This window comes from Schistocerca americana, chromosome 3 (assembly GCF_021461395.2).
Source record: "Schistocerca americana isolate TAMUIC-IGC-003095 chromosome 3, iqSchAmer2.1, whole genome shotgun sequence".
Lineage (NCBI taxonomy): Eukaryota > Metazoa > Arthropoda > Insecta > Orthoptera > Acrididae > Schistocerca > Schistocerca americana.
In genome coordinates this window covers 845,599,798-845,671,886 of record NC_060121.1, presented here as the reverse complement: position 1 = coordinate 845,671,886, position 72,089 = coordinate 845,599,798, and the positions used below count along the sequence as shown (strand labels likewise).

Here is a 72,089-nt window from a genome sequence, read left to right as displayed (position 1 = left end):
TCGCAGAACGTAATTTTTCAACCTCGGATATCAGAAATCTTATTTCTGATCCCTTCATCTTGCCAAGACACAAGTTCGTGGCGTCCTCCAACGGTAATGCTGGTATCCAATATGGCGTTGGCCCACCCTTAGCCTTGATGACAGCTTCCACTCTCGCAGGCATACGTTCAATCAGGTGGTGGAAGGTTTCTTGGAGCATGGCAGCCCATTCTTCACGGAGTGCTGCACTGAGGAGAGGTATCGATGTAGGTCTATGAGGCCAGGCAGGAAGTCGGCGTTCCAAAACATCCCAAAGGTTTTCTATAGCACTTAAGTCAGGACTCTGTCCACACCAGTCCATTACAGCGATGTTACTGTCGTGTAACCACTGCGCCACAGACCGTGCATTATGAACAGGTGCACGATCGTGTTCAAAGATGCAGTCGCAATCCCCGAATTGCTCTTCAACAGTGGGAAGCAAGAAGGTGCTTAGAACATCAATGCGTGAAGACGTATGACACAAGTGACACACAATCACCTGACAACGTTCGAAGTCCGCGAGTTCAACGGAACGCCCCATTCTGCTCTCTCACGATGTCTAACGGTTACCGAGGTCGCTGATGCGGAGTACCTGGCAGAACAATGCACCTTATATAAAAAACTTATCTTTTTGGGGGTGTTTATATACTTTGGATCACGTAGTGTATTTAGTGTATGTTACATGTGTCTGAGATGTAGAACAAAATTGACACAGGCATCACTTAACAGTAATTCTTTCGTATTCCTTTTCTTGTTTTCTTAAATGTTTTACAGTTTCTGATCGCCACTATGATCAGTGTTACGTCACACAGAAGTACACCTTTGGGATGTTTTGGAACGGCAACTTCCTGCCTGGCCTCATCGACCTACATCGATACCTCTCCTCAGTGCAGCACTCCGTGAAGAATGGGCTGCCATGCTCCAAGAAACCTTCCACCACCTGATTAAACGTATGCCTGCGAGAGTGGAAGCTGTCATCAAGGCTACGGGTGGGCCAACGCCATATTGGATACCAGCATTACCGTTGGAGGGCGCCACGAACTTGTGTCTTGGCAAGATGAAGGGATCAGAAATAAGATTTCTGATATCCGAGGTTGAAAAATTACGTTCTGCGAAGAGAACTGAAAATTTTTGAAACAGGAATGGAGAAAATAAACGAAATAACCAAAATAAAGAAAAATGTCTCTCACACCTGTACTCAACGCAAGAAAGAAGAACATCAAAGAAATTTTGTAATACTGGCCGAATGGTAAAAGAGATCAGGAGATCAATGAAAAGGTGCCAACAACTCCCTGCTTCACCAGAGTAAACCTACTGTGAGGCAAATGGTCTGTGGACGTGAACAATCCTGAAATGGACTGGACTGTCCAGAGTCCCGACCTGAACCGAAAGGAGCGCTTTTGGAATGCGTTAGAAAGTCGACTTGGCCTCAGAACCCTGCGACTAACATCACTACTTTCTCTCATTTTCATTCTTGAGAAAGAATGGGCTACGATTCCCCTACGGATAATCATGCACCTCACTAGAAGTGTCCGTAGCAGAGTTCAAGGCGCCTCTAAGGTGAAGGGTGGATATAACCGATATTAATGTCCACTAATAGGTGTACAGATACTTTTGATGATGTAATACGTTAGAAACGTGTCGACATTGTTTTGTTATGTCTGTAGCAGAACTGACAGCCCGCGGTAGCTCTGCAGTAGCTACGACTATCCAGTGAACAGAGAGCCTGTGAGCTGCGGCCGGTGCAGGCTGCAATGACGCGAAAGCAAATCCGGGTGTGAGGACGCGGGCGCAGACAGCAGAAGTGGAGACGTCCACGGTGGAGCGTGTAGCTGTCTGCTCGTCCAGCTGTGTCTCTCCCAGCGCCTAACGATGAAAAATGGACGCCGCTCGCCTGGCGTCGCCGGGCGAGGTGGCGAGGCGTCGTTTTATTGCCGGCCACCGGCCATAGGACGACACGTTTCTGGAGCTCGTTACTGGGACGGGATGGAACAGCCGAACCCACTGGTCGGGCCGCTCGGATTCTCCGTAAACGTTCAACCAGCGCACACCAAGACAGAAGCAAACGAGTTAACTTTCGGCAGTGTGTGAGATGTCTGTCATTTCTTCAAAAGACCGCCTAGTAGAGTTGTATCCCAAAAACTTGAGGGCGGATTTTTGCGTATATGCATGTATATCATACAGTGTAGATTTTAAAAAATGTATACACACTTCAATAAAGAGCAGAGGACCAGTTTGAAACTACCGCATTTTCATTTTTCTAAATAATAACAGTATTTGGGATATGTGTAGTCTCTGGGATAAGGATAGCTGAGGGAATGAAGAGAAACTATCTTTACAAATGAACCGAACGACGTATAATGATGTGATGTTTAAAGCTTTCCCGGCGTACTGTTTGTTCCATAAAAACAAGGGAGAACTATCGGATATCTGTAACATCCTGCCACGATATTTCGGCGCGGAGTCTTCTGGCCATCTTCCTGCGTGCTCTCATCTTTAACTTTGCCCTCTTTGGGGAAGCGTGAGGGGGAGTTCGTAGTCTTTAGGCTTTTACTCCCCTGTGTACGTGTGTGTATGATTTTTTCTGTACTTTTTTTGTGTCTGTGATATGTGATGACTGTTCTGCATGTGTCTGGTATTTGCCTGAGGTTGGCGAGATATTTGGTGTTATTTGGGCAAGGAGCAGGATTTGTGATTTGGTATTGGGATTTTCTCTTCCACTCAATCGCCGAAGATCGTCATAGGGCGCTTGTGCTTGTCGCGGGACATGTCATGCCGACGTAGGGAGTGGATGAGGGCGTTTCCTGATCTGGAAGAACCCTCACAGAAGGCCCTTGCCAGATCTTGGAAATGCTCTCTCAGGAGTGGGATTTCGGCCCCGGCGTGCAGATCGTCTGTGGAGAATCCAAGAGGTAAATGCAGTGCCCTCCTGAGGGCGCGGTTCTGCAGCCTCTCGAGTTTGTCCAGGTGCTGCTTTGCCGCGTATCCCCGGACAGGGCACGCTTACTCCATTACTGGCCGGATCAGGGCCTGGTACACATTTACTGCTACTGGGCAGGGAAGGGAGCTGGTTCTGTTCAGGATAGGGTATAGGACGGACATTCTGGAGCAGACCTTCCTGTGGACCTCGTCTATGTGGGGTTTCCACGTGAGACGGGAGTCCAAGGTTACGCCAAGGTACTTGGCGGTTGTGCGCCAGGGGAGTTGGGTTCCGTTTAGGTGAAGGTGGAGGGGGGGGGGGGGGACGTTGAGGAGGTTCTGGCCATCTTCAGGTGAGTGCCACTGTAGTAGTACTGGCGAGTACGCGCTGAGCTCCGCTATTTAAAGCCATACTGAGGCGACATTGCGCATACGCTGCTCAGCGTGCGCGTTCATAACAACTCCGTGCGCTGCGCCTCGCGCCCTCCGCCGTGAAAGCTTGGCGTATCAATATCAGGTCGATTTTCATCTTTATGCAGATAACTACGTCGACTACGAAGTTTCTCTATAACAGGATTCCAAGCAGAGTTTAGCTGATAACCACTATCTCGATTGATGAGGGTCTCGTTGTCAGACAATCTTATTTCCACACATTCATTGATAATCGAGCTCCAAAAGTTTGATGTATGGGCCAAAATTTTTGTGTCGTTGTAATTCATGGAATGGTCTGTGGAAATACAATGTTCGGCGATTGCGGACTTGGTGGGTTGGAGAAGGAGAGGGCGAAAGGTGACTCCTTCCCAAATTTCATAACTGGTGGGATCTGTTAAAGACGACCTGGGCCTGCGTAAATCAGGTGTTTACAAAATTCCGTGTGAATGCGGAAAATCATATATAGGGCAAACAACACGAACTGTGCAGGAACTCATTGTGCAACGGCGAGTATGCCGTTGGTGTTCCACAATGCGTTCCTGCATTGTACATCTACATCTCCACCCACATCTTCAAAGATACTACGCAAGCAACTCTGCGTGACGGAGGCTCCCTGTACCACTACTACCCATTTCCTTTCCTGCTCCACTTGCAAAAAGAGCGAGGGAAAAACCCACATCTATATGCTTCCGTATGAGCCTTAATTTCTCGAATCTTATCTTCGTGGTTCATACGCGTAATGTATATTGGCAGCAGTACAATCGTTGGGCAGTCACCTTCAAATGCCAGTTCTCTAAATTTTCTCAATAGCGTGTCTTTAAAAGAACGTCGCCTTCGGTCCAGAGATTCCCATTTGAGATCCCGAAGCATCTCCGTAACACTTTCGCGTTGTTCGAACCCACCCGCCTCTGAACTGCTTCGATGTCTTTCTACAATCCGACCTAGTACGGATCCCAAACACTCACGCAGTACTCACGAATAATATGCGGTCTCCTTTACAGTTGAACCACTCTTTCCTAATATTCTCCCAATAAAGCGAAGTTTACCATTCTATATCTGACGTAAGAATGTAATCTTACATTTTGTTTATCATTTTCTTTAAGGGCTACAAATATGTTAGTTGATTTAGTTACACTTGAAAAGCTTACGTACAACTGTTCGTGAGTCAAGATGGAACTCGGTAAATACAATCCGCTTTTTGAAGCGTTTGCCCCTGCAAAATGTTTATGTTAGAACGTAGTGTTCACTTCGTACTTGGTACAGCACTAGCCACAATAACCTCTGACTGTATTTTGAGATATTAGATGCACTCCGTACTTATGATGTTGTTGCAACACGTAAGCGCACTACAGAAGCACCAATTACAAATATATATTTCTGTGTCCATAACATGTTTTGCATTCGGAATGTTTGTTCCCGGCTTGTACGACGGGCAGAGACCAGGGGCTGTCAGTTGGGGGCACATAACCCGTATCTTTAACTCGACGGGCATTTTCCGTTACAGTAAGCGCCGGCCGGTGTGGCCGTGCAGTTCTAGGCGCTTCAGTCTGGAACAGCGTGACCGCTACGGTCGCAGGTTCGAATCCTGCCTCGGGCATCGATGTGTGTGATGTCCTTAGGTTAGTTAGGTTTAAATAGTTCTAAGTTCCAGGGGACTGATGACCACAGATGTTAAGTCCCATAGTGCTCAGAGCCATTTGAACCATTTTTTTTACAGTAAACACGTCAGGCCTAATAGCAATACGTAAATCACAATTCAGTGCGACAGTGACAATATGTTTGTCGTTTTGGGAAGTGCATTCGATTAGAAAAGTCAACTTGTACGACGAGCAGAGAAAATCTGCAAAAGATTCTGGTCACTCCTTCCGATACATTCGCACCCGACGAGGCAATAGAAGCACTGAGGCATCGGAGTTAGCGCCTAGCATTTGACTGTTGCTTCCCGCCTCACCCCCCCCCCCCCCGTCCCCCACCCTAACACCACCACCACCACCACCACCACCACCACCACCACCACCACCACCCCCTCAGCCCGGCGTGCGACCTGATAATGACAGGTGTTGAGCGATAGGAGCATAAAGGAGGCACAATGTAGCAACACACTCAGTCTACAGGCATCACGAGAAGATGACGCCATGGTACGCTGTCGAAATATCATGTTTCGTAAATAGCTGAACCGGGCTGGATACTGTAATGGGACGCGGCGAAATTAAAGCGTCACCCATCCACAACGATCAGCTCAGTTTGCAGGTAAATATAAGTTTAATTTAGTGTTATGTTTATGTATTTGTAATATTTTGTTACGTTTGTAAAATATTTAAAGTTTTGTATTTTCGTTTTGTATGTTTCATGTTTGGAGAGAGCAGCGCAACTCGCGGAAACAGCATCTTCACTGCCGGAACCAGAAAGAAAATTGCTGGCCACTAGACGTCGCGAACCTCCAACATTCAAATAAATAAAAATTTGTAATTTTCCACTGTAATGACGCCACAGAATATTTAGTTCATGTTGTATTTTGTTCAGTTCTGTTTTGTCGAGTCTGATGTTCACATCTGTATGTAGCGTATACGAAGACAATAAAACAGTGTATGCTCTAAAGCTTAAATACGTATTCGAGAATTATTTATGAAGAGTTATATTGAGGATGAATTATTACTGAATTTTTCCAAGATATTAATTTTCAGAAGAGTTTTATTTCGACCTTTGAATCTTAAGGGTTTTACAGTCTGATTTTAATATGGGAAAAATAAGATAACTTGCAAGAATATAATTTCCAAGAAGAAACAAACGACATCTAAATTTCAAAAGTTAGCGCAAACCAGTTGGACTGAGTGACTAATTTGGCACAAACGACTCAACTGAAGGTGTTTTAATTACAGTTTCGTTCAAGAATCGTTATAGAGAACTTTAAAAGAATTTAAATAATTTTTGAAGTGTTTTGTAAACGACGTAGGTGACGAAGTCTGCACATGGTCATATTTCAAACAAAAATCATTGAGACATACGCGTCGTTACACTGCAATACGCGACAACTATAAAAACGGTACTGAATTTAATTCGTGTCTCCTTTTCCGCAGCAAGCACCACGCGTCACGCCAGAAACTTCATTGACCCCTAGAGATTAGTAGCTTCTAATCCATGCGTCAGTGACTTTACAAATTCCTCGGCTCTTCAGATATCAATGAGAGGAGCACTTTAGATTGTTGATGCTACTCCCACAATTCTGAGAATCAAGCTGGGCTTGATGTCTCCATCCAGTATTTCAGTTGCCCTCAGTGTGACGAGATGAGCAAAGCGTGCAACGTTTTCGGGACAGGAGTCTCACGTGGCACATTGCACCTGTGCCCTTACAAGCCAGCAGCACGTAAGGGGGCGGAAATGTTATGTCGATCGGCGCGAGATGCCACCGTTCCCACCTCAGACGCGATCATCTCAGGTGAGAGGAACGCAACGACCGGTTTAGAAGCGGGAACTGATTCAGGTTTCTCTCTTCTTTTTAAAGGATGGAGTTGATACCGTTCGTTTTTTCCTCGCTGTCAGGTAAACGAAATCGTACAGAACCTCGGCGCGATGCAGCTAAGTAGTCGTCCACTGGAACATTATTTCTGCTCCTGGAATTTTAATAGAATATCACAACTCACTGCTGTGCTCCTCGGAACGGTTGGCTGCTTAAAGAGCACACCTGTAACAGATTCATAATGATGCCACTTTTAGAAGGCTGTCTGCGAGTCACATCGATGGAAGAAACACAACAAGCGCAAAAGAAAATATGCCCCTTCTCAAATAGTGGTTGGGTGAACTGCGAAGGCAGTATGTCCGAAGAGTCGATCAGGGAATTTTCCAGTGCTCAAGGTTGTCGCTAACGCTAAAATTACCGAGCAAGGCGGTGCAGTGGTTAGCACACTGGACTCGCATTCTGGAGGACGTTGGATCAAACCTGTGTCCGACCATAAACATTTTGGTTTCCGTGATTTGCATAAATCATTCCAAGCAAATGCCGAGATGGTTTCCTTGAAAGGGCACTGCACTGCCGATTTCCTTCCCCATCTTTCCCAATCAGAGCTTGTACTCCGTCTCTAATGACCTAGATGTCGACGAGACGTTAAACACAATCTTCTTTCTTTCTTCCTTTTAACACTAACATTCCGAAATATTTGTAATTTCTCGCCTGTATCATTCCGATTCCATCGAAGTCACCAGAAGCCAGACGAACAGCGCACCAAGAGTAATAGTGAAATCTAAAACAAATTAGACTCTGATTTTATGTTCGAGACCCTCCACAACTATACTAATTGATATTTTCCACGGATTCCCTAAATAATTTCACGCAATTGATAAGATCATTTGTCCTGACAAGGGAACCTCCCCATCGCACCCCCCTCAGATTTAGTTATAAGTTGGCACAGTGGATAGGCCTTGAAAAACTGAGCACAGATCAATCGAGAAAACAGGAAGAAGTTGTGTGGAACTATGAAAAAGTAAGCAAAATATAGAAACGAAGTAGCCCATGCGCAAGATGAGCAACATCAAGGGTGATGTGAGCGCAGGAGCGCCGTGGTCCCGTGGTTAGCGCGAGCAGCTGCGGAACGAGAGGTCCTTGGTTCAAGTCTTCTCTCGAGTGAAAAGTTTCCTTTCTTTATTTTCGTAAAGTTATGATCTGTCCGTTCGTTCATTGACGTCTTTGTTCACTGTAATAAGTTTAGTGTTTGTGTTTTGCGACCGCACCGCAAAACCGTGCGATTAGTAGACGAAAGGACATGCCTCTCCAATGGGAACCGAAAACATTTGACCGCAAGGTCATAGGTCAACCGATTCCTCCACAGGAAAACACGTCTGATATATCCTATATGACACTGCTGACGGCATGTGCGTCACATGACAGGAATATGTTGTCGACCCACCTAACTCGTACACTTGGCGAATGGGTAAAAAGATTCTTCTACCTTGCCCGATTTAGGTTTTCTTGTGGATGTGATAATCACTCCCGAAAAAGTGATGAAAACATAACAGTTTGTCTCACAAACTGCAACAAATGAATGCAACTGCCAGCCAGGGAGCCTCTTTAGCAGGAATACTCTCTCTTCCGTGCGCTGTAGTCGACTGATGTCGTGTGTTTGGATGTTTGCTTAGGTGTAACGTCCCCATACTACGGCGCAGTTACCTCGCATCGGACGGACGGGCAGATAATAACTGTCTGAAAATAAAAAATTAAAATTTTCACGTGACGGAAGACTTGAACCAAGGACCTCTTACTCCGCAGCTTCTCACTCTAACCACGGGACTATTTTTTTATTTTTTTATTTTTTATTTATTTTTTAATTAAAGTCGTCGTGCGACTTGTAGTTAAAGTCCAGTTCTTTCAGGAGCTCCTGAAGTGTCTCCGCCTACAGCATGCCAGCTCGTCCAAACGTGTCTTCTCATGGCGTAGGCGTGGGTTCTGGGTAGCAGATCTATTCAGTTCGGTTCGGTTTATACAGTTTTCAGCTTCTCAGGGCTTGGACGTTCCAGCTATTAGGTGGGTCATCGAAAGTGCTCCGTAAGAAATTGGAAAAATATTGTTTATAGCGTGGGTTGCGTATCAGGACGCAGTGTCGTTCGTTGAGATAAGTCCAATATCCTAGCGTAGACTTGTCGCCAGAAGTAAAAAGATCGTGTGGCCACAGATCCAATTCACAGATCGAGTTTTGGCGGAGGGGTAGAAAGTCTTATCGGGGTACAAAAGCATGTGGACGTCGATCTGAGCCGGTGTCTGGCGAGTAAGAAACGCCAAAATTCGCCGCGCAAGTGTCCAGACGTCGAACGCTGTGCCACAGTGGAACCGGTGGACATCCGTGTCATCCACTCCACAGTGGGTGCAGAGGGATGAATCGGCGAGATGGATGCGGTGCAGACGATCTCGGTTAACTTGTTTGCCATTCAAGGTGATGCACCACGCTGATTGAACGTCTGATTCGAGAAAACGCGCATGGATCGCCCCCCATATGTGTCGCCACACGTAGTGTGGATACTTACGTTCGATGGGGTTGGACGGGCGGCACTGTTGTAACAATTCGGAGACTGTTTTCGTGAGGTACAAACGTGTAAGTGGTAAGGACCGGTAGATATAACTGAACTCCAGGAAAAATCGTTGGATGCAATAAAATGGGGTTGGAATGGTCGATACCAGTACTGGGGCGGACAAGGAGGCCGGTGCAAAGTTGTGAAGCAGGAGGCTAGTAAGGCTCTGCGGGCAACGATGCCAAAGTTTTAGTTGGGAGCTGACGTATAGTGCCTTGACACGAGTCGGCAATGAGTCCCACCCCGCCGCGATCTCGTGGCAGTGCAAGGGATTCATACTGCACCTTGAATAACATCCCCGAGCTGACGAAGGAGCCGAAAGCCATCAACAGTCGTCGCGCCAGGAGATTTGGGACTGGTAGTACTTGAGACACGTGTGGTATACGGGAAGCATGATACATGTTCACGTACTGCGCGCGTTGGATAACGTCGAAAGCTCGTAGCCGGTGATCTGCGAGATTTGCTCTGATTGTCTGTAGCAAGCGTCTGCCATTGATTGTCGTTGAGCGGCGCAGGTCTGCTGTGAAATCAAGTCCAAGACACCGTATGGTGGCGGCGACACTAAGGGGGGCAGCGCATCTCTCCGGCAAGCCCTCGCCAATGAGCAGGACCTCGGATTTTGACACGTTGAGGCAGATCCCCGACGCTTCGCCGTAAGTCGCCACCCATGTCAGTGCTGCTCGTACTTCATCTTCACTGCGCAGATACAGTACTATGTCGTCTGCGTAGGCTGTACAACAAAAACGGTGGCTTTGCACAGCCATGCCTTCCAAACGTTGGCGCATGCCCTGGAGCAGGGGTTCCAAGGCGAAAGCATACAAAATCGTGGAAAGAGGGCATCCTTGTCGTACAGATCGTGCGATGACCAGGGACGGTGTAAGGCGACCATTGTACATGATTTTAGAGGTTGCACTACTCAACAGGCGCATAACCACTGTGACAATACCGCCAGGAAGACCCATATGCTGAAGAACTGTCCGTAAATAGAAATGGTCAACACGGTCGAAAGCCTGGCTAAAGTCCAGTGAAGCCAAGGCGCCAGGGAGACGCTGATAATGCGCTAATGCTATCATGTCTCTGTAACGGCAAAGGGCCGTACGGATGTTGTTGTCGCCTCCTAGGGAAGTCTGGTCGCAGGATGTGACGTAACGTGCGACCTTCTTGAGTCGCGATGCCAGTAGCCGTGTGAATATTTTCATGTCGCTGTTGAGCAAAGTAAGTGTTCGATAGTCCTGGACCCTCGATAACCCGCGCGGTTTATGTACGGGGATAATAATGCCTTCTAGAAAGACGCTCGGGACCACTGTCATCGGTGACATCAGCTCTTGTGCGATTACCGTCCACGTGGAAGCCAACAAATAGTGAAAACTTTTATAAAATTCGATGGGTATACCGTCAGGTCCAGGAGATCTGTTATCGGAACCCGCCTTGATAGCGTCTACCACTTCATCTGTGGTTACGTCGTCTTGGAGGTCATGCACTGCATCCTCCGGAAGAGTGTTCGTAGTAAGCTGAGCGACTTCTGTGATCAGTGCTGCAGAATGCGGTACAGCTGCGTATAGTCCGGCAAAATGAGCATGGGGAGCACGACCAATGCTTTGTTGGGTGTCGTGCCGGCGTCCTTCCACATCAGTGAGGACTTTGATCAGAGCTCGTCGTCGTCGTCGTTGTCTTTCCTGAAGGAGGTGGTACATCGACGGACGTTCTTGAGGGATTCGATTAGAAGCTCGAGAACGGACTACAGTGCCTTCCAAGTTACGCCGCATGATCAAGGAGATCTGCACCTTCGTGCGATGGACCATCGACTGCCGGGCTGCCGAGAATGGCATCGTCGTACAGTCACGTAGAATGGTGTAGTAGAAGTGCAGGGTATTAGTTTGCCACGCCTTTAAAAAATGGTTCAAATGGCTCTGAGCACTATGGGACTTAACATCTATGGTCATCAGTCCCCTAGAACTTAGAACTACTTAAACCTAACTAACCTAAGGACAGCACACAACACCCAGCCATCACGAGGCAGAGAAAATCCCTGACCCCGCCGGGAATCGAACCCGGGAACCCGGGCGTGGGAAGCGAGAACGCTACCGCACGACCACGAGATGCGGGCTGCCACGCCTTTAATTCCTTCCCATAACTCATCAGAGTCTTCCTGAGGGTCGGCTTTGCACAGGAGAGCCACCATGATAAGGTGGAGTCACAGGCTTCTCGACGATGGTGACAGCGTGCCCACGCTTCTTCGACCATACGGCGACAGTCTGAGGAGGTGAGGTGAGCGACATTGAGTTTCCACAGACCACGACTATGCCACACTTGCTGTCGGGCGAGAGTGACGTCACAGAGGTATGCATCATGGTCTGAAAAGGCCAAGGGCCAGACTTCCGCAGGACGTGTGCCATCAGCAAGGGAGCGGGTAACGTAGATGCGATCTATGCAGCTTGACGAGTGAGAGGTGTAGAATGTACAGCCCGGTTGAATTCCGTGGAGCTTCTTCCATGTGTCAACAAGTCGTAGACGGTCGATGACCACTGAGAGAGATGCACAAGGGGAATGTCGCGGGAGTTGGTCCGCGGGCTCTTGTGTCGAGTTAAAATCCCCACCGAGTACCAAATCGTCCTGCGGACCGGTGAAGAGGGGTGTGACGCTTTCGGCAAAAAAAAGTTTGTCGGTCATGACGGCGGCCAGTGCCGAACGGAGCGAAGATATTAATAATACGCACGCCGAACAGTGTGAGGGCCATACCTCGCGCTGTGGGGAGGTAGATGACGTCCTCTGCAGGGAGTCCGTCGCGTAGCAGGATGGCGACGCCGCTACCGGTATCGGATGCGGGGGAAGCATGGGCGTTGTATCCGGTGGGAACTAGGAAGTCAGCCACAAACACCTCTTGTAAGAGTGCTATATCTACATCCGCAGAGTAAATAGTGTCTCTGAACATGGCCAGTTTATGGGGGGCACGAATGGTGGCAAGATTCATCGTGGCGATACGATATTGCTGTGTACGGCCATCCTCAGTATTTGCAGAACGTGCGATAGAAGTAGCCGGCAGGTGGAGACCCGCCGGTGGTCCCGCAGTGGTGATAATTACTGGCGGGGCGCCAGCCCCAGTGTCGCCGAGGTGGACTCCTGTGCAGACACGCTGGCAGTCTGTTCCACTTCTTCTTCAACGTCGTCGGCCCAGGAAGCTGACGACGTGGACATGTGACGTTCACGTACTTCCGGAACGGGTGTTGTGGATTCCGCAACATGAGTGGCAGGGGGACCGCCGTCATCATTCGTTGACAACGGCGAGGACACGTCCCTGGCTGGGCGAGTAGGCGTCACAAGAGGGGCGCCTGTTGCTGCCACATCGCGTGACTGGACGCAATGTGGGAGATCACCATCAGACATCAGGTCGACATCTCCCGGGGCCGTCTGAGAAAGGGCGTCATCGGAAGGCGTTCGTCGTCGTTTCCTGTGTTTGCGAGGCGACCGCTGTTTTCTGATGTGGCCTTCTGAATCAGAATGTGGTCGCCCGTCGTCTGACGCCGAACCCGTCTGGACAAAGGCAGACGTCGTCACGACACCGAGGTCGACGTTCATGGTTCCAACAGGAACATCGGTTTCGGTCTGCAACCCGGACGGTCCTGAAGCGAGCACTGGAGGCGACGCCGTGCTTGTGTCCTCGGCGCGTTGTGCTGCGGCGGGTGGCGTTGACGATGCTGCTGGCGCAATCGAGATTGGTACTACGGGGTCCTGTGCAACCTTGGCGTAGGTGATGGGTAAGGACGTGACCGTCGAAGCCTGGGTCTCTTCACGTAACGGCGTCTGTATTAAACGGCGGTGTAAGCATTCGGAACGTACATGTCCCTCCTGGCCACATCCTGCGCACGTTCGTGGCTGTCCATCGTACATGACGATGGCCCTCACACCGCCAATCAGCAGGTACGAGGGGACATGTTTCGTCAGCTCAATTTTTATTTGCCGGACGCCATTTAATACAGGGTAGGTCGTAAATGTTTGCCACTTCTCCGCGACGTGACCCAAGACGGTACCATATGGTTGGAAAGCGGCAATGACCACATCCTGAGGCACCTCGAACGGGAGCTCAAACACCCGCAATGTCCGGAGACCGAATCCAGCATGGGCGACTGTCACAGCACCCATATGTCCATCAGAGTGTTTAAATTTCAGTCCGGTGGCATGACGGTGAATTATGTCATTGCAAATTTCCTCCGTCGACATCTTGATGTAGACAAAACTTCCAGTGATGGAAAAATGTATGCCGATTACGTCCTGGGGGTTCAAACGTAGATCCTCACGTATGAACTGTTCGACTTCGAAAGCTCTGGGTCGTGGATGTTCGGCCTGAAACGTTACTTTGATAGTTGCACGGCGGTACGAGAGCGCCATGGTGTACGTTAGTACTGGACTCGATAGACACAAACACCGCGACGCGGAAGTAAACACCGCCGACAGCGGAGCGTCGAACGGCGCGCGGAGCAGCTCCGCACGCTAGCACGGCTGAGAGCCGACTGTACTACGGCGCCCCTCTGCCCATACGATCCTTGATGTTGCTTGTGTTGCGCATGGACTACTCCGTTTGTATACTTTGCTTATTTTTTTCATAGTTCCACACACCTTCTTCCTGTTTTCTCGATTGGTCTGTGTTCAGTTTTTTAAGGCCTATCCACTGTGCCAACTTATAACTAAATCTTAGGGGGGTGCGATGGGGAGGTTCCCTTGTAAGAAAAACAGTCGACTTCTTCCAGCACCGTTTTTGAAAAAACGCACTTTTGTGTCAAGAGATTTCTTATATCGAAGAACCTATAAGCAGAACAGGATTTTATTTAATGTAGAATACGGAAAGACATATTAAAATGCATCTATAGAAATAAAGTAAGAAACTTCTGTTACATATGTTTCTCTTTGCAGTCTTAAATATAAAGCAGAACATAATGTAAATGCTTTACAGTTTGACGTGACGTTACTGAGTGGATGGCCATGATTAAAGGCCATAAGTAAATTTGAATATGTGTAAGGTAAGCAGCAGGTCGAAATTTCCGGAGAGATGTTTGAACGTGCAGAGTGAAGAGTTAACGGCTGGTAAAAAAAGGAATATAAAATCTGATTGTTAATTTAAGGGACCAGTGTATTTAGTTCAGTATTACTCTGAGAGGTTGTACGTTTGGACTGTACGAGTGCTACCAAAGGCAAATATAAATAAATAAATCTGTAACTAGACAAGATCACCAAACACTATAAAAAGTTAAGAGCTGTGAGAAATCGAGCTGTACAGTACATTGTGTAAATTTGCTTGAGGCTGTGAAACAATGCCAGAAGGAGAGAAAAAAGAAAGAAATAAAAGGTTCAAAAATGGTTCAAATGGCTCTGGGCACTATGGGACTTAACATCTGAGGTCATCAGTCCCCTAGATCTTGAATTACTTAAACCAAACTAAACTAAGGACATCACACACATCCATGACCGAGGCAGGATTCGAACCTGCGAACGTAGCGGTCGCGCGTATTCAAACTGAAGCGCCTAGAACCGCTCAGCCACACCGGCCGGCTAGTCTTGTATATAAACAGAAAAATTAAGAGAGGTAACTCCAGAAAAAAATTTAACCTTAGCGTAAATACCAAACGACGATGGCAAAAGTTTGCAGAATTTTTTGTGTAATAAATCAAATCAAATTCCTTGAATAAGTGTATTATCATTATGGATTTTTGTGTCGCTTCATGTATTATCGTTTATGACGACTTTTCGTCTGCTGTCACCATCAGGTGTGTAATTAAGATCAAAGTAAAATAAGAATCAGAAGTGTTATAACCCGAAAAACGAAGTCAGCACACATCCTATTAGCGCCATCTCTTGCCTAGCCATTTTAATTTCCGCAAAATTTTGAGCCAAGTTGCCATTTTGTGAAACAACAACGAAGCGTATCACACTTTGACACAGAATTACTTTGTTTTATTAAGTTCTATTCCTTTTCACAGATGTAAATTTTTTCGCTGTTTCTTTGTTCCGCAAGGTCAATTTCAATAATTTTAAAAACAGATTTTGTAACTTTCGTAAAACAGACACACTGGAAATGTTAGGGTGGTACTTTATATAGTTAAAGATATTATCTAAATCGTGAAAAAAAAAAGCTTTAGAGCACGTGAACAGTCAGTAGTGAGCAGAAAATAGAATGTTCGTAATTTACCTGCGAGTGACAAAAGACAAACGTTTGTGGCTACAATGTAGCGACTATGCGAGCAGCAGCATTTCACCGATGCCCACAAGAGTTCAAGCTTGGTGTGCTTAATTATATACATGTGGTGGTCGAATTCATGACCCACGCAAATTTTCAACTTTCACCATTGATATAAATCAATGCCCATTGGCAGCTAATGTCTTTAATTCTTTCTGTGTGCCGGCCGGGGTGACCGAGCGCTTCTAGGCGCTTGAGTCCGGAACCGCGCGACTGCTACGGTCGCAAGTTCGAATCATGCCTCAGGCATGGATGTGTGTGTCCTTAGGTTAGTTAGGTTTAAGTAGTTCTAAGTTCTAGCGGACTGATTACCTTAGAAGTTAAGTCCCATAGTGCTCAGAGCCATTTGAATCTTTCTGTGTCTTGATTCATAGTGGCTGCAGGATCAAAATTGTGTCTGTTCTTTCGGACATTTCCAGAAAACCAGAAACACATATATACTTCCTAACTGATTAAAATTATGTAGCAAACCTGACTCTACCCCAGACCCGTGTCTTTTGCTGGCAACAGTCTTACAAACTGAGCCACCGTGACAAACTGTTCACAAACCACCCCTTCACAGTAAGGGTCCGAATTCAAATGCGGATCCAGCACACAGCTTCAGTCAAAAATAGAGGGGGACAATAATTGAACTATATGAAAAAAACGCAAATTAATTACAAACTACCACGTGCACACACTTGATGCAAAATGCAAACGTCACTGCACATATTCGGATTTAGGGTATGACATGTTCGACATGCCTGCCATCTCTGGCGATAATGTGGCGCAGAAGAATAGCGAAGTTCTGCATGACCCGCTGAAGTGTCGGATCATCTATGCTGTCGATGACCTCCTGCATAGCTGTTTTCAGCTCAGCAATGGTTTTTGGGTTATTGCCGTACACGTTGTCTTTAATATAGCCCCACAAAAAGGAGTTAGATGTGTTCAGATCCGGGGAATATGGCGTCCAATCGAGGCCCATGCCAGTGGCTTCTGAGTCCCCAGAGCCAGAATGCGATCCCCAAAGTGCTGCTCCAGGACATCAAACACCCTCCTGCTTCGATGGGGTCGAGTTCCGTCTTGCATGAACCATATCTTGTCGAAATCAGAATCGCTATGGATAATGGGGATGATTTCATCTTCCGAAATCTTCACGTACCGATCGATGTCATCGAGGAATATCGCACGGATTATTCCGTGAATGGACACTGCATACCACATAGTCTCCCGTTGAGACTGAAGAGACTTCACGGTCGCGAAATGTGGATTCTCAGTCCCCCAAATGCGTCAATTATGCTTACTGACGAACGCATCCAAATGAAAATGGGCTTCGTCGCTAAACAAAACCATGCATACGCTTACCAATTCTCATCATGCCCCGCGGCCAACCGTGCAGTTTGAACGTCCTAACGCAATTCGTTCAGAAGTTACGACGATTTTTGTTACGGTGCTCGCTTATTTCCAAGTCCGTATCGATCTTACTGCTGAGATTTCACTGAGACGGCGCTTTGGCGCTAGGCGGTTGTTTCCGTGTGTGATCGCTGGCCGCAGCTTAGCTGGAGGCGTGTGAGGAAGAAAGAGGTGGCTGCATTGGCGTGGAGACAGTTCGGCTCGGCTGGGGGTTGTTTGCGTGTGGACGCCGAGTGGGGCCGATGGGAAGACCGGACCGTGATTTTACGGTTAATAGTGTGGACAGCGGCGTGGTGTGCCGTTTAACTTGATTCGCAAGGGGAGGAAAATCTCGCCTGTTGGAGTTTGTCGAGCCTGTGTTTGAAATACCTTCTAGGTGCGGCGGGATGTCATTTCATCCTCCTGTCTCTCCGCCGCTGGAATTGCTATTCTCGTTTACCGTCCCGTGGATGTATATCGATGGGGAACGCTGCTCTCCGTACTCTACTAGAAGCTGGTGATGAAAGTGCGTCGTTCAGCGGCACGTTAATCTGGGTGCTTTATGTTTGATCTTCAAGTGCATAGTCTTCGAGTGGCACTCCTTAGAGTTTGCCTTGCGCAGTTATATTGGAGTTTATTTTGTCTTGTGGTGCTTCCGCTCTCCGTTAACGAAGGTTAAGCCTGATTCGGCACTCCGTACGACGCTTGGCACCTCAGTAGGCGGGTCGGAGCCACCTTCGCGACTAAACGGAAGCCTTTGGACTGGGAGGTCTTGTGTTTTGCATATTGTTCATAAATTGTTGTTTTGGTATTAAGTTGGCTGAGGTTTCTTATGGATTTCCCGGCATTTGGTCTGTTGTCCGCCCCGGGCTAGGTGTCGTTATTTCAGAGGTTGGTCCTTGTTTTGGCTTAGTACGATTTTGGTTTACTGCCTGGTGGTTCTGGTAGTACGCCGGGTCGCTGTGGTTGTGTTGCATTTTGTATGGGGTTGTGTGCTCGGAGCCGTGGAGTACCATGATTTTATTATTAATTTAAAGAAACATTATCACTTAAATGATTTAATTCTTGTTGCGTTCATTGCAACTTGGGCACTGAGAAATTTTGTAGTGTAATTACGGAAGATTTAATAGTGGCACATGCCCCTTTACCTGTTTCGTAATCTGTTAATTACCAAAAGACCTTATGCTCATAGTCATATGATGTGATCTTCTTAAATTATTGTATTTTTATGTCATGTTATTGTTTTTTTAACTTGCTGACCCCTGGTGTGATCGATGTTACTCTCCTCCCCCCCCCCCCCCAAGGCAAGCGCCAGGAGGCGCGAATTCAGGCCCTCCACCCCCGCCAAGGCCTGATTAAAAGCTGCTCTATGCGCATCTTGGACCCCAACTGATTTTAAATCTAACAAAGACTGAAGTGAATGAGCCAATTGAGCTTGTGCTCGACGGAGCTGTTTTAACGTGGGAGGATCACGCTCGAAGACTGACACGGTAGCACTCCAAGTAGCTATAAATGTGGAAACTGATGATATCCACTTACCCTGATTCGTGAAAAGATCTGGAGGCAACGTAACTGGAGCTAACCCACATCAATTTTATTTCATATAGTTCAATTATTGTCGGCCTGTAGGTTCATAGCCGTGCACACGTCAATGCAGAGCGAAATATGTATTTCGGTTTTGCATTTTTTGTACGTCTTAACTGGATGTCAATCTCTGCAACTGTTACGCTTGGTGACTTCCCATTTGCTTTGTAACCAGGGTTAAGTTGGTCTGTTTTCCTCTGAAACACAATACAGCATAGAGCGGCCCTTATTGCAAAGCTTCACTTGTTTGGGCTAACATCCGTTGTTTCACAGACCACAGGAAGTATCTTGGACAGCGGTTTCTTTGTAGAGTTTATTAAATTTGTCATGTTTGTCAGTGATCCTAACTGAACGCAAAATATATGGGCACGCACGAGCCTCTCGGAGAGCAAACAACTGCAGCGTCATTGGAGGTCGGGTAAACACGCAGCCAGCCAGCCAGCCGGCGTCTGAGATCACTTACGTAGATAAACAAGGCTAATGAACCCATCACGATACGTAAGGAAGTCAGAGTCGTGAGTTAGCTCAGTCTAACAGCGGGTAGTTTGCAGCGATTAGTATGGTTACATATTTCTCTCTTCCCAAATTATCTTCACGCGTTCGTTGAGTCGTATCTTTTGGTCACTTGCGGTCTTACACTTAGCCCTGTTATTTTGTCCTGTGGTTACAAATTCGTGTTTTTTCACGGTAGTCCTAAACTGCTCTCCATCTTTCAAATAATCTGCTGTCGTACCGACTTATCTAAGGCCATCTCCACTTTATTTTATCCACCTGGTTTTCCCTGGCAGCATGGACAACTTCGAGATATTTTGCTGCGATTCAGTTTTCGTTTATTTTGTGAATGTGTCAGCAAAATTTCATTCTTCTTTTACTGAAAATGTTCGTAATTTTATCCGTGTGCTTGTATAGTTCTGATGTTGGACTCTTGGTACAAATTATCTCTCTAATTATTGGTTCCAAAACTATTCTAAGTATTTACTCGTTCCTTATATTTCTTTAATTTTTGTCTGACGAGTTTACGTTGTTTCTACTGTATATAGTGCTACCAGAGGTATAATTGTGTTGCAGGCCCCAACCTTCCGTTGATGAATATCAGTTTTTTTCTTGTAGTAATTCCACGTGGGCGCGAATGCATTCTTCTGCTTCTTCTGGGGAAAATCCGCCAAATTTTGGCAGAGCGAGGGCGTTGGGTGAGAATCGTACGCCACTCTCCAAGAATGCTGTATCAGCCGGACCACGAATGGCCATACGTCTACACTGATCTGAAGCCCGCAATATGGTCATTTATTTCATTGTGGTACGTCCCGTTGTAAGGCTCTTGTTCTAGTATTCAGTGTCGTGAAATCACGTCCAACCAGCGGCCCACTGTCCCTGTTCGTTGCAACACACGCGATCCCGCTTCTAGAAGTAATTGCGCTACAGCGCGATGGGTTTGCGCTGCTATAATCCAAAAAGAAAAAAAAAACTTAGGGCCTGATTTCCCCTTGACACCGGGCCCTTAGGCGCAGAGATGAAGTTCGGAATGGGGAAGGAAATCAAGTATGCCGTTTTGAAGGGGACCATCCGGACGTTTACCCTTGTGGATTTAGAGTAACGAAGGGAAACCTATGTCGTATTGACGGACGAGAATTTTAATGACCGCTCGCTCGAATTTGAATCCATCGTCTGACAAGTGTCCTTTGCTGTATTAGATAAATATTCTTTGATTACGGTCGCTAGCCTTGATTTAACTCTAGAGACAAGGTTACAAAGACTCAGCCTTGACAACTAATTACTGCCCTGTAGGAACCAGAGTCTGCTCTGTAGGGACACGATTCTACTAACAAGGCAAACTCCCCATCGCACCCCACTCAGATTTAGTGGTATGATGTCCGAATGGACAGTCCGCCAAAAACTGAACACAGGTCAAGCATGAAAACAGGAAGAGGGTATACTGAACTGTGAAGAAAGAAGAAAAATATAAACAATGAACGGTCCAAGCTCGAGCTACGCAATATCGAGCGAATTTGAACAGCCACGGCGTCGTGGTTCTGTGGCCACAGTGTTAGACTGCGAAGGGGGAGATCCGCGTTAAAACCTCCCTCGTGCCCCATTTCTTTTCTCAAAATTAACGGCTATCCGTCCGGTCATTGGCGTGTCTGTTCACTGTATTCAAATTTGTAGTTGTGACGTGGTGTAACGTCCGTCTGCAACAGCCAAGTGTAAGGACGTTTCAAAAGTTTTGACTCTTGAATTCCTTTCTTGTAGCACAGTTCACACCGATTTGTTTGTTTGTTTTTATTTATATGAGAGATCTATGCAGCATCTCGCCTGGTTTCACTGTCCAATACATGTACTAGTGACGGTAATATATTCCTACGACATGACTCATGTTATATAACCAGTGTATAGTATGGCAATTGACAAGACTTCAGAAGGAGAACAGTCATGTCGATGGCTGGAAGATTATTCACAAATCTGTGAAAAAGAAGTTGGACACAAGTGTGATTTGAAGACGCATCTCCCGCTTTGCAGTCCAATACCGCGACCACACAACTACGCCGCCGTTGTTCTTGCACTGCACTGGATGTTGTACATCACGAGCTTCGACCGCTGACTTTATATTTTGCTTCCTTTTTCACATTTCAGTACACTTTAGTTTTCATGCTTGACCTGTGTTCAGGATCTTACGGGCTCTCCACTGGGCCATTTTACAAATAAAGCCGGCCGCGGTGGTCTCGCGGTTATAGGCGCTCAGTCCGGAGCTGCGCGACTGCTACGGTCGCAGGTTCGAATCCTGCCTCGGGCATGGATGTGTGTGATGTCCTTAGGTTGGTTAGGTTTAAGTAGTTCTAAGTTCTACGGGACTGATGACCACTGATGTTAAGTTCCATAGTGCTCAGAGCCATTTTACAACTAAAGCAGAGAGGGGTGGGATGGGGAGTTTCCCTTGTAAGAGAAATAGGAAGATGTAACCACTGGTCTGGAAGCACACCGTGCTAAAATGCTCTAGTGAACAACCAACTAACTCTTTGCAGCGTCCTCGCAAACGTCAGTAAATAGAAAAATATGCGGGTAACAACTCAAAATTATGAAGTTTGGGAAATCATACCAACAAAATCACACTCCAGTTTCGCGGAAATGAATACAGTTTCTTCCCGCTTATTCGAACGCATCTTCTATAGGTATCTACATGCTCCGCGATCTAATATGTAACTGCCTCTGAACGGCAACTCAACCTCAACTTTGAGAATCACACTGATGAGACGCAGCTTACAAAACCCTCATTTGAACCATATTTGAGTACTGAATTTCTTTAACCATTACTAGACAGGATTGCTACAAGAAGTATTTATTCATTTATTTAACCTGATAAAATTATGGCCGTCAGGCAGTGTCTCGTATCTGACCATGCATTTTATATATTTTGTATACACATAGTACAGTAAGCATGTTATATTACAGAGGCAGAGAAGATACAACGAAGAGCAGTCCATTTCATTACCGGTTCATTCACTAATTACTAAAGGGTCACGGGGATACGTATCCAACACCAGTTGTAACGTTCTAATGCCGTACCTGTGGTGCGCTGTTCGACAGTCACGACGATCTAGGTCTGCTAAGCGGTCATGTTGCAAAACGATATGAAATGGGCGAGCAAGTAAGATCGGTGGTGGCGATGGCAAATGGTCAGTTTATTGGGAGAATTCTGGGAAGTGTGGCTCATCTACAAATGTGACTGAGTACACAACACTAGTATGACGCGTTCTTGACTACCGCTGGAGTATTTTGCAACCCATGTAGGTCTGATTAAAGGAAGACACTAAACAAATTCAGAGGGATGCTGGTAGATTAGCTACTGGTAGGTTCGTGAGCATCACGGAGATGCTTCATGATCTCAAATGGGAATCCCTGGAGGGAAGACGACGTTCTTCCCACGAAACGCTAATGAGAAAATTTAGAGAATCGCCATTTGCGGCTGAGGGCAGAACGATTCACCGTACATTTCACGTAAGCACGTGAGATTAGAGGAATTAGGGCTCATATAGAGGCATACAGATACTCGCTTTTTTCGCATTCCATTTGCTAGTGGAAAAGTAAAGAGAATAACTGTAGTGGCCGCCACGAAAATTGGCACTTCAAGGTCATCTCACCGTCCTACAGCATCGCCATTTGGTGATAGTTCAAATGTTAGTAAAAATTCCGAAAAAAATATTAGACACCTCCACTTTTAGTCTAGAATATGGTGGAGTGTTTTCGAAAGAAAATTGTTGCCAGCTGCTACGAAAAAAATAACAACTATCATTACAACAAATTTTGAAGAAAATTTTTTTTTACTTCATCATGTGGAAAAAAATAGAATCACAGACCTATTTGGACTGAAAAGTTTCAGAGTTTATAGACGGATGTGATTCATATTTTACTGTGGAACCATAGAAGTACCACGAGGTAAAAGATAAGATACGGTGGAGGTGCGAAACTGTTCCGTCTCTGTAACGAAAAATACCGCCTCTGATAAACATGCTTTCTGTTGGACCTCGTAGAAACTTCCGGCGAGAAAGTTGCTAAGAAAACTAGGAAATTAATTTTGGTAACATACGAGGCATCATCAGCGTACCGCGTCACGTATGAACGCAATTTATTTAACATGAGACTTCATGTGCGGTAGAACTGTATACCGCCGCAGAGATTTTAGTCCAGATGGCTCACCTTAATGCGACCGAGCATATTCCCTATCTTCGGAAATATTTTTTATTTGTAGCCCTTACTGACCCTTCGTCACTACACGCATCTCCCAAATCCCCGATAAACGCTACACAAAAGGAACTCTAATTTCTTTCAAGCAAATATTTCATTTGAAGTCGACCGAAATATATTTTGCGTATGGTTTTGTGAAACCCAAGCTTCAGCGAAGAATACCACAACAGTATCGTCTCCAGCACGCAGTAAATGCACTGCGTACAGATAACTTCGTTCTTGCTGCTGCAGCGTCTTTGCATTCCATTAAAATTTTTTGTCTACCTTTACACTTTCTGAAATCAAGTGAGCAGAGAAGACAAAGGACGGAGGTCTCTGAGCCAATGAAACTCTTTTCACCATGATCACCTTGTATTTTTTCTAGTCACGGGATACTCTCATCGGTCGTGGTATGTAGGTCCAGTTCTGTGCACTAACTTTTTTATGAAAATCGTCAAATTCCATAGACTTCCATTTTCATTTGTCCCCCTTTCTTGGAGATTCTGCCAACGTTAGTGCACTGTTAATATGAAATTAGTCGATTTCGAAATACCAAAAGGTTTTGTTGTCATTTTATGAACTGGCGCGAAAGTTATATTATTTCTGATCTGTTCACTGTTATCCAGACCAATAAAAACTTCAGTACATTCGATACGAAAATTTTAAATTATTTTCGAATGTTTCTACGCCCTCTGCGCAGGCCTTTGCTCGTGCATTTTGCCCACTACTGAACTTATATCAGTGCTTCATTCCACGGAAGACTGAAACCACACCTGATAATTAGATTAGATTTACTTTCATTGCAATTGATCCGTAGTGAGGAGGTCCTCCAGGGTGTAGAACATGTCAGAAAAACAACAATACATGACAAATATTTACAACTAAAACAAATAAGCTAATGTACCATTGCACAGGTCCCAAGGGGAATGATCGTCATTTTTTAATGAACACTATGTGAAAGAGTCATTTTACAAATGCTAATGGACTGAATTTAAAATAAAAAAGCGTTTTTAATTATTTATAACGTAATAAATATGTAATACAACTACTATAATACCTATTTACAATGAACACATTACTGCACTGAAATGGTGCAGAAGTTAGATTTTATGTGTGTGTGTGTGTGTGTGTGTGTGTGTGTGTGTGTGTGTGTGTGTGTGAAATCTTATGGGACTTAACTGCCAAGGTCATCGTCCCTAAGCTTACACACTACTTTACCTAAACTATCCTAAGGACAAACACACACACACCCATGCCCGAGAGAGGATTCGAACCTCCGCCGGGATCATCCGCACAGTCCATGACTGCAGCGCCTGAGACCGCTCGGCTAATCCCGCGCGGAAAACTGAATTTCATTGGTTGTTATGTTTTTTATGGCTCCTGGCAAGTTATTGAAAATGTGTGTTCCTGAATAATGCACACCTTTTTGTACAAGACAAAGTGACTTTAAATCCTTGTGAAGATTATTGTTATTTCTAGTATTGATTCCATGAATTCAGCTGTTGGTTTGAAAAAGTGACATTTTTAATGACACATTTCATTAAGGAGTAAATATATTGGGAAGCACTGGTTAGTGTCCCTAGTTCCCTAAACAGGCTTCTGAAGGATGTTCTTTAGTTCACACCACATATAACTCTTACTGCACGTTTTTGTGCCCGGAAAACTTTAGCTTGGCTTGATGAATTACCCCAAAAAATAATCCCATATGACATTATGGGATGAAAGTAAGCATAGTATGCCAGCTTTTTCATTTTTATATCCCCTATGTCTGACACAATTCGCATTGCAAATAGAGATTTGTTAAGACGCTTCAGCAGTTCTGTGGTGTGCTCCTTCCACTTGAATTTATTATCAAGCTGTAATCCCAAGAATTTGACACTGTCCATTACTTATATCTGCTTGTCATTGTATGTTAGGCATATACTCGTGGGACACCCCTTACAAGTTCTGAACTGCATGTAGTGTGTTTGTAGTGTGTATTGTGTATCATACGATATCGCACGGAAAAACAAAACACTCGGCTGGCCTTGACCTCCTGCACTGCCAACGGTATGGCAACAAAGCTGTGCGACGGGCGAATCACAGCTCTTAGCGCCTGTGGACTGCAGGTAGAGGTGTCTAATTTCGTGACGGCCAGTTTGTAGTGGTACAAGGTACCCGCTAAGCCATGCTCCATATAGTGGCTGGAAGAGTTCGAGGTGGACGGTACGAGGGAAGCGGTGGCCTCATCGTGGCGTGATTTACTTTCAAAATTACAAGCGCATACTTTCCAAGAGAAGAATTAAAAACTTAGAGGTTCGCCGATAACATTGTAATTCTGTCAGAGACAACAAAGGACTTGGAAGAGCAGCTGAACGGAATGGACAGAAAAGCAAAACGAGGATAATGGAATGCAGTCGAATGAAGTCGGGTGATGCTGAGGGAATTAGGTTAGGAAATGAGACGCTTAAAGTAGTAAAGGAGTTTTGCTATTTGGGGAGCAACCTAACTGTGATGGTCGAAGTAGAGAGGATAGAAAATGTAGACTGGCAATGGCAAGGAAAGCGTTTCTGAAGAAGAGAAATTTGTTAACATCGAGTATAGATTTTAGTGTCAGGAAGTCGTTTCTGAAAGTATTTGTATGGAGTGTAGCCAAGTGTGGAAGTGAAACGTGGACGATAAATATTTTGGACAAGAAGAGAATAGAAGCTTTCGAAATGTGGTGCTGCAGAAGAATGCTGAAGATTAGATGGGTAGATCACATAACTAATGAGGATGTATTGAATAGAATTGGGGAGAAGAGGGGTTTGTGGCACAACGTGACAAGAAGAAGGGACCGGTTGGTAGGACATGTTCTGAGGCATCAAGCGATCACAAATTTAGCATTGGAGGGCAGCGTGGAGGGTAAAAATTGTAGAGGGAGACCAAGAGATGAATACACTAAGCAGATTCAGAAGGATGTAGGTTGCAGTAAGTACTGGGAGATGAAGAAGCTTGCACAGGATAGAGCAGCATGGAGAGCTGCATCAAACCAGTCTCAGGACTGAAGACCACAACAACAACAACAACAACAACAACAACAACTTTCCAAGAAGTGTCAGACAGATAATCACTTCCTGCCTCATAAATGTCGCGACATGGCCACGTTGAGAAAATCAGAGAAATTAGAAATTATTGCAGAGGCTTAGCAATTATCGTTCTTCTCGCACACCAGACGCGAATGAAAAAGTAAAGGAAGGAAGGAAGAATGGTGGCTTGCCGAGTGTTAATGAGACACAGAAATAGTATCCTGGCGTATAAAGAAACAGCTTCGTGCAGAAAACAAAGTGTAACATGTCGAGGGTTCAGTCTTTCAGACACTGTACAGTGTCGTGCTAAATTTAAGAGACCTGTGCAGACGGCCAGCTGTGTTACACCGCTACGAATCCTCGCTTCCGTTGTAAACACGTTCGAGTGCCGAAGACGTTAATTTAGGAGAGGCGGCGACGGCGTGTCGCAGAAAGGCAGCTGCGCCGGCAGCCGGTTTACGGCCGGCTCATCACGGCCGGTGTTTTCGGGCGGCTATTAGCCGACACGAGAGAGCGCGCCCGGCCGGCGACACGGCGGCTACAAGGCGGCCCTCATTTCACTCCCAAATGCTGCGGCGATAAACGGACCGAGCAGGGCCAGCCAGCTAGCTAGCATTGCTAGTCCGCGCACTCGGCCACACTGCTCGCTGTCCCCTCGTCTCGGCTCTAGCAGACCTCTTCCATTCGTTCCACCGCTACTTCGGACACAAACTAACTGCTATACCCCGTCACATTGAATGCACCTCTCTTATGGATGCAGCGAGTCTGAATACTGTTACTGACGTGGACCGTGTACGGTTTCGGAATGAGTAAGCCCAAGCTAAGTTCGGAGTGACGCCTTATTTTTCTACGTCAAAAAACACCCTTGAAACAATATACGCAGATAGGGCAGCTCCCGAAGTAGGTGGTGTGGGAGCAACAGAGAGGGAAGTGCCGCCCGCCCCCCCCCCCCCCCCCCCCCGCCCCCCGCACTTTCTGAGTCAGTCAGGCAGTAGTAGCTGACCAAGACAGACGCAGCAACAAGGAACTAACTGCTTTTGTGACGTTTAGGAGTTCCTAACCAGGAGCACGTCCGAGTCCTCCGATTGATCCTCACCGGTGGCCAACCCAGTTACTGCTCGCACTGAGGCTGATCCCTCATCCGTGTGCTTCAATAGTTTAGTTTCTTGAGTTTCTGCGTGTAAATTTAATATCTAATAGCCACTGTTCTCGCGTTTTCGTTTGCGTCGGAAAGTAAACCAATTTTGTGACATGTTACATCCACATCTACATCCATACTCCGCAAGCCACCTGACGGTGTGTGGCGGAGGATACCTTGAGTACCTCTATCGGTTCTCCCTTCTATTCCAGTCTCTTATTGTTCGTGGAAAGAAGGATTGTCGGTATGCCTCTGTGTGGGCTCTAATCTCTGATTTTATCCTCATGGTCTCTTCGCGAGATATACGCAGGAGGGAGCAATATACTGCTTGACTCCTCGGTGAAGGTATGTTTTCGAAACTTCAACAAAAGCCCGTACCGAGCTACTGAGCGACTCTCCTGCGCTGCTCTCCATTGGATCTTCTCTATCTCTTCTATCAACCCTATCTGGTACGGATCCCACACTGCTGAGCAGTATTCACGCAGTGGGCGAGCAAGTGTACTGTAACCTACTTCCTTACGATTCTTACAATGAATGTCAGTCTGGCATCTGCTTTACCGACGATCAACTTTATATGATCATTCCATTTCAAATCACTCCTAATGCGTATTCCCAGATAATTTATGAAATTAACTGCTTCCAGTTGCTGACCTGCTATATTTTAGCTAAATGATAAGCGATCTTTCTTTCTATGTATTCGCAGCACATTACAGTTGTCTACATTTAGATTCAATTGCCATTCCCTGCACCATGCGTCAATTCGCTGCAGATCCTCCTGCATTTCAGTACAAAATGGTTCAAATGGCTCTGAGCACTATGGGACTTAAAATCTGTGGTCATCAGTCCCCTAGAACTTAGAACTACTTAAACCTAACTAACCTAAGGACATCATTCACATCCATGCCCGAGGCAGGATTCGAACCTGCGACCGTAGGGGTCCATTTCAGTACAATTTTCCATTGTTCCAACCTCTCGATATACCACACACAAGTTCCTAATAAGGGGCGAATTATGTAGTTTCCCCTCAGTGCTTCGGTAGTTAAGTTTTTGAGTATCTGCCTATTATTAGACACATTCCTGTGTTTTTTTTTTTCAGGGTCTACAGTAGAGTTGCGCAGCACACGCCGATAGTCTGTCTATCTGCATAGTTTAGTTTTCCACCGTCTTTAGCATGGACAGGGACTGCGATTGTTGTGTGCGGATGCGAGCCGAGTTGGTGACACTTTGCTCTCCCCTCCAGGCTGTGATGGCTTCGGTTACACAGCTTGAGGCTGCAGTGGATGGGCACTACAGTTGTGGGCCGGCTGTGGGGATCCAACGGACGTCCATCACGTCCTCCGATCGGTCCTCACCGGTGTCCAACCCAGTTACAGCGGAATAATGCGACTTTACTCGAGGAAATAATCGAATGCCGTGTAACATGCACACCTGACAATAGAAGTGAAACACCTAGAGGCATGGTCGGACGTCAGTGTACGAGCGACGGTCAGTAAGGAAGCAAACCGTTTTCTTTCTCGGCCAATTTGAGTTGAAAAACTATGCAATTTGCTGTGGGACATCATGAAATATTCCTGTTTCAGCCTCTGTGATTTCATGAAGTTCCGGTAAGTGGCGGAGCTATAAATGGCCTTCAAAACTGCGTCTCTGACTGAGGTGCGTTCCGAGCCAAGAGCTGCCACCGTATTTTTTTGTCGGAAAACCAGAGCATGACAGATATTCACTGGCGCTTCCAGAGTGTGTATGGAAACCTGTAAGTGAACAAAACCACGGTGAGTCGTCGATGAGGCGTCTATCATCATAGGCACAAGGTCGAGCAAAGCTGTTCTATTTCCCGCGTGCCGGATGGCCGCACATAGCAGTGACCCCTGCAATGTTGGAACGTGCGGACACTCTCATCCAAAGTGATCGATAAATGGCATTCAAACACCTCGCCGCACAGCCTCACGTCACTGTTGGTAGTGCTGACACGCTCGTCCACCAAATGGGGTACTCACAGGTCCGTGCCCAGTGGGTTCCTTACCACGTAATGGAAGACCATAAAGGAGCAACGAAGGACCATTGTGCAAAATCGTTTGCGCCTTACGAGGTTCATCATGACGATTTTTTTGACGAACATCGTCACAGGCGATGAAACATGGATGTATCGTTTCGACTGGGAAACAAAACCTCAATCATGTAGTGGCGCCTCACATCCTCTCGCCCGAGAAAACGTTCAAAGCCGCTCTCTCGCCGGAAAATAATGACGACCGTCTTCCGGGTCTACAAAAAATGGTTCAAATGGCTCTGAGCACTATGGGACTTAACAGCTGAGGTCATCAGTCACCTAGAACTTAGAACTACTTAAACCTAACTAACCTAAGGACATCACACACATCCATGCCCGAGGTAGGATTCGAACCTGCGACCGTAGCGGTCGCGCGGTTCCAGACTGTAGCGTCTAGAGCCGCTTGGCCATTCCGGCCGGCTTTCCGGGTCTCTCAAGGGTTATTCTGTTCGATGTCCTGCCTCATGGCGCAACGACAAACTCTGACATGTATTTGCTACCCTCACGAAATTGCACCACGTAAGTGCAAACGAACTTCTCCTTCTCCATGACAACCCAAGTTTGTGGACCCGAGATGAGCTCATAAAACTTCATTGCACTGTTCTTCCTCATCCAACGGCCGCGCGGGGTAGCCGCGCGGTCTAGAGCGTCTTCTTATGGTCCGCGCGGCTCCCCCGTCGGAGGTTCGAATCCTCCGTCAGGCGTGTGTGTGTGTGTGTGTGTGTGTGTGTGTGTGTGTGTGTGTGTGTGTGTGTGTCGCCTTAGCGTAGGTTAGTATAAGTTAGGTTAAGTAGTGTGTAAGCTCAGGGACCGATGATCTCAGCAGTTTGGTCCCATAAGCCCTTACCACATATTTCCAATTTTTTTCCTCATCCACCCTAGAGCCTGGATCTCGTACCTTCCGACTTCTATCTGTTTGCCCGATGAAGGATGCAATGTGCGGGAAGCTGTACGTGTATGATGGGAGGTTGCTGATTTAGCAAGCCGTTGGCTCCGACGTTGACCGGTAGAGTGGTACCACGAGGGCTCTCACTGAGCGGAGATTATGCTGAAAAATAGGGTTTTGTAGCCAAAAGAGCGGGTAATATTACTGTGTAATGGAATCCTGAATAGTATCAAGCAGATTTAGAAAAAAAGAGTGTTCTATTACTTACTGAACGCCCCTCATAACTTCTTTCACGTAGACACAACTAGGGGTGGTGGGTATGTCCTGTGTATCACTGGTCAGAGACTATCTGCAGCCGTACTAGGGAATTAACGTCCCTTGCCTAGGCTGTCGTAAAAAAACACAACACAAGCGGTAGACTGGTGTGCCACGACTGGGAAGCACGGATGAACGGCAGCAGGTGGACAGCTCGTGGGCAGCCGGTGTGCTGGGCTGCGGCCGCTGCGGTTAACGCACCCTGACGTCTGAGGTCGTTAACATTTCTCAGCTGCTGCTGCCGCCGCCTCGCGCCGTGACACTCCCGTAGAGCCCCGCCAGCCAACGCGCGATACGCGTCACATCTCTCGGCGGTCGGGCCCCGCTGAGCCGGCTTAACCGCCGCCCGTCCGTCGCGCGTATTACGGGACGATTGTCCATCTCGACTCCTTATCTCACATCATTTCGCCCTATGTCAGCAGCAAGAGGCTGCCGCACGACCAGCAACGGTCGGCTGCTCGGGCGGACAAGGTGGCAGTGCTCGAGGCTGATGATGATGCTGTGAGCGCAGAGACAAAACACACCTGAGAGATTCCGAAAAACCCATTGTTGGCATCCCCACAGGGTCATAGCCATTCAGAAAATTGTGCCTTTGGAAATACCTTCACGCTGGACATGTAGCACGTACACTAAAAGTCACTCCCAGTATCGTGACGGACCTCCTCTTCCCCGCTATACCGCAGCTGCTCCACGTAGCATGGAGTGAACAAGTCGACGGTAGCCCACTGTAGAAATACTTAACCACGTTGCCTCCACAGCCTTCCGTAACTGCGTTACAGTTGGCGGTGCAGGACATTATGCACGAACTGATCTCTCGATTATGTACACTATTGACCATTAAAATTGCTACACCACGAAGATGATGTGCTACAGACGCTAAATTTAGCAGACAGGAAGAAGATGCTATGACATGCAAATGATTAGCTTTTCAGAGCATTCACACAAGGTTGGCGCCGGTGGTGACACCTACAACGTGCTGACATGAGCAAAGTTTCAAACCGATTTCTCATACACAAACAGCAGTAGACCGGCGTTACCTGGTGAAACGTTGTTGTGATGCCTCATGTAAGGAGGAGAAATGCGTACCATCACGTATCCGACTTTGATAAAGGTCGGATTGTAGCCTATCGGGATTGCGGTTTATCGTATCGCGACATTGCTTCTCCCGTTGGTCAAGATCCAATTACTGTTAGCAGAATAGGGAATCGGTGTGTTCAGGAGGGTAATACGGAAAGCCGTGCTGGATCCCAACGGCCTCGTATCACTAGCAGTCGAGATGGCAGGCATCTTATCAGCATGGCTGTAACGGATCGTGCACCACGTCTCGATCCCTGAGTCAACAGATGTGGACGTTTCCATGACAAAACCAATCTGCACGAACAGTTCGACCACGTTTGCAGCAGCATGGACTATCAGCTGGGAGACCACGGCTGCGGTTACCATTTACGCTGCATCACAGACAGGAGCGCCTGCGAAGGTGTACTCAACGACGAACTTGGGTGTACGAATGGCAAAACGTCATTTTTTCGGATGAATCCAGGTTCTGTTTACAGCATCGTAATGGTCGCAACCATATTTGGCGACAGCGCGGTGAACGCACATTGGAAGCGTGTATTCGTCATCGCCATACTGGAGTATCACCCGGCGTGATGGTATGGGGTGCCATTCGTTAGACGTGTCTCACCAATTGAAAACGTCTGGTCAATGGTTGCCGAGCAACTGTCTCGTCACAGTACGCCAGTCACTACTCTTGATGAACTGTGGTATCGTGTTGAAGCTGCATGGGCAGCTGTACCTGTACACTCCATCCAAGCTCTGTTTGACTCAATGCCCAGGCGTATCAAGGCGGTTATTACGGCCAGAGGTGGTTGTTGTGGGTACTGATTTCTCAGGATCTATGCACCCAAATTGCGTGAAAATATAATCACATATTAGTTCTAGTATAATATAATTGTCCAATGAATACCCGTTAATCATCTGTATTTCTTCTTGGTGTAGCAATTTTAATGGCCAGTGTGTAACATAAATGTTCGACGGGATTCATGTCGGACAATCTGAGTGGTCGAATCATTCGCTCGAACTATCCAGCGTGTTCTTCAAACTAATCGAGAACAATTGTGGCCGGTGATATATGGCGCATTGTCATCCACAGAAGTTCTGTCGTTATGTGGGAACATGAAGTCCATGAAATGCTATAAATGGTCTCCAAGTAAACGCAGCCCACACCATTATTGTGCCATCACCAGCTTGCGCAGTGCCTTGTTGACAACTTGCGTCCATGGCTTCGTCGGCTCTGCGCCACACTCGAACCATGCCAACTGAAATGGAGACTCATCTGACCATACAATGGATTTCCAGTCATGTGGGACACATCCGATACGATCAGGAGCCCAGGAGAAGCGCTGAAGGCGATGTCATGGTGTTGAAGTTACTCGCGTCAGTTGTCTGCTGCTATAGCCCATCAACCCCAAATTTCACCTCACTGTCGTAACGGATACTTTTGTCCTAAGTTCCACATTGATTGCAGCGGTATTTCACGTGGTGTTGCTTGTCTGTGAGCACTGACAACTCTATGCAAACGCCGCTGCTCTCTGTCATTTAGCGAAGGACGTCGGCCACGTCGTTTTCCTTGGTGAGAGGCAATGCCTGAAATTCGGTATTCTCGGCACAGTCTTGACGCTGTGGATCTCGGAATATCGAGTTCCCTAGCTAATTCCGAAATGAAATGTCCCATGCGTTCAGCTACACCTACCATTCCGCGTCCAAAGTTGTAATTCCCGTCGTGCGGTTGTAATTACGTATGTGGGGATAACCCATTCACACCAATCAGCTGAGTAGAAGTGAGAGCTACGCCAATGCACTGCCCTTTTGTACATTGTGCAGGCGGTACTACTACCATCTGTATATGTATATATCGCTATTCCATGACTTCCGTCACATCAGCGTGCACAGGGTGGCTATAATTAATCTTTCCCTTCTTGAGACAGCCCGCCTGGAATACTAATGATCGTAGGAAAACGAAAAATTGCGGAAATATTTGTTAAGACGTACGGAAGAGAATTAACGTGTACACCAATGGAATAAACATATTTTAATTACTTAACAGCGACAAACTATCTGATCAAAACTACCTGTACATCTATTAGTGGACATTGACATGGCGTGTGTCCATCCTTCGCCTTTATGACGGCTTGAATTCTGTTGGGCTCACTTTCAATGGGGTGTCTGAATGTCTGTGTAGGAATGACAACCCGTTCTTACTTACTGGTCGAAACCACGGGTGGTAGTGACTTTAGACGCTGAGGTCTGCAGCGTAGTCGATGTTCTAACTCATCTCAAAGGTGTTCCATTGGGTTGAGTTTGGATGTCTGTGCATGCCACTCCATTTCAGAAAAGTCACTGTCCACAAAGCAATGCCTCACAGATGCTGCTTTACGACATTACGACAGAGTGTACTGTCACTTCATCTACAGTCCTTGCATTCATTTTTGTCAATGCAAACATTAAATTAACATCTTAAGCTGCCACACTCTACCACCACCACCACCACCACCACCACCACCACCACTACTACTACTACTACTACTACTACTACTAATAATAATAATAATAATAATAATAATAATAAGAATAAGAATAGGCCTCCGGTATGTTCTGCCAGTCGTAAAAGGCGACGAAAAGAACAAACCACTAATAGGGCTAACCCCCCTTTCAGTGTGATTAGTTGGTTCAGGAGAGAACTAAAGAAGCCTCGGACAAGCGCCGTCATGGTCGGGGACGACGCTTGAACCCTATGCCCGCCCACAATGGTAACGACACTGCTAGCCAACTGGAAAATTATTCAAATCCAAATAGAGGTGTTTTGCAGGATATGCTTCCTGCAACCACCCTAGAAGGAAAACAAAGACAGAGGATGAGATGGTCAGATGAAGTTTATCGACACCTCATGTTCTGTTATTACCAAGCAACAAACCTAGGAACCAACACAACTGGATACAGATCACAAGTATACACAACATTTATTACCAGATACCCAGAATTAAAATTTTTAACAGAACAACGACTAGCTGATCAGATGCATGTAATAATAAAAAATAGCAGGATACCCCAGTCAGGATTAGATAACATCAAACAACCAGTACAACAAATACTGGAACAAAATAATGTACAATCAGAAGAAGAAGAAAATACAGTAATGGACTCAAACATCCCAGAGCAAACAAACAAAGAACAACATGCACCAATTAAACAGTCAGAGGAAAACGAAATCTTAAGACCGCCACCAGAACAAGCACAAATAGAACACGAAGTGACACACATATTAGATATAGAAGAAAAATTTCAGCTGACATATACAGAATACAAAGACACAAATACAGACATTAGACCATTCTTGCAAAGACCGCCAAATAGCCCACAAGTCGAAACAACAAATAAAAACTATCAACACAATCATACACAACAAAATAAATGAAAACACAACTATGGAAGAGTTACAACCACTGGTTTATATAAGAGCACTCACTACACTAAATATACACACTAGGCAGAGATCAGAACCAACCAACACACAGAAGAAACCCACAAAACCAGCATGGCAACACAGGCTACAGATCAGAATAGAAAAACTGAGAAAAGACATCGGACAGCTAACACAATTTATAAGAAATGAAATGTCAGAAAAAAAAACGAAAAAGGTTAGGTAAAATCTCACAACAAGAAGCGATAGAGCAATTAGATGAAAAGAAGTACAAATTACAAGCATTGGCCAAACGACTTAGAAGACACAAAAAAAGTGAAAATAGAAGGAAACAAAACCAAACATTCAACACAAACCAAAAGAAATTTTACCAAACAATAGATAACACACACATTAAAATAGACAATCCACCAAACATAACAGACATGGAACACTTCTGGAGCAACATATGGTCAAACCCGGTACAACATAACAGGCATGCACGGTGGATACAAGCAGAAACAGATACATACAAGATGATACCACAAATGCCTGAAGTGATAATTTTGCAACATGAAGTCACCCAAGCAATTAATTCTACTCACAATTGGAAAGCCCCTGAAAAAGATAAAATAGCAAATTTCTGGCTAAAGAAGTTCACCTCAACACATTCACATCTAACTAAATTATTTAACAGTTACATTGCAGACCCATACACATTCTCTGATGCACTTACACATGGAATAACTTATCTGAAACCTAAAGATCAAGCAGACACAGCAAACCCAGCTAAATATCGCCCCATAACATGCCTACCAACAATATACAAAATATTAACTTCAGTCATTACACAGAAATTAATGACACATACAACACAGAACAAAATTATAAATGAAGAACAAAAAGGCTGTTGCAAAGGAGCAAGAGGATGTAAAGAGCAACTGATAATAGATGCAGAGGTGACATATCAAGCTAAAACTAAACAAAGGTCGCTACACTATGCATACATTGATTACCAAAAAGCTTTTGATAGTGTACCCCACTCATGGTTACTAGAAATATTGGAAATATACAAAGTAGATCCTACATTGATACAGTTTCTAAACATAGTAACGAAAAATTGGAAAACCACACTTAATATCCAAACAAATTCAAATAATATCACATCACAGCCAACACAGATTAAGCGTAGAATATACCAAGGAGACTCATTAAGTCCTTTCTGGTTCTGCCTTGCTCTGAACCCACTATCCAACATGCTAAATAATACAAATTATGGATACAATATTACTGGAACATACCAACACAAAATCACACATTTGCTCTACATGGATGATCTAAAACTACTGGCAGCAACAAATCAACAACTCAACCAATTACTAAAGATAACAGAAGTATTCAGCAGTGATATAAATATGGCTTTTGGTACAGACAAATGTAAGAAAAATAGCATATGCAACACACTAAACAAGAAGATTACATATTGGATAAACACAGCGACTGCATAGAAGCGATGGAAAAAACAGATGCCTATAAATATCTAGGATACAGACAAAGAATAGGAATAGATAATACAAATATTAAAGAAGAACTAACAGAAAAATATTGACAAAGACTAACAAAAATACTGAAAACAGAATTGACAGCAAGAAACAAGACAAAAGCTATAAATACTTATGCTATACCAATACTGACCTACTCATTTGGAGTAGTGAAATGGAGTAACACAGACCTAGAAGCACTCAATACACTAACACGATCACAATGCCACAAATATCGAATACATCACATACATTCAGCAACAGAAAGATTCACATTAAGCAGAAAGGAAGGAGGAAGGGGATTTATCGACATAAAAAACCTACATTATGGATAGGTAGACAATTTAAGAAAATTCTTTCTAGAACGAGCAGAAACTACAAAATACACAAAGCAATCACTCATATAAATACATCGGCTACACCACTGCAATTTCATAACCACTTCTACAACCCTTTAGATCACATAACATTAACAGATACGAAGAAAGTAAATTGGAAAAAGAAAACACTACATGACAAGCACCCGTATCATCTAACACAGCCAAACATCGAACAAGACGCATCCAACAAATGGCTAAGAAAAGGCAATATATACAGTGAGACGGAAGGATTCATGATTGAAATACAGGATCAAACAAACACCAGATATTACAGCAAGCATATTATTAAAGATCCCAATACCACAACAGATAAATGCAGACTTTGCAAACAACAAATAGAAACAGTAGATCACATCACAAGCGGATGTACAATACTAGCAAATACAGAATACCCCAGAAGACATGACAATGTAGCAAAAATAATACATCAACAGCTTGCCTTACAACATAAACTTATAAAACAACACGTTCCCACAAACAAGTATGCACCACAAAATGTACAGGAGAATGATGAATACAAATTATTCTGGAACAGAACCATTATAACAGATAAAACACACCACATAACAAACCTGACATCATACTCACCAATAAAAAGAAGAAATTAACACAATTAATCGAAATATCCATACCCAATACAACAAATATACAAAAGAAAACAGAAGAAAAAACTGAAAAATACATCCAACCGGCTGAGGAAGTCAAGGACATGTGGCATCAGGATAAAGTTGACATTATACCAATTACACTATCAACTACAGGAGTCATACCACACAATATCCACCAGTACATCAATGCAATACAGCTACATCCAAACTTACATATACAACTACAGAAATCTGTAATTATTGATACATGTTCAATTACCGGAAAGTTCCTAAATGCAATGTAACATATACCGTACAGTTAAAAGGAAGTCACGCTTGATCAAGGTCCGCGTCACTTTCCATTTTTGACCAGACATAACGTCTGAGAAAAGAAAAAATAATAATAATAGACTTAATATGACGGTATATTCCATGATCGTGTTACCAAGGTTCAGTAATTCTAAATAAAGCTGTCATCAACCTGAAGGTAGGTTTGAACACAACAATGTATCACACTAAACATCGTCCAATGGTACGCTCTTGCTTTCCTCCAACTTTTGAATTGATTAATTTAGACAGTTTATAGGGGGGGGGGGGGGGGAGGCAAAAGTTTCAAGCGGACTCTGAATCACAGTGTGATTTGGAATTTTTTAAACTAAAAATCATTGGCGGATGTGAAAAAAAGCTGTAAATGACAGAAACAGTCGTAGGACCGACTGGGAAATCAACATTAGACCTTTGGATTCCTAGTTTGACACCTATTCACTAAATCACTGATTATGGAATGAAAGATTAGCTTATTTCGTAATATGTATTTCATTTTCTTTCAATACGTTGTCTGACAAGAGGAATGTACCTCACTGAAAGTGTATAAGTGCTGAATACCCGATACTTAAGGTAATTAAGTTGCAGAAAACGATAGTAACTATAGGCCGACGGTTTACTGTTGAAAAACTACGTAAGTATTTCCACGACTTGTGATATAATCGTGCATTAGGCAGTATGATCCCGGAATATTTATTACTTTCTTTGATTACAGATAGTGATCAGAAAACTTTAACAGGTAATTAATTTAGAGCTACAGAGACTGTCTTCAGTCATGAGTACAGGAAAGAGTGCTAACACATCCAAATAACGTGGCTGACTGTACCGAACTCACGTAATTTATTCGTATGTGTTGGCTCTCTTTCCTGTTATCAGGTCTGAAGATGATCACTGAGGCCGAAACTAACTGTCTGTTATAGTTTTGTGATTAGTGACTGGAAATAAGATGATGATATTGCAGACGTCTTTCTTCACATGGGCAACCGTTCCGCCCGTCGCCAGTTCTCTCCAAGGTCTGCGAGCCTCCATTGTATCACGACTGCATTTAAGATTCGTTCATTTTCTGTACGCTCTTATGTTCAGAGACTTTTCGCTAATGAAATAGATATTAACTCCACTCATTAACCTCCGCCGTCAGCTCCTCCGTCTCTTAATTTAAGATGGCGATCTCTTAATATGCAAAACAGCCGATAATTATTGCTATCATATTTAAGTGCCACTCTGTGGCGGCGTCAGCCTTTCCACTTTTGGGATAAACGCGGAAGTAATCTTAGGGGGACCTGTCACGTAAGGTCCTCTTCAAAGGCTGCCGCCCGAATTTTGGGAAACTATAATACGATAATATGCTTTCCATCAAAATAGTTCAACTTTCATCGCTCGTTCGGAGAACTAAATCCTGAAATTCATTTTGGGCGACAGAGTATCTGATCTTAAAACGAGTACTTATTTTCTCGTTGATACACAGAAAAAAAGTCAGATACTTTAATGACAGTTTATCAAATGGCTCTGAGCACTATGGGACACAACTTCTGAGGTCATCAGTCCCCTAGAACTTAGAACTACTTAAACCTAACTAACCTAAGGACATCACACACATCCATGCCCGAGGCAGGATTCGAACCTGCGACCGTAGCGGTTGCTCGGCTCCAGACTGTAGCGCCTAGAACCGCACGGCCACTGACAGTTTATCGTATCCGTCCTTAGTTCTGGCACTGGGTGACAATTCAGACTAGCCGCGGTGTTTTGCCGTTACGATAAGGTGTGCTGCCTTTATCGTCAGAAGCTTCGTGATACTGTTGACACAAGGAAGTAGCAACGTCAGAAAACTTTAGCGAAATGCAAGATCTGTAGAGTATCAACACTTGAAGTAGGGTGTATGGCCTGGCTGTTAGACCCCAAAACAAATAAATAAATGACAGATAGTAAAAGGAAGTTTACTGTCAGTCACTTGGATACATGTAAAAATAATATATAATAATCCACAAAATAAATGAAATTAAAAAATAAGAACTCGTTAAAAATGGAAAAAATGGAAATGAAGTCCCATACTTCTTTGCAGAGCGTAGGGGAACGATGCGGGAGACCCGCACCGCCTTACTAGGCAAGGTCCTAATGGAGGTGGTTTGCCGTTGCCTTCCTCCGACCGTAATGGGGATGAATGATGATGATGAAGACGACACAACACCCAGTCATCTCGAGGCAGGAAAAATCCCTGACCCCGCCGGGAATCGAACCCGGGACCCCGTGCTCGGGAAGCGAGAACGCTACCGCGAGACCACGAGGGCGGACTCGTTAAAAATAGAGTATATAAATAAAAAGATTAAAAGTGAAGAGAAATTAATATTAAATACATGAAATTTCGCTATAAAATCGTAGTTTTGGGTAAGTACACACAGTATTTACAAAACTGGCTAAGGAAGAGACTGTGTGTGCAATGGTTTAAACAAGGCTTTATAACGGCGCATAACATGCCCGGTGTATTATTCTCAGCATTTGTCAAAGTTGCTTTCTGCGGAACAAGCGTGGGCATCCGTCTACGTACCAGGCCCAACTGGAAAGTTGACGACATGTCGCTACTCAAATCCAAGCGCCACCTGAGCACTTACTGTAGAACAACCTTTTACTCGCAGACGCTGCAGCATTCATAGTACATTCTCAAAATGGCCTTCAGAGGCTTATTGACGCGTCTGCTACTGCATAGAAACTCTACGTCTGTAAATGTAAAGAAAACTACGGTTACGGCCCAAAGGTACATGGCGTTGGCTGCCATAATATTGGCTGGTGGTGGTGGTAAGTTCCTATGGGACCAAACTGCTTAGGTCACCGGTACCTAGGCTCACACACTACTTAATCTAACTCAAACTAACTTACGCTAAGGAGAACACACACACCCATGCCCGAGGGAGGACTCGAACCTGCGACGGGGGAGCCGCGCGAACCGCGCAAGGTGCCGAAGACGGCGCGGCTACACCGAGCGGCAGAATATTGGATGATTCCCAGTTGAATGCAGTCAACTGATTCTGCTAACTCAACTCGTTAGTGTCAGAAGATCTCTCTCTGGGCGACAAAAAAATACGCGAGAATTGGCAAAGCTGCAAATTCTTCTGGGAAGGTCCGCACAAGAGTATGGGACAGAAACCAAGTAACGGTAGCCGCAAAAATACTCGTCCATCAAGCATGTATGTTGAGCGCATGGTACCGAGCTCAACATCCTTTCTTTGCATCGCTTATGAAATATTCTAACCTCTACATGGATGGGCCATGTGACGAATGAGACGTTCCTGAATACTGTGAAGCAAGTGAGTATCACCGCACCTGTCAAGGAATGTCACCTGCGGTGGCCAGGACTCTTTACGTCACATGGAGCGCGCCCGTATTTTCCGATGCACGTTACTAACGAGACAAACTCTCCATCGCATCTCCCTCAGATTTAGTGATAAGATGCCCAGTGGATAGCCAGTCAAAAACTGAACACAGTTCGAGTATGAAAACAGGAAGAAGATGTACAGAAGTGTGGGAAAAATGCAAAATAGAAACAGTGAACCGTCCAAGCTTAACAGCCATTGAGAGATATAGGAGAGCCATGGCGTCGTCGTTAAGTGGTCACGGTGTTTGACTACGAGCCGGGTTCAAAACTCCCTCCTGTCAATTTTTTTTTTCCACAAAATTATGAACTGTACGTCCGGTAACAGGAATGTTTGTGCATTTTGGGTAGTCTTGGGAATTATCATGCTACACATCGGTTATAGGCTATGAATCATGTGGTAAGATTACATTACCGTCGCAAGTAAATGCAAAGAATAGCGAGGTCAGGCGAGATAACACAGACATTTCACAGAAATGAAAGTAACAAATAAACGGATGTCAACTATTTTTCAACAATGAAATTCAAAACTTCCAAAACGGGATCCAACTTCAAAAACATTAAAAACTCGTGTTTTGATAGAGCGCAGGGAAAACTATGATTGTGAAACCGTTGATTTCATTTGTTGCCGCTTATGTGACAATCATTTACACATGCATTTCATTAGGAGTGATCTCATTCACATCCATAGGGTCAAGGTCGCGCTATCACACTTGAAGAGCAAATACGCAATGCTACTTGAAAAACAACAGTAGACAAAATAATGTTATATAGCTAGATAATAAGATTTTCGTAAGCGTAAGACCAAATCTGTCTGGGTTCCACAATATTCGAAACGAATCAGAACGTAACCGAACAAATTATTTATATGACTCAAATACTCCTTACGACTGCGAAACACAGATTATCTCTGACTCTTAGTATAAAAACTCTGGATAGAATGTGGAACATTACGTGTACAGTGGACAACTGAGAATTTCGGAGAGTAGGATTGCAGTGGAATTGTAATTAGCGGCACTGTTGTAGGCTGCCATTTTGAATCGGAATGTAATTTGATTAATTATAACATTTCATCTCATACAAGAAGTTGATGTATGCTGAAATGTATTTACGAAGATCATTTACGGAAAAATATAATTTCATGAATGGAGAAGATACCTTCAATTCTTTGGTTATTGTAACTTCTCCCTTGTCTGTGGCTCGGAACATTATTTGGCGTGTCTTAACTCGTAGGGAACGTTTTGTCTTGGGAAGTCAGCAAAGCCTGCACCACGGTCGTGTATGCTCTATTTTGAGAGATTCATTTCTGGACTTGATCGAAATTAATACACAACTCGGACACTGATCCCCATGCTGCAGAATGAGTACGTCGTAGCACTCAAGACGACTTCCCCACGGCGTACGATTGTGCCTCCGACCGTTTTAAGAATTTTCGGAGTCGACGATCACCGGCATTCTGGGGAGGCACAGAGGTTTTATTCCAGGTGCTGACTTCGACGAGGGCCAGACAAGGTATGATTATGAACTATAACTTCTAATCATTTTCTTTTATAGATTTGAGAATTCAGAATAGTAACAAAATGTCTACCTGGAAGTGGAAGATAACTGTGTAAGAATATTGGGGAAGCGACTTCTCTCGCCCAAAGTTTCCATTCAAATTACTAGTCATAATAATTTAACTTCAATTTCACGGGGTTGGAAGTTAAACACTCGCGTTCACAGCTTCCTTATACACATCCTTCCCAACAGTAGTCGCCGAATCTTGTTCACTTCCATTTACTACTACAGTTATCGTGCTCTATTGTGTATCTCGTACTGCGGTATAGTTGTCTGTTTGACAGTGGGCAATGACGTCAGTGTGTATCGTACCTTTACGAGAGATGTAAGATGGGGTTAACCCAGTACACTGTCGCAAAGACTTGTGATGAAAAAGTTTCTGCCGTTACCTGACCTCCGTTTCCAACCAAGTACTGGTAAACAGTTTTGTTGCAGCACCGCGATGAGAGAAGTTCACTTTCTAACCGAGCTCCTCCAGAGGGGCAAGCGTTCACCATCTCCGCTACGAAGGAATTCGCCGTAGAGCTTACAATGACATTTACATCTACTCTCCGCAAACCACCTTGTGAGGTGTGGCGGAGGGTATTTTGTGTACCAATGTCACTTCTCCCCTTTCCCGTTCTATTCGCGAATGGTTTGCAGGCAGAAAGATTGTTGGTAAGCCTCTGTGAAAGCTCGAATACCACTACCAGGAGGCAACAGATTCCCTTACCGAATGGGCTAGTACATGGCGTCTGGCATTTAATCCCTCCAAAACCCAAGCCTTACCATCTGCCGGTGCCATATTCCCATTCGGCTCCCACAGGTGTCCGTCGGTACCCCAATCCCTTGGCCTAGTACTGCGAAGTACTTGGGCGTTACCCTGGACCAACGCCTCACATAGCGCCCCCACATTCATGACGTGCGTCGAAAGGCAATGGGGCAGCAATGCCTGCTCTACCCCCTCATCAATCTCACCTCTTCACTCTCTACACACCTTGCCGTCAGATTGTACACCTCCCTTGTTCGTCCTATCCTTGAATACGCAGTAATGGTGTGGGGCAATGCTGCCCCCATCCACCTCCGCCGACTCCAAACCGTCCAAAATCGGACTCTCCTGTGTGCCCTCTACCTCCCTTTCGACTTCCATACCCAAGATCTCCACATCCTGGCCGAGGTGCCACTCCTTCATTCCCGCATCCTTTCCGCAGCCACTTCCTTCTACCAGCAAACCCACCATTCTCCCACTCCTTTAATCCTTTCCTGGGCACCCGTGTCCACCGTCTGGCCACCACCCGCTGGCCTGACCTTCTCTTCCGCCCCCCATGACTCCCCATTCACTAGCCACTTTCATTTCATGTCACTTTATCTTTCTCATATCATCGCTCCATCTCATCACCACGTCATGACATCCAGCCTCCTCTCACCGGCCCTCACGCCACCCCTCCCCCCCCCTCCCCCCCCCCCCTCGAATGATGTCGGCCTAATCCTTACAGGCCTTTCCCTTTTCGCTTCTCCATCTGTCACACTCCGACTTCTTTCTCTTTCTCCCTCCTCCCCCCCCCCCCCCCCACTTCACCCCCTCAAGACTGTCTGCCACCATCACCACCGACGCCGCGATGAAGATGAGGCCAGGACAGTGGCCTTTGGTTTTCATTCAACTCTTACTGTCCCTCCTTCTTTCCTTTAATCTGTCATTTACTTGTAAGCCACCGGCTAGCCAATGGGCCGTTCGTTTTCCTCACTCTCCTACCGTTCCTTCTACTGTCGTTTCGTCTGTCATTTTTAAATTCTACGATGGCCAGTCAATTAGGCCGTTCGTTTTCCTGCTACTTCTACTATCCCTCTAACTATTCTTTTATCTTTAAAAAGAAACAGCACAAAGCCAAGTCTCACTCAGCACCACCATGTCATTTCCACCACACCACATGAAGCCAGAAGGAGAAGCGCCCTAGAGGCGCTAGCACTTCTCAGTTATGTGCGTCTGCGTGGAATACCACTACTCTCATCTCTGTGTTGACTTCGTGAGATATCCGCTGAAGGAAGCAATGTGTTGTCTAGGAACGTAATCTCATGGAATTTTGACAGCCGGCCACAATGTGATGCACGACTCCTCTCTTGCAGAAACAGGCATTGGAGTTGACTGGGCATCTCCGGGACGCTTTCGCAGTTACTAAATGAACCTGACCTGTGACAAAACAAGCTGCTCGTCGTTTCTCAGTCCCATCTAGTACGAGCCATATTTAAATACTGGTCGTAAGCTACGTCCTTCGTGGATCAACTACACTTCCAGTGAAGCTCTATCTGGCATCTGCGTCATTTCCGATTAATTTAATGTAATCTGACAAACATGAATCTGGTTGGCCTCGTGCCGTATGCGTGTCCAATTTGACACACACACACACACACACACACACACACACACACACACACACACACACACACACACACACACACACACACACACACACACACACACGTCAGCTATGACAGTCTTTCATGAGTGAGAGTCAACACTATACACCACCGAGGATAACACCGTGATGACGCTCCGAGGTAACAGTCAGAGAAATAAATTAGTGACAAATGGCGACCACAGGGTAAGTCCGCAGAAAGACCTTGTTATACACTGATAAGCCAAAACATTATGGCCACTGCCAACCGCGACGTTGGATGCTGCCTGGTGACACTGCGAGCACGTGACGCGGTAACCAAAGTATGTAAGCGGAGCAGACACGGACGGGGTATCACCCCAGCGAAGATATGGGCTGCAAACGGGGAAATACATTGAGATAAGCGACTCTGACAAAGGGCAGATTGTTATTATTATGCAGAGCCTGTGACGAGTGTCTCGAAAACGGGGAAGCTGGTTCACGTGCTGCCGTAGTGAGCATCTACGGAAAGAGGTAGAGGGACAGTGAAACCACCACTAGGCGCTAAATGGTTGGACGTCCACGACTGTTCACAGAACGTGGAGTTCGGAGGCTTTTCTGCTCGGAGTACACCGTTCATCGTACATTACTGAAAAGGGTGCTCCGCAGCAGACCACCCCTATGAGTTCACATGTTGACCCAAAGATATCTTCAATTACGACTGCAGTGAGCACGGGACCATTGGGGCTCGACCGTCGAGGAATGGAAACGTATCGGCTCTTTGGGTGTATCGCATTTTTGCTACACCAGTTCGATGGTCATCTCCATGAACACCGTCATCAAGGTGAACGGAGGCTCGAAACGTTCGGCGCGCCACGGACGCAGGCTGGTGGAACCAATATTATGCTATGGGAGATATTCTCCTGCGCTTGCATGATACCTGTGGTGTAGTCGAAGACACAGTGACAGCATCGAACCAACTGCATCCCTTCATGCTTGTTGTCTTCCCCGACGGCGATGTCATATTTCAGCAGTATAGTTGTCCGTGTCTCGGAACCAGAACCGTTGTACAGTGATTCGAGGAGCATTGTGTTAAGCTCGAGTTGATATCTCTGTGACAAAATTCGTCTGATGCAAATCCCATGGAACCCATCTGGGTTGCTTTCAGGTGTCGCCACCGCGTACGCAAATCAACGGCCCGTTATTTACGCGAAGTACATGACCCGTGCATAGGCATCAAATGCCACATCTCTCTACAAACCAGCCAACAGACTGTCGAATCCCTAATCAGCAGAATCAGTGACGTATTTCGTTCCAAAGGCGGACAAACAAGCTACTAATCACATGGACATAATGTTTTGGCTCATCAGTGTATGTAGCGATATGGCCGCCATGCACGCCATCCCAAGCGACAGAGAAGAGCTGCCACGGTATCGAGTGGCCGCTGAACCCAGCTACTGTGGAAAGAGACACTCGCTGGCACTGCTCAGAAGGGCGGGCAGCCGTCCAGCACGCTTCTCCATGTACTCCGGCACGGTCGTACGCCTTTGCAGAACTCTCTATTTCATCCACAACGAGCTACTTAGTTCCTAATAACAGCTTGAAACAAGCCAAACGTCTATCAAAACGGAATTAAATGTAATAATACTTCACGTGAAATGTTTCCTATTCCCGTTTGTCATTTTGCAAGTTAATTAACTGAAAACTTTTTTGTTAATTTTAAAGACCGCTCACCCAAAAAAATATTAATCACACCATTCAAAACAGCGCACTCGTCGCTTTCGAGCACCGTACACATTATACAGCTGGTACCATTCAGTCACGTGACCGTCCATTGTCATGTTAGTAAGGTGTGTGTGTGTGTGTGTGTGTGTGTGTGTGTGTGTGTGTGCGTGTGCGTGTGCGTGTGCATGTGCGTGCGTGCGTCAGTCGGTTGCGTGGATTCAACTTAGTGGAGACCTATGAGAATTACGAACTGTCCGACGTGTCTACAAAAAATGGTGTACCACTGGCAGCCACGTGTAACAGCGCTCATAAAACGATTCTAACCACAGGAGGCGGAGGTGAGTGTCGCGTGCTGTCTATGATTGCAGTGAGAAACTACAGCGAAGACCAGACGTGGCGAGTCTTGCACGCTGCATTTACACGCGTCCCATCTAACAGGCCACGTCACATGGTTCAAAAATGGTTCAAATGGCTCTGAGCACTATGGGATTTAACTGCTAAGGTCATCAGTCCCCTAGAACTTAGAACGACTTAAACCTAACTAACCTAAAGACATCACACACATACATGCCCGACGCAAGATCCGAACCTGCGACCGTAGCGGTCGCGCGGTTCCAGACTGTAGCGCCTAGAACTGCTCGGCCACACCGGCTGGCGTCACATGGTAATAGGTAGATTGCCGTCTCAGCGTAACTGTAACATTTCTTACACCATTTGTTTGTTTCTCGCTTCTGCCGGAATTGCTATTAAAACGGCACTGATCCCTTTTCCGATTTTCTATAATAACGCAATATTTCCAGGCAATGCAAATTTTACGAATAAAACGTACTCGTTCTTTAAGAAAGGTTTACTTAGAAACGAGAAATTTTACCACTGCTGCTATGGCTAATTTTTTCCGTTTTTTGACCGGTTAGTAGTTAAAACACCTGTTATAACCGGGACCAAGCAAGTACCGACAATACCGGTTATAAAGAACTAAGATACCTGTATCGGTTTTAAGCGTTCGGTTTTTCCCACCCGTAGTCCAGTGTCCTTATTGTAGCCAAAGGCCGAGTAGCAAATATACATTCCCAGCCCGTCACTCTTTAACGTGAATCACTGCAAATTAATGATTTGTATTATCTTTTAGTTTGTCTTTAAGACTTGACTTTCCGCGTCTAGTCGTTCCAGCAAAGTACACGTGTCGCTACATGAGTGCTGCATCGATGGAACAAAGCGGAAGAGTAGCACAGAAAGTTTACTAAAATTAGCAGGGCCCACTATTCTTTCAATAACCTGCAGAGATGGCCCAGGCCGTCTGTCTGAGCCTCTCTTGTATTTTGCATCTATCCCTGCCTCCGTTATTCTGCATTTGCCCTTAAATATCACTGTTCCTTTCAAATACATTTCCCATCCACTCCTGTCGCCGATAAGACTGGCATATGGAATAACTCCATCCACCCTGGAGGAGCCCGCTGTAAATCGAGACTTAAATTTATGACTTTCAGTCGCCTCTGACAACCACCTACTCCATGTTGCCCATATCCCCTTTTTCTGCCTCCTATTCACAAGAGAGTACTTCACCTGTCACCAACGATTACCGTTTGTGGATTTACAGCGCGAAAAGTGAAATCTCTTTCGGTTTATTGCATTAATTACATATTTTTTCATGGAAAAACGCTGAGCGTATTTACGGCGTAAGGAAACCGATACATCAGTGGTAATCAACCTGCTCCCTAGCTCCCTCTAGTGGGTGCTCCGAGCTTTCATACTGGGTGGCACACAGTAACAGATTTGATAAACATTTTCATTAGGTTTTCATATATTATTGATGCGGTAAATCGTAAGTAATTATTACTGTATGTCTGAACTTCCTGTAACTCTGCTTTATAAATTTAATAAAGTAAAGTTACTTTTCTACTCTATAAATAACCATTACTGCAGAACAGGTGGGCGATTAGAAAATTTACTGCTAGAAGAGATAAAAAAGTGGGCGGTAGGTAAAAGAAAGTTGATTACTCTCGCGTTAGATTATCGTGACATCCGTACACATCTGACCCAACATTCGTGTGCTACTGAAAGGTTCGTAAATTATTCTTAGTATTGATGTTCGGTTAAGACTGTTTATGAGAAAGTTGCAGACACTGTCACTCGCCCATGTGTTCTGTAACGATATCCACAGTGTACTAGAAGTAAATACTGAGCTGTTACCTTCCTCCCATCTTGTCAATGAGGTCGTAAAATTTGAAATTACCTTGCTGCATTCAACACGTAAAGATGCAGTAGCAAGACGTTCAGCAAAACACCTCGTGAACTGTTGTCATTAAAATGTCACACACCAGTCCATTTAAACCAACTCCTAAACATACTGCCTCTATCCTGAACTACTAAGGCTAATGATCTGTTAGGTAATGTGTCTCTAAGAATGATTGACTGAGATCACAGATACGGAAGACAAGCACGTTTAATTCACATACAAAATAAATATATTTAAGTGAAACACATGAAAGGATGAAGTACTATTTAGCAAGAGATGCTGTAGCAATACATAACTCTGGAAATGTGAGTAAGAAGTGAAAGTTTGTTATACGGAAAAGTCCTTTATCAAGCTAATTAATTTGATGTATAGCCCTATTGGCTTATTACTGTTAGCAGTTTAGATCGGTTAGAATTCAAAATGTCCTTGCCGCGAGGAGTAGCCACGCGGTTTAAGGCGCCATGTCATGGATTGCGTGGCCCCTCCCGCCGGAGGTTCAAGTCGTCTCTCGGACGTGTGTGTGTGTGTGTGTGTGTGTGTGTGTGTGTGTGTGTGTGTGTGGAATGGCTCTGAGCACTATGTGACTTAACTTCTGAGGTCATCAGTCGCCTAGAACTTAGAACAAATTAAACCTAACTAACCTAAGGACATCACACACATCCATGCCCGAGGCAGGATTCGAACCTGCGACCGGAGTGGTCGCTTGGTTCCAGACTGTAGTGCCTAGAACGCACGGCCACTCCAGCCTGTGTGTATGTGTGTGTGTGTGTGTGTGTGTGTGTGTGTGTGTGTGTGTGTGTGTGTGTGTGGTCCTTAGCGTAAGTTAGTTTAAGTATGTGTGAAAACTTAATTATTAACCAGAGCAATCAGCATCCAAATAAATGATCCCTGATTGGAATAAAGTTCATGTTAGCAATAAAGACTGAGTGGTGAAGTGACACTAGACAAGCTGTCTGTGAGGAGTTTTCATTTCAAGTCGTGGTTAACTGATTATAACATACCTTGTTATGAAAGAACTACGTAAAGTTCTGGCATTTGAAATAGCCTTTCGAGGCACAGAGCGTAAATTTAATCTGTGGCGTTACTGGAGAAGATCTGTTTGCCCTCCAGCCGGAGGTTCGAGTGTGTTGTCCTTAGCATAAGTTAGTTTAAGTAGAGTGTAAGCCTAGGGACCGATGACATAACCAGTTTGGTCTCTTATGAATTCTCACACATTTGAACATTTGAGATCTGTTTGAACCGTAAATTAAAAAATATCTTGAAGTTACTAAAGCACTTTATCGATGGGTATTCGTATTGACAAACCGCAGTAATGTAATGTCAGTTAATAAACGGCAATGTGATTGCAGAGAAGTGCATGCTACAGCTTCCTACCTGAAACGAATGCTCTAGGATCTCTGGTGTCGATGTTCCGTTGTCTCGTTGTTCGCTGACCGTCGAAACACTCCATTATCAACTTTCCTTGTTTCAGAAGAAGGGGACAGGCCGATCGAGTACGTTTAAAGGTAACAACACGAGATGATTTCCAGAAAACAGCAGTGGATGGCTGGCCGAATATCCACCGCTGGCAAACCTCGCGTTCATAACACAACGTCAGAATTAAATTGTTTAGGAACTCGGCCCTCGCATAAATTTCAGATACGGTTTTGAGTATACGGAACCTAAGCATACACAGTTCACCGTCTGAAATGACAACAATGCGTCTCACTCGTAGTGTTCAGCATTACTCCTAATCGCAACATACCATCGCTCACTATCGCTCCTCAGCTGTCTGTTTTTATCACTTTCCACAGATATTAATTTTTCTAGCGATCCAAGGCTCCTCGAATTTCAACGAAATTACATTATACGCGGGAACAATATTACACCATAAATAATAATACTGATTCTACATAATACATTACATTGGATGTGTACATACGAAATAATTATAATCAAAGACAAGTAACGTTAACACAAAAAAGAAAAAAACACAGACTTCATTAACGTTCTACAGAACAACGATCAGTAGTAGTACGTGCACCACATAACAACACAAGCCAAGCCCGTTACATTACTACTGTCTCTGAGCTTTATGACAGCAAAGCTTTGAACACAGCAAGTTTAATACCTTCAGAATCTTCATTAGAGGACCGAGTTTGCTCCGCTCCAATTATTTAGCGAGAGCTGAGCCAGAGTACTGCGTGCGCCGTGTGGCTCCGTCTGCTTCCCCTACAGTGAGACGAGGGTTACGTTTGGAACGCTTGCTCCCATTCTCATTGCAGCAGCTTTCTCGCATCACTAGTCACGAACACACTGAGCAGAAACCGCGGCATCTGAAACACACTACTAGTCGTGCTTACACTACGCATTAGCATCACTCAGGGAAACCTCTAGAGACCATTACACATTGTAGTCTGTGACCTGGAGTGAAAGTAAGTGCACATTGATCCTGAACAACATTGACTGAAATTGTGCTTACACCATCCTTTATGTGACGATCTCTGTGTCGCGGGCATCCTCCACAATATATTTCTATATCATGGTGAATGGAGTTCCGCCATCCACTTTTGGATCTTCCTCTTCCGCCTACCCATACAGAGACTTAAATCAGGTGACACACATGTAAGCCGAAACATTACGACCATCTGTTTACTAGCGTGTTGGTCCAAATTTGGAACGCAATGCAGCAGCGTTCTGCGTGGCATAGACTCGACAAGTCCCTGATGTGTTCATTCGGGATCAGATCAGGCGAACTTTGGTGGCCAGGATATCAAGGTGAGTTCACTACCACGTTCCTGAAACCACTGTAGAGCGATGACATTGTGACATGAACTATTATCCTGTTGGAAAATCCCATCGCCGTCAGGAAAGACATCAAACTTGAAGGGATGGCAATAAGGTTCATAACAAGTTAATTTTAGGTTGTTTTTACTGGCAATCCGATTCCGCTGCGACAGTTTTACAGTCATTCAAAGAAAGCCTACGGCCAGTAGCGCATAAATACCCACATCATGCAATAATAGCTGGAGGCGACTTTAACCTACCGAATATAGGCTGGGACGTTTTTGGATTCAGTGAAGAGGGGGGGGGGGGGGTGCAGACAGTCTTGTGAAGTTCTTTTTAACACGTTTTCCGAAAACTATACTGAGCAGCTAGTTCGGCAGTCCACATGCAATGGAAGAATCTTAGACCTCGTAGCTACAAACTGGCTGGACCTTATCCATCGCGTCTGTATAGAGACGGGAATTAGTGATTATCGTATCATATCGACTATGGTTACGAAAGTTAATAAAGGCTGAGAGAGTGTTTCTGCTAAAACGAGCAGATAAATAGCTGTTAGCATCTCACACGGACGACGAACTGAGAACATTTAGTTCCAGTATGGTGGACGTAGAGGAATTATGTGCTAAGTTTAAACGGACTCTGGGGAAGTAGGGCCTAGTAAGTGGATTAAGGAAGGGAAAGATCCACAGTGGTTTAACAACGGAATCCGGATACTGCTGAGGAAGCAAAGCCTGTCGCACTCTCGGTTCAAATGCGAACGCGCAACTGATGATAGGCAAAGGTTCGTGCATATGTAAAAAGATGTACGTGCGAAGCATAGAACTACTACCGTGATACCTTAGCGAAAAATCCGGCCGAGAACCCGAGAAAATTTTGGCCTAATGTAAAATCGCTAAGCGGGTCTAAGGCTCCCACCCAGTCAGTCCTTGACGTGTGACAACTGAATATAGCGAAACAAAAGCCGAAATTTTAAATTTCGCGTTCAAGAAATCGTCACGTAGGAGAATCGTACAGACATTCCGTCGTTTGCCCGTCGCAAAGGGTCCCGAATATACGACATAGTAATAACCATCCCTAGCTTGGAGAAAGAACTCAAGGAGTTGAAAAGAAATAAGTCGCCAGGTCCGGATGTAATCCCAATGCGGTTTTACAAAAATTACTCTACGGCATTGGCACCTTACTAAGCTTGCATTTATGGCGAATCTCTCTATCAGCACAAAGTGCCAAGCGACTGGAAAAAGTGCAGGTGACTCCTGTATATAAGAAGGGTAAAAGAAATTACAGACCAATATCCTTAAAATAGGTTTGCTGCAGAATTATAGAGCATATTCCGAGTTCCAGTATAATAAATTTCCTAGAGACAAAAAACTTTGTGTCCACGAATCAACACGGTTTTAGAAAGCATCGCTCGTGCGGAACTCAGATTGCCATTCTCTCTCACGATACACTGCGAACTATGGATGATGCGCAACACGCAGATTCCATGTTCGTAGATTTCCTAAAAGCATTTGACAGCGTGCCACACTGTAGACTGTTAAAGAAGGTACTAGCATATGGAATAGGTTCCCAGATATATGAGTGTCACCAAATCTTCTCAAATAATAGAACCCAGTAAGACGTCCTCGACGGCGAGTGTTCATCAGAGACAAGGGTGAAAGGGTCCTGTAGTCCCCTTTCATTATCATTTTATTTGATTTCCAGTGATACAGAACTCTCTGGCATGTGTGAGTGAATGAATGTGGGTGTGTTTCGTTTTGCTATACGGTGGTTTAGTCTGCTGCACAGAATCAGCGGTAGTCGTACAGAATGGCCAACCCTTGTAGTTTTCAGGTAGGCAAAGAGGTTGCCTTGTGTGAAAGTTACCGGTGTTAGGTTGGTGGCGGAAGCCTCATCAATGGGTTTTCCGGGCCACGGGATGGCGTGGGAGACGTTGGAGTGTGAGAGACGGTCAGTCTGCTTCCAGCTCGCCGACGGTCTGCAGCCGAAGTCCTTTCGAAGAAGGGTGAGTTGACTTAACAGCGTGGCATGTTATCTCATAGCAAGAGGGGAGCTTTTAGCTTTTGGTCTCGCGTTTCATCTTATAAAGATTGATTTGCTGGGTCGCAGCAAGGAATTCAAGGCTTTTGAAGACTTTCAGTTTTATTCCTAATGTAGACTTGGCTTTGATCCGTAAGAAGAATGTAGCACAAAGGTGTTGCATGTGTTGAAGCGCCCTCGGTTCAGTGTGAATGTCTGTGTGTCTGCAACTGCGTGAGTATGCATTCTAATCTTTTCCGAATCTTGGTAATCTTCGCTTCTTTGTGAACTTTGTCTCATTACTTTATGTCCGGCTGAAACCATCCACATGGATTAATATTAGAGATTGTTGGCCCTCTTCCATTATCATTTGTCTATTCAAATGTGTCCTCCGTAAAATGTTAGTTGTTCGTGACTGCGTGGTTTGATGTAACTAAAATTTGGCCACAGCACGTAGATATTGTCTCTCAGCGAACGACGTGGGCACACGAGTCTGTAGTGAAACTTCACAAGCAATTGTATTTAGTACCAGGCAACAGCAGTTCTATGGATGCATTACATCAATGTTTTAACGAATAAATAATTTTGCCTCCAATCTCATCCAGTGTGCCTATGTTACGTCTCCGTTACCTACGTCATTTACCTTTTAGTTTTCCTTGTTAGCCCATCCATAGCGTTTCCATGCGCACAGGTCCAATAATTAGTGTCCCGTTTTATTTAAAACAAATGCTTTGGAATAGATCTTGTTTTCAGGAATGTTGCTGCAAGCTGCACTTATGCACACCGTTCGTGCACTCTTTACTTCATTCAATATTTGATTCACGGGAACAATGCCTGGATCATACTAACAATTATATCCCATTCTTTATCAGTGACTTTCCCACGAATGTTCTTTTGTGAGTTTTTCTTATGAATAAATTAAGTACTTTTGCGACTCAGCGCAATCTCTTCTTAGTCGTGTGGCTAGAGGTGGTGGCGACCCAATCTTTTACCTTGATTTCACTGTACGATAGCATTTTCTTATTCAAAGTGCGCGTGGCTCTTTTAGCCATCTGGATACATTCAAAGTGCGCTTAACGCTTCTTAAACATAGCCATCTATTGTTCACGCTACTTACAAGGGTATCGTCAGGTTTGTCCCTGGAAACTGTGATAGGAGCGCTATTATTTTCTGTCTTCTTAAATGATCTCACGGGCAGAGTGAGTAGCATTCAGCAGCTGTTTGCTGATGATGCTGTGGTTTGCGGGAGGATCTCGCCATTGAATGACCGAATGAGGGTTCAAAATGACTTGGATAGAATTTGTAGTTGGTGTGACGAATGGCAGCTACCTCTAAATGTAGAAAAATGTAAATTTATGCAGATGAGTAGGAAAAGCAATCCCTTAATGTTAAAATACAGTGTAGTAGTGTCCTGCGTGACACACCCACATCGTTTAAATATTTGAGCCTAATGTTGCAAAGCCATATATAATGGAACGAGCATTTCAGGACTGTGGTAGTGATGGCGAATGGTAGATTTCGGTTTATTAAGAGAATTTTGAGAAAGTGTGGTTCATCTGTAAAGGAGACCGCATACAGGACACCCCATCGACAAATACTGCAGTACTGCTCGAGCGCTTGAGACCTCCACATGAGGTCGGATTAAAGGAAGACATCGAAGCAATTCAGAGGAGCGCTGCTACATTCGTTGCGGTAGGTTCGATCAACAGGCGATACTGAAATGCTTGGTCAACTCAAATGGGATTCACTGCGGGGAAAAACGGTTTTTTGTCTTGCGAAACAGTACTGAACAAATTTAGTGAACTGGTATTTGTGGATGACTGCAGAACGATTCTACTACCGCCAACGTAATTCTCGAGTAACAAATAAGATAAGAGATATCAGAGCTCGTACGGAGGCATATAGATAGTCATTTATCCTTCGCTCTATTTTGGAGGGAAACAGGGAAGGAAATGACTAGTAGTGGTACAGGGTACCCTTAGCCACGCACCGTACGTACCTTGCGGAGTATGTACGTACGTACAGAAATCTTAAAGCTTCACGTCTAATAAAACCGGCATTACCGTAGGCGAAGTTTTAAGTTCGTGCTGAGCGTTCTTTTCCTTAGGCTTATGGTGTAACTTAGAACGTTTGGTAGCAGCTGCTACACTCGCATGTGCTTCTGTATATGCGCTACTCTCCTTCGTGAAGAGCCTCCCTAAGTACATTAAGCTCCCTTGAAAGTCAACCCGTCTAAAATCAAAGGGCATCAGTTAGGATTTTCACTCCTGCTACCAGGGTTCCTTTCTTTCCCATTAAAACATAGTCCTGTTTTATTGTTCTGTATCACTCTGATTCTGTCCTGGAAATTCTCATTAAGAAGACATCTGCTTAGGGGGGTCTGGCACTTTACTATAAGTCCTAAAGTTGGAGTCGTTTGCAATCAATTTCAACAGATTTCCTATCAGTATTCTGTATGATAAGGTTAAGTAATATAGATGGGTGGCGTTCCTTAGGCTCGCTTCAGAGCCCATGATACAATTTTCAGCGTTTCCTACCTGTATCTTTACTCGGCAGATGAGAAGATGAGTCAAAAAAAAATCATCACGTATCTTTCCGGAGCAAGAGACGGTATGTTGTGAGGTTCATTTCCTGGTCACCAGAGTGTGCACTGATCCGCTCGATTAAACTCTACGGTCTCCGCTGCGTCTCCTGAAGCAGGACACGTGGTGTTTTTTGTGGTATCCGTCGTCGGACGGGCTCGTTAAGCTCCGCAGCGTGTTGGGCGTTATTGTAGAGGAGCAGCCAACGTGCCGACATCAAGTTTCATCCCGCCTCTCCTCTCACGCCAAACTCATCCCTAACAACACAAACACAACACTACACTGTACGTGCAAAAGCAGGCTTCGCCGTCGCAGTCACCCACATGTAGGAGGAAAGCGACGGGTAAACCATTCCCCATACAGCACTGTCGAAACTGCGAACTATCCTCATTACCCACTCAGCTACGAGTATGGTATTAACTTGGACTCTGTAAATCAGTACATGTCTCTTTCTCCCTGTTTTATACGTGTATTTCTTTATATGGCGCGCGCGCCTGTGTGTGTGTGTGTGTGTGTGTGTGTGTGTATATATCAAAACTTAAACGTTAATTTTCTGTAATAAACTCTTCTATAGCGCCAGACCTAATAACACAAATTTTTGTGTTTGAGGTTGAGTTTAACGTTCAGTTGAGACACACAGCTCTTACTGTTATTAAGAGTTATTCGGCGACGACAGCAATCATTCTCTAGGAGTTCATCGTTTTATTATGGCAGTGCAGAGCCTAGAGCCACTTACTATACAACAGGGAACCCGTCGAGGGCGAGGTCGCAAAAGACCAATGACGTTGACGGTATTCGAGGCTCACACTTTGTCTACCACGCAACCACGATTTCGGCTACTAATTGCAACAGGGAGCAGAACTGCAGGTGTCCAAAGCCAACGCCACCTAGAAGAGAGCTTCTGTGAAGTTTGGAAAGTAGGAGACGAAGTACTGGCGGAGGTAAAGCTGTGAGGACGGGGCGTGAGTCGTGCTTGGGTAGCTCAGATGGTAGAGCACTTGCCCGCGAAAGGCAAAGGTCCCGAGTGCGAATCTCGGTCCGGCACACAGTTTTAATTTGCCAGGAAGTTTCGTATCAGCGCACGATCCACTGTAGAGTGAAAATCACATTCTGGATACACAATGTGATCAAAAGTATCCAGACACCCCGAAAAACATACGTTTTTCATATTAGGTACATTGTGCTGCCACCTACTGCCAGGTACTCCATATCAGCAACCTCAGTAGTCATTAGCCATCGTGAGAGAGCAGAATGGGGCGCTCCGCGAAACCCACGGACTTCGAACGTGGTCAGGTGATTGGGTGTCACTTGTATCGTATGTCTGTACGCGGGATTTCCACACTCCTAAACATCTCTACGTCCACTGTTTCCGATGTGATAGTGAAGTGGAAACGTGAAGGGACACGTACAGCACAAAAGCGTACAGCCGACCTCGTCTGTTGACTGATAGAGACCGACGACAGTTGAAGAGGATCTCAATGTGTAATAAGCAGACATCTATCCAGACCATCAAACAGGAATTCCAAACTGAATCAGAATCCACTCAAGTACTATACCAGTTACGTGGAAGGTGAGAAAACTTGGATTTCATGATCGAGCGGGTGTTCGTAAGGCACACATCACTCCAGTAAATGGCAAACGACGTCTCGTTCGCCGGCCGGAGTGACCGAGCGGTTCTAGGCGCTACAGTCTGGAACCGAGTGACCGCTACTGTCGCAGGTTCGAATCCTGCCTCGGGCGTGGATGTCTGTGATGTCCTTAGGTTAGTTAGGTTTAAGTAGGTCTAAGTTCTGGGGGACTGATGCCCTCAGAAGTTAAGTCCAATAGTGCTCAGAGCCATTTGAACCATTTTGAACGCCTCGCTTGGTGTAAGGAGCGTAAACACTGGACGATTGAACAGTGGAAAAACGCTGTGTGGAGTGATGAATCACGGTACACAATGTGGCGATCCGATGACAGAGTGTGGGTATGGCGCATGCCCGGTGAACGTCATCTGCCAGCGGGTGTAGTGCCAACAGTAAAATTCGGTGGAGTTACGCGTGGTCGTGTTTCTCATAGAGGGGGCTTGCACCCGTCGTTGTTTTGCGTTTCACTATCACAGCACACGCCTACAGTGATGTTTCAAGCACCATCCTGCTTCCCACTGTTGAAGAGCAATTCGGGGATGGCGATTGTATCTTTCAACACGATCGAGCACGTGTTCATAATGCCACAACCTGTGGCGGGAGCGGTTACACGACAATAACATCCATGCAATGGACTGGCCTACACAGAGTCCTGGCCTGAATCCCTTAGAACACCTTTGGGATGTTTTGGAACGCCGACTTCGTGCAAGGCCTCACCGAGCGACATCGATACCTCTCCTCAGTGAACCACTCCGTGAAGAATGGACAGCCACTCCCCAAGAAACCTTCGAACATCTGACTGAACGTATGCCTGCGAGACTGGAAGCTGTCATTAAGGCTAAGGGTGGGCCAACACCATATTGAATTCCAGCATTACCGATGGAGAGCGCGACGAACTTGTAAGTCATTTTCAGCCAGGTGTCCAGATACCTTTGATGACATAGTGTACCTGCCGGAGGATACTTCATGATGGGAAAGAATATGTCAGACGCAATTTTCTGGACACTGAAGGGTTCGCCACTAGTAAGAGGTATTTTCAGTCAGTGTTACAGCATAAAATGCGCTTGTCTAAACCGGCTGTAGGTCACTCAAACACAAGAGTATCAATGTTTATATATATATATATATATATATATATATATATATATATATACATATACACTCCTGGAAATTGAAATAAGAACACCGTGAATTCATTGTCCCAGGAAGGGGAAACTTTATTGACACATTCCTGGGGTCAGATACATCACATGATCACACTGACAGAACCACAGGCACATAGACACAGGCAACAGAGCATGCACAATGTCAGCACTAGTACAGTGTATATCCACCTTTCGCAGCAATGCAGTCTGCTATTCTCCCATGGAGACGATCGTAGAGATGCTGGATGTAGTCCTGTGGAACGGCTTGCCATGCCATTTCCACCTGGCGCCTCAGTTGGACCAGCGTTCGTGCTGGACGTGCAGACCGCGTGAGACGCCGCTTCATCCAGTCCCAAACATGCTCAATGGGGGACAGATCCGGAGATCTTGCTGGCCAGGGTAGTTGACTTACACCTTCTAGAGCACGTTGGGTGGCACGGGATACATGCGGACGTGCATTGTCCTGTTGGAACAGCAAGTTCCCTTGCCGGTCTAGGAATGGTAGAACGATGGGTTCGATGACGGTTTGGATGTACCGTGCACTATTCAGTGTCCCCACGACGATCACCAGTGGTGTACGGCCAGTGTAGGAGATCGCTCCCCACACCATGATGCCGGGTGTTGGCCCTGTGTGCCTCGGTCGTACGCAGCCTGATTGTGGCGCTCACCTGCACGGCGCCAAACACGCATACGACCATCATTGGCACCAAGGCAGAAGTGACTCTCATCGCTGAAGACGACACGTCTCCATTCGTCCCTCCATTCACGCCTGTCGCGACACCACTGGAGGCGGGCTGCACGATGTTGGGGCGTGAGCGGAAGACGGCCTAACGGTGTGCGGGACCGTAGCCCAGCTTCATGGAAACGGTTGCGAATGGTCCTCGCCGATACCCCAGGAGCAACACTGTCCCTAATTTGCTGGGAAGTGGCGGTGCGGTCTCCTACGGCACTGCGTAGGATCCTACGGTCTTGGCGTGCATCCGTGCGTCGCTGCGGTCCGGTCCCAGGTCGACGGGCACGTGCACCTTCCGCCGACCACTGGCGACAACATCGATGTACTGTGGAGACCTCACGCCCCACGTGTTGAGCAATTCGGCGGTACGTCCACCCGGCCTCCCGCATGCCCACTATACGCCCTCGCTCAAAGTCCGTCAACTGCACATACGGTTCACGTCCACGCTGTCGCGGCATGCTACCGGTGTTAAAGACTGCGATGGAGCTCCGTATGCCACGGCAAACTGGCTGACACTGACGGCGGCGGTGCACAAATGCTGCGCAGCTAGCGCCATTCGACGGCCAACACCGCGGTTCCTGGTGTGTCCGCTGTGCCGTGCGTGTGATCATTGCTTGTACAGCCCTCTCGCAGTGTCCGGAGCAAGTGTGGTGGGTCTGACACAACGGTGTCAATGTGTTCTTTTTTCCATTTCCAGGAGTGTATATATATATATATATAAAGAAAAGATCTATGTTATTCTGGAAACGTTAAAATTAATAAAAAGCAGAGAGAGAGAGAGAGAGAGAGAGAGAGAGAGAGAGAGAGAGAGAGAGACAACATTCGTTAGTTCTTGTTGTTACTACGTAATCTCAAGATTTTAAACATGGCTGTAGCAGCAACTGTTAAAATTCTTCACAATAAAAGGATGACAGCCAAAAACAGTTGCAGGATAAAATTTTTTTTATTATTAAAATTCTTGACCAAGATTTCGGTACATATAAATATACCTTCATCAGAAGTAAAACTTCCTGAACAGAAAGACACATTCATTAGAAAAGCCATATCAACTAAAGTGAGAAACAGAAGTTTAAGTAACGGTGAAATTACCAAAGTAATACAGGCACAAAATCTGTAGTACTTACTAAAATTACATCATGCAATGGAGAATAATAAAACAATTATGCCAAAGGCGTCGTCAGTAATTAAGATATCATCTCCATTTGTATAACATGTGTAATGGTCACAGGGTCAAAGCGAACAGTTTAGCACCATTACTTCGCTTATGAACTATTGAGACACGAGTGTGAAAGCACTAGGGCAGATGGTTTCGCCGAGAGAGGGCACTTGCACGTGCCAGACTCGTGCATATTAAAAACCCATGAATACGTACATAAGCGCATCAAAAATTATTAAAGGTTGTGTTAATTCAAACTCTGTCTTAATAAATAAAACGTATCAGGCCAATTAAAGACATTTATGTAAAATAGAAATATAGAACCAATTTACCTGTGTCCTAGTGTCAAACGGATAAAGCTTGCGCTTGGAACATCTAACGAGAGAGGGCACTAGTGTAATGCGCGAGAGTCTCGCGTAACGTAGGCAGTGAAATACATACTAGCGAAACAACCAAAATGTTATAATAAAACGAAACCATCTGTCATTATGAATAAAACATAGTCATTTAACCACACATACACATTGAAATTCATAACTAACTAACATCAAAATACGTAGAATCCCAACAAGACAGGAAAAGCGCATTTCACCGGCATCAACAAGCAAGAAAATAACTACTAGTCAGCCAGACTATATTACATTAAGGCAATGAGGGGTTTGAAACTGTCTAAAAAAATTTTGTTTCGAAGCTGCACCTGTTGATTAAGAACAAAGCCATTTTTTAGAGACAGATGCTTGAAAATCTCTAGTTCTTCAAGCAAGTCTAGTTTGTAACCTTTATCAGCTTCATGAAGCAGCTCTACGTCGTCCAGTTCACATGGCGTGTGCCGTAAGAGCCATAGATGTTCAGCAAAGGTGGAATTATATACGTTTTCCCCATTTTTACCTAACATGTGTTCTTTATACCTAACTTTAATGGGTCTACCTGTCTGCCGTATGTAATAGTTTGGGCAGTCGTTACAAGTAATTTTGTATACCCCGGATTTAGTGCTGAGTTCTTCTCGTGCTCCAATATTATGAATTATTCTACGTTTCAGGCTATTATTTACAGAAAAGGCAACTCTATAACCGTATTGTTTCTGTAAAAGTCTTCTTGTCTTATATGAAACGTTCCCCAAAAATGGAATAAAAATAAAATTATTACTCTCATACTTTTTGCCCTGTAATCTCCTAAAGTGGAAAATTTTACAGCTGTTTTTTCTTAGCAATTTGGTCAATTAATTGAGGGTCGTATTCATTGTTAGTAGCTATTGATTTTAATAAAGATATTTCATTTTCAAAACAATTCTGTGCTAAAGGTATGCTCACAGCGCGATGAACTGCAGAATGAAAAAAGGCGATCTTGTGAGTTTGACGATGACAGGAATCTGCTGGAATAATATTATCAGAAAAAGTTTCTTTACGAAAAATGTCGAAGCTAATAGTATTACCCGATAACTTAAGTCTCAAATCAAGAAAATGGAGTTCTCTCTCGTTATTTTGTATCTCTTTTGTAAATTTCATTTTCTCTGCCCTAGTGCTTTCACACTCGTGTCTCAATAGTTCATAAGCGAAGTAATGGTGCTAAACTGTTCGCTTTGACCCTGTGACCATTACACATGTTATACAAATGGAGATGATATCTTAATTACTGACGACACCTTTGGCATAATGGTTTTATTATTCTCCATTGCATGATGTAATTTTAGTAAGTACTAAAGATTTTGTGCCTGTATTACTTTGGTAATTTCACCGTTACTTAAGCTTCTGTTTCTCACTTTAGTTGATATGGCTTTTCTAATGAATGTGTCTTTCTGTTCAGGAAGTTTTACTTCTGATGAAGGTATATTTATATGTACCGAAACCTTGGTCAAGATTTTTAATAAAAAAAAAATTTATCCTGCAACTGTTTTTGGCTGTCATCCTTTTATTGTGACTACGTAATCTTTTTATAAATGTACACAAACATAATTGGAACTATAAATAACTTCATTTTTGTAGGGGATACTAATTTTGGACTATACCTTGATTCAAGGTTGATGAGCAACACTTTCTTTAAATGGGACTCTCAATATTTCGGACGTACCTCTATCTTCGAATTGTCGAGACACAACTGCGTATAGTCAAAAATCAAGTCAGTCGTGTAACGAATACCACAATCCCTGCAATACAAAAGTCAATGCTCAACAAATAATGACAGCATGTACTCGGGGATAAGCTTCATTGTATCCCTTAGTTTTCGAAGGCGGTGTAGTAATAGTAAGAGAGAGAGAGAGAGAGAGAGAGAGAGAGAGAGAGAGAGAGTGAGAGAGAGAGAGAGAGAGAGAGGGGGGGGGGGGGGAGGGAGGGAGGGAGGGAGGGAGAGAGAGAGAGAGAGAGAGAGAGAGAGAGAGAGAGAGAGAGAGAGAGAGAAAAATGGGGTTCAAATGGGTCTGAGCACTATGGGACTTAACATATGAGGTCATCAGTCCCCTACAACATAGAACTAATTAAAACTAACTAACCTAAGGATATCACACACATCCACGCCAAGGCAGGATTCGAACCTGCAAACGTAGCAGATGCACGGTTCCAGACCTAAGCGCCTAGAACCGCTCGGCCACTGCGGCCGGCAAGTGAAAGAGAAAAAGGAAGAAAAAGACAAAGTGAAAGAGAAAGAGGAAAGAAATGAGAAAGAGAAAGTAAAGGAGAAAGAGAAAGTAAAGGAGAAAGTGAAGGAGAAAGAGGAACTGAAAGAGAAAAGAGAGAAAGAAAAAGAGAAAGGAGAGAAAGAAAAAGAGAAAGGAGAGAAAGAAAAAGAGAAAGGAGAGAAAGAAAAAGAGAAAGGAGAGAAAGAAAAAGAGAAAGGAGAGAAAGAAAAAGAGAAAGGAGAGAAAGAAAAAGAGAAAGGAGAGAAAGAGGGGGAGGAAGCGAAAGTGAAAAAGGGAGAGTGAGAGGTTAAGAATAGGGAGACTGGGAGCCGAAGGGAGAGGGATGCAGAGAGCCGAAGGGAGAGGGATGCAGAGAGCCGAAGGGAGAGGGATGCAGAGAGCCGAAGGGAGAGGGATGCAGAGAGCCGAAGGGAGAGGGATGCAGAGAGCCGAAGGGAGAGGGAGGCAGAGAGCCGAAGGAGAGGGAGGCAGAGAGCCGAAGGAGAGGGAGGCAGAGAGCCGAAGGAGAGGGTGGCAGAGAGCCGAAGGAGAGGGAGGCAGAGAGCCGAAGGAGAGGGAGGCAGAGAGCCGAAGGAGAGGGAGGCAGAGAGCCGAAGGAGAGGGAGGCAGAGAGCCGAAGGAGAGGGAGGCAGAGAGTCGAAGGAGAGGGAGGCGACGAAGGATCTCCAGCAAGAAGTGCAGACTGCGAAGGTGGAAACGCCCGCGATGGTGAGGCGCGCAGAGCGCAGTCAGGCTTTGCTGTAAAACCGCATGCCGTGAGCCGGTCGGCGCTCCGCGCCGCACAGTCAGGATGAACTGCTCACCCGCGCCGCCAGACAGCTCGGCGACAGCCCGCCGGCCCCACGCTGGCTGGCAGGCTGGCCGGTAGCCAGGAGACACGCGGCGGCGGCGGCGGCGGCGGCGGCGACCCGTCTCTCTACACCGCCGCCACGACAGGCCACACCGACAACGCCGCGCTCGCCAGCTTAACACGAAATATTCTCCTCTCACACTGGTACACTTACCAGTAACAGCTCATACGTGGCTCCACTCAGTGGTTCTGCAGAGGCAATTTATGGTAAATTTCGCTGAATCAATATTATAGAGAGGTTCAATAGGAGCCGACTTTTAGTGATGCCCATACGCACGCTGTCTCTGCCTTGATGATTCCAGTGCTAGGGGTCTAACGGGTACATTATACACTGTGGTGACGAGAATCATGGGACAGCATTGCGTGCATACACAGATGACGGTAGTAACGCATACACAAAGCATAAAAGATCAGTGCAGTGGGAGAGCTGTCATTTGTACTCAGGTGATTCATGTAAAAATGTTGCCGACGTAATTATGGCCGCTCGACGGGATTCCACAGACATTGAACGAGTTGGAGCTGGACGCATGGGACGTTCCACTTCAGAAATCGTTAGGGAATTTGACCTTCCGAGATCCACAGTGTCAAGAGAGTGCCGAGAATACCCAATTTCAGGCGTTACCCCTCACCGCGGAAAACGAAGTAGCCGGCCGCCCTCACTTAACGACCGAGAGCTGCACTGTTTGCATACAGTCAGTATTCAGTGCTAACTGACGAGGAACACTGAGTGGAATGACCAAAGAAATCAATTAAGGATGTACGGCCGTCGTATCCGCTGGTACAGGTTATGGCAGCACACGGCCGATGCGAGAGCCTTTGCAGACAGCAGGACGTCACATGCCGCGCCTCTCCTGGGACCTAGACGACTGGAAAATTGTGGCTGGTCATATGAGTTCAGATCTCATTTGGTAAACGGTGATTATGGGGTTCGAGTGTGACGCGGACCCCACGAAGCTATGGACCCACTTTGTCAACAAGGCACTGTGCAAGCTGGTGGTGGCTCCATAATGGTGTGGGCGGTGTTTATGTGGAATGGACCGTGTCCTCCGGTCCAACTGAACCGATCATTGACTGGAAATGGTTATGTTCGGCTACCTGAAAAACATTTGCAGCCATTCATGGACTTCATGTTCCCAGACAACGATGGAATTCTTATGGATGACAATGCGCCATATCACCGAGCCACAGTTGTTCGCGATTGGTTTGAAAAACATTCTGGACAGTTCGAGCGAATGATTTGACCACCCAGATCACCCCATATGAATCCCCTACAACATTTATGAGACATAATCCAGAGATCAGTTCGTACACAAAATCCTGCACTGGCAACACTTTGGCAATTATGAACAGCTATAGAGACAACAAAGCTCAAAATTTCTGCAACGGACTCGCAACGATCTGTTGACTCCATGCCATGTCGGGTTGCTGCACTACGCCAGGCAAGAGAAGCTCCGACACTATACTTGTAGGTCTCTCATGACTTATTACCTCAGTGTACATGCGCCGTGATCAACGTGCTTGAATTGCGACCCGCGCGGGGTAGCGTGCGGTCTGAGGAGTTTTGTCACGGGTTGCGCGGCACCCCCCATCGGAGGTTCGAGTCCTTAGCGTTAGTTAGTTTAAGTTGGATTGAATAGTGCGTAAGCCTAGAGATCGATGACCTCCGCAGCTCGGTCCCATAGTCCTTACCACAAATTTCCAATTTGAATTGCGCCACGATTCACATTTATCACGCTGACCAGCCTGTATAATTCCCCCTTCCTTCCACAGACTCGCTTCTGAAGGTCCAAGTTTTCAGTTATGGTACCTACTTGAAACTGGGAAGACCTGACGATGAATTTGCGAAGTTTCTTCAGATTCGAAGAGAAATGAAGGTGCAGCACCTGTTTCGGTCGACGAAATGACACGAAGTAGTAAAACTAAATTATATAAAGCCAAACAGAGAGACAAACATTAGAGTTTAGTTCCGCATCGACGTCGAGGTCATTAGCGACGGAGCTCAGAGTTAACAAGAAACGGAAAGGAAATCGGCCACAACATTTTCTACAGAACTACCCCAGCATTCGTTGCAATCCATTTCTGGAACGATCGATAGCCGCTATACTTCAATGCGAGTCCAGTGTTTTAATCACTGGCTGCATCGTCTGGTAGCTTGTGCAGCAATATGAGAGTATCCTTTGACCCTTCTTTCCTTCATTCTTTCTTTCGTTGTTTCTTTCTTTAACTCTTTAGTCTGTCATCTTCAACTCCGCTAGCAGAGCCCAAACGGACGAACAGAACGCAGGAAACGGTGGAACGAGGATTCTGTAAGAACACTTTCGCACGTGAGTCTTTACGATTGTTGCAACAACTGAGTCGCCTCACCCCTTAGTTAATGAAATTAGCTTGTAGCGATACAAGACGAGCGAGTACAACGCTCGTTACTGTCACAGAATACAAGAGAAAAACCAAATCGTACTGGTGCGAGACTAGTACTAGCAATGCTCGTTGCTATCACAAAATAATAAGTAAATTATCCTCGTAGTTGGCCACTGTGCAGAAGGACAACACCGGCACAGTAAAATGAAACAATTGGCTATACAAGTTGCATTCATCATTTTTTAAAGTCGGCTAAAGACGAAAAGTTGTAAGACAAGTTGAAGGATATTGAAATTAAGCCAAGGCTTAAAGCAACAGTTATTATTTGCTCTTATGATTGACATAAATCGCAATGAAATAAACAAAACTAATTTCTATGTAGTTCCAATAAAATTACAAAATGACGCTAACACATTGGGGGGGTCCCAGTAAGTGTTGAAGACAGTACGGAGAAAGCACGACCACATATGCTCATCTGGGCAGCTCGCGAAATAAAAGTTAATGATACAACAAGGCACAAATTTACTAACGCAAGTTGGGTGACAAAGTAACCCAGTAGCGAGCTGCACATAATATGGATCGCGCTACTGCAACTGCGACACCTTCAGTAATGGCCATTAAAATTGCTACACCACGAAGGTGACGTGCTACAGACGCGAAATTTAACCGACACGAAAAAGATGCTGTGATATGCAAATGATTAGCGTTTCAGAGCATTCCCACAAGGTTAGCGCTGGGCGACACCTACAACGTGCTGACATCAGGAAAGTTTCCAACCGATTTCTCATACACAAACAGCAGTTGACCGGCGTTGCCTGGAGAAAAGTCGTTGTGATGCCTCGTGTAAGGAGAAGAAATGCGTACCATCACGTTTCCGACTTTGATAAACATCGGATTGTAGCCTATCGCGATTGCGGTTTATCGTATCGCGACATTGCTGCTCGCGTTGGTCGAGATCCAATTACTGTTAACAGAATATGGAATCGGTGGGTTCAGGAGGGTAATACGGAACGCCGTGCTGGATCCCAACGGCCTCGCATCACTAGCAGTCGAGATGATAGGCATCCTATCCGCATGGCTGTAACGGATCGTGCAGCCACCTCTCCATCCCTGAGTCAACAGATGGGGACGTTTGCAAGACAACAACCATCTGCACGAACAGTTCGACAACGTTTGCAGCAGCATGGACTATCAGCTCGCAGACCATGGCTGCGGTTACCTTGACGCTGTATCACAGACAAGAACGCTTGCGATGGTGTACTCAACGACTAACCTGGGTGAACGAATGGCAAAACGTCATTTCTTCGGATGAATCCAGGTTCTGTTTACAGCGTCATGATGGTCGCATCCGTGTTTGACGACATCGCGGTGAACGCACATTGGAAGCGTGTATTCGTCATCACCCGCCGTGATGGTATGGGGTGCCATTGGTTACACGCCTCGATCACCTCTTGCTCACTTTGACCGCACTTTGAACAGTGGACGTTACATTTCAGATGTGTGACGACCCGTGGCTCTACACTTCATTCGATCCCTGCGAAACCCTACATATCAGCAGGATAATGAACGACCGCGTGTTGCAGGTCCTGTATGGGCCTTTCTGGATACAGAAAATGTTCGACTGCTGCCCTGGCCAGCACATTCTCCAGACCTCTCACCAACTGAAAACGTCTGGTCAATGGTGGCCGAGTAACTGGCTCGTCACAATACGCCAGTCACTACTCTTGATGAACTATGGTATCGTGTTGAAGCTGCATGGGCAGCTGTACCTGTACACGCCATCCAAGCTCTGTTTCACTCAATGCGCAGGCGTAGCAAGGCCGATATTACGGCCAGAGGTGGTTGTTCGGGGTACTGATTTCTCAGGATCTATGCACCCAAATTGCGTGAAAATGTAATCACATGTCAGTTCTAGTATAATATATTTGTCCAATGAATACCGTTTATCACCTGCATTTCTTCTTGATGTAGCAATTTTAATGGCCAATAGTGTATATTCCCCTAAACAATTAGCATGAGCCGATCAGCACCAGACGGCGCCCGAAGGTGATCTACCCCGGAGTAGAATGCCACAAACTAAGTTCACAGCCCTCAGCTTTCTACTTTCAGAAAACTCGACATGTAGGGGATGATTCCACGCTGTTGTCAATGTGACGGGCGAGAACTGTTGCTAAGTTCATAAAAAAAAATAAGAGGAAGAAGGCACACGTAACGTCCCTTGTTTTGCATACAAGACGCACAATCTTAAGTACGAAGTTGGTATTGGGTCAAAGCAGAGTCTCCATAATTAGTGAACCCTATGCACGAAGAACACTGTCCACAGCAACACAATATCAATGGCTGAACTAAATTTTTTGAGCAAACTTAACTGACTCTCCCACACCGGACGGACGGTGTCACAGGACCTGACTCTTTTGAAGTATCGCAGCATTCACTAACACAGGGAGCAGATGCCGGCCCGGCATTCAATAGCTGCAAAGTGAGTCACTTTTCAAAATTCTCTGAAATTGTTCGTATCCCCAGCGGAGGCTTCCTTGACCTAATGAGATATGCAGGCTGTCTTCTGCCAACAAAAACTGCAAAGAAGTTTCGATTGTCACACTCAGTATGGCGAGTGCAAGGCTGCCTTTCCAAACACACTGCTCCAAACGGTTCAAATGGCTCTGAGCACTATGGGACTCAACATCTTATGTCATAAGTCCCCTAGAACTTAGAACTACTTAAACCTAACTAACCTAAGGACATCACACACACCCATACCCGAGGCAGGATTCGAACCTGCAACCGTAGCAGTCCCGCGGTTCCGGACTGCAGCGCCAGAACCGCACGGCCACCGCGGCCGGCCACACTGCTCCAGTATAGTCGCTAAAATAATCGCAAAATAATGGTATAAAATTAGTTAATATCGCACGGTGTATATGTCAGTAACGTCAGACTGTAAACAAACAAGTGTCACGGGATCCAGTCGTCTACTTACTACATTTTCATTCTATATACAGAAAACAAAGCTCAAATTGTATAATAGTATGGTGGTACAGCACGTTTATAGGAGGCTGAAGGGAGAGTAAAAGTGGAATTCAATCATCCGAAGGGCGATTTCTTCCATCAGTTGCTTTATTTCCCAACAACTTACTACCCATGTGTTCAAAATACTTGCAACTTTCAGCAACCAGGTACATCCAAAAGCGTTTGACTGCTGCCACAGCTGCGTTTTTTATCGAAAGTATGATCATATTCATATCAAGCGGAATTTGTGAGTGGATTCCGAATTTTTTGGTAGGATGGACGCAGCATGTTATCTTGGATAGAGAGTCATCGTTAGATGGACAAGTAACTTCGGCTGTGCCCCAGGGAAGTGTATGGGACCCTTTCTGTTCATGTTATATACTAATGACCTTGCGAAAAATATCAGTAGTAGCCTCGGACTTTCTGCAGATGACTCAGTTGTCTACAGTGGCGAACTGTCTGAAAGAAGCTGCATAAATATTCAGTCAGATCTTGATAAGATTTCAAAGTAGTGCAAAGATTGGCAATTCGCTTTAAACGTTCAGAAACGTATAATATCAGTGAGTTGCAGTTGGAAAAGGTCAACTCGCACGAGTACCTGGATGTAACACTATGTAGGGTTATGAAATGGAGTGATCACAAAGGCTCAGTCGAGTGTAAAGCAGATGGTAGACTTTGGTTTACTGGTAGAACACTGGGAAAATGCGATCAGTTTACAAAACAGATTGTTTCAAAATGGTTCAAATGGCTCTGAGCACTATGGGACTTAACATCTGTGGTCATCAGTCCCCTAGAACTTAGAACTACTTAAACCTAACTAACCTAAGGACATCACACACATCCATGCCCGAGGCAGGATTCGAACCTGCGACCGTAGCAGTCGCGCGGTTCCGGACTGAGCGCCTAGAACCGCTCGGCCACCGCGGCCGGCAAAACAGATTGTTTACAATAACTCTTACGACGCATTTTGGAATATTGTTGAAATATGTGGGACCCGTATCGAAGAGGACTAATAGAAGATACTGAAAGTATACAGAGAAGGGCAGTACGAATAGACACAGGTTTGTTTGATCCGTGGGCGAGTGTCTGAGACGCTGAAGTAACTGAAGTGCGAGATCCTTTAAGGTAGACGTAGACTATAGCGAGGAAGCCTACTTACTAAGATTCAAGACCAAGCTTTAAATAACGATTCTAGGAATATTCTACAACCACATACTTACCGCTCATACAGGGATCGTGAGGACAAAATCAAATGCCTCTGACCACTATGAGACTTAACATCTAAGGTGATCAGTCCCCTAGAACTTGGAACTACTTAAACCTAACTAACCTAAGGACATCACATGCATCCATGACCGAGGCAGGATTCGAACCTGCGACCGTAGCGGTTTCGCGATTCCAGACTGAAGCGCCTAAAACCGCTCGGCCACACCGGCCTGCTCGTGAGGATAAGATTGGATTAATTATATAGACTGCACAAAGGCACTTGAACAATTATTTTTCGCGCGCTTAATATATGAAAGGAATGGGGGGAAACCCTAATAATTGATACCCTCTTCAGAGCGGCAGAACTTTTATGGGGCACTTTCTGACCAGCATGCGACCTCTCACTGAGCGATGTAACAGCTTTGGTCAGACCGCTGCTGGCCGGCTTTGTGGACTGAGTTGTGTTACTACTTCCCGGTCGCGCAACTGCTGTGCCCGCTGTATAAGGCGAACTTTCACCTGTCCGGTGCTTTTCTACTACGGAAAGACTACTACTTGCTTATTCCCTGCCCGACGCGTGCAAAAGTTCTGTCCATCTACAGCAGCCTTCAGTTAAAGCTTTCAGCAGATATGGCAACAATGAAAATCACTGAGGAAACTCTGTCTTCGTTGCCGAAATTGCGTGAAATATGTGCTGCGGGTAACTCAAAGGCTGTATAAAAGTCATTGAATCA

At 45.3% G+C, this 72,089-nt stretch overlaps 1 protein-coding gene across 1 annotated transcript; it reads left to right on the top strand.

Annotated features, from left to right (window-relative positions):
• The first annotated feature begins 13,000 nt into the window (after positions 1-13,000).
• Positions 13,001-64,945, top strand: LOC124606434 (chromatin assembly factor 1 subunit A-B-like). Its single transcript, XM_047138416.1, has 3 exons — positions 13,001-13,142; positions 63,901-64,199; positions 64,751-64,945. Exons 1-3 carry the CDS (start codon positions 13,001-13,003, stop codon positions 64,943-64,945), a joined length of 636 nt encoding a protein of 211 aa, XP_046994372.1.
• Positions 64,946-72,089: the final 7,144 nt, after the last annotated feature.

Excerpts from the sequence above, each read along its gene's own strand:
- LOC124606434 (XM_047138416.1), top strand. The coding sequence starts at position 13,001 with ATGGTTCCAACAGGAACATCGGTTTCGGTCTGCAACCCGGACGGTCCT. Across the intron at positions 13,143-63,900 it reads TGCTGGCGCAATCGAGATTG|TGAAAGAGAAAAAGGAAGAA; the intron begins GTACTACGGGGT and ends GCGGCCGGCAAG. Across the intron at positions 64,200-64,750 it reads AAGAGGGGGAGGAAGCGAAA|ACAGCTCGGCGACAGCCCGC; the intron begins GTGAAAAAGGGA and ends CCGCGCCGCCAG.